This window comes from Dermacentor variabilis, chromosome 5 (genome assembly GCF_050947875.1).
Source record: "Dermacentor variabilis isolate Ectoservices chromosome 5, ASM5094787v1, whole genome shotgun sequence".
NCBI classification, from domain to species: Eukaryota; Metazoa; Arthropoda; class Arachnida; order Ixodida; family Ixodidae; genus Dermacentor; species Dermacentor variabilis.
Genome location: NC_134572.1, coordinates 145,401,815 through 145,473,739, shown reverse-complemented (window position 1 = coordinate 145,473,739; position 71,925 = coordinate 145,401,815). Strand labels below are relative to the sequence as shown.

The following is a 71,925-nucleotide window of genomic DNA, read 5'->3' as shown; positions in this document are numbered from 1 at the left end:
GACATCTGTGGCATGCCGACAGTTCCCATGGCGCTCCTCTGGTGTCTGTGAAACATACCGCCGATTGCCACGAAGCGCAGAGCGCTGCAGGCGCTATGTGTTGCGGGGCATATCAGCATCAGGTTGTTGCACCACGTTGCACATTTGTATCTGGTGTCGCAGCAGTTCATCACGCACGACCTGCTGTATAGTAGACGAAAGATTGGCGGACGGGCTCTCGTCGCCGCTGGCAACGGTTGTCGCATTGGCCAAGAGTGCAACTTTTGGCGCAATGCGACGTGCCTCCTACAGGCGCTGACCTTTGAGCAGGTACAACTAGAGCTGGCTTTTGTCCACCTCCGTCCTGAGCCATTGGAAAGGTCGTGGGCAAGAGACCGGCAAAACAACGGCGCCGGTGAAGTTGTAGGTGTTACAACTCTCTGGTACGTTTTGTCGTACCCAGCACACTACACCTCTTTTTCACGCCCACGAAAGGCGTTTATTGACAAGCCAGGTGCAGTTAGACGCGATGGCCTTGATTAGGTGAGTGTCTTTCGAGATTCAGCTAGCCAATTGCACGTCGTCTTCCTCCTTTACCTCTCTTGGATGTCCCATATGCTGTTGAGGCGTAAGCCCGCACGTAAGACTGTCAGAATATTGTTGATTACTACATAAAATTCAACCAAAAACCAGCACTCTGTCTTCAGCCACCATAGAGCCGACACTCCAACCGCCAATTGATAAAACGTCACTGTTCAGGTCGCCAAGTCTGCAGCGACGAAGCGTCCTACCATTTTTCGCATGAATTCAAGCGCTAGTCGGCTGTATGCCGGAGGAAAGGCAGAGTGTGAACATGCGTGTGCGCTCGCGTGCGTGCGTGCGTGCGTGCGTGCGCACACAAAGCACAAAAGGTGCGATTGCACCTCTTTGAAGAGTCTTTACAGACTTAGAACAGAAATTTTCGCCTTCGCGTCTTTTCTTGTCTAAGCATGTCCAAAGCTTCGAAGCCGCTGCCCTCATTTACCGCCTTTGTCGGTCCCTGCACAACTTTCGCCGCTTCATAGGCCAATAGAATGAGAGGGACCGGCGCGTTTCTCATTCACATAGGCTTTCGATCATCACACGTTCCACGGGAACCCGGAAACGCGGCATCACGACAAGGCTCGTTTCGAGAACTACAGCAGCCTCGAAACGTTTGACAACGACTACATGCGTAACCGAAGCGTCATCTTATCTGTACTGCTCCAAGATTATCGAGCAAAGCTTTAGGCAGGAATTTAACTTAAGCAGCCTGGCCATCGTTACCACTCTGAATAATCAGTTAGCGGCCCAAAGTAGAACAGCATTAACTGACCGGTGAACAGCAGATGGAGACGGAGATAAGTTTCTTCCTCAGCAGAGCCAGTGCGACCAACTGCCACAGCCGGTTCACCTCGGCGCACGCGAAGAGCTCCTCGATGCCAAGGTAGTCGAACAAGCTCTCCACCGTGAACTCGTTGCCGAAGAAGTCGCTCACGTCCACCACAGGCTGTTGGTCGCAAGCGGGCATCGCTTTGCTGGCTGGGGACGCAGTCATCCGCGAAGCTTGAGAAAAGCTGCGCGCACCTTCGGCACGTTCTTCTTCTCTTCTTCTTATTCTTCTTCGAGAGTGCAGCTCCACGAGACTCACAGCGGAAGCTTCGATCAAGCGCTTCTCTTGGATTGGATTTTCTTCTACGATGGCGCATGCCCACTGCAGAGGATTGGTCATGATTTGGATGATATTCAGAACACGCTGGAAAAAATAAAGGTGGTCCTAGAAAAAAGAGTTGTTGGTACTTCGTCGTTGACGCCGATATGGGTCATTGTAGGTGCGAGACTTGGTAGGTACCGCTGTTCGATAATACACCCTGACGCCAACATGGCGCCCTGTGTATATGTCAGGAGCGTAGCGAGGGGGGGGGGCTTATGGGACTTCAGCCCCCTCCCTCCCAAAAAATTTTTTCGTGCTGTCCATGCACCGCCTACCCAAGCAATCCTCATTGCCGGAAATCATTCTGAATTTTCTATAGAATGTCTTTTCCACGCTCGAAAAGACATTTCAGCGTGAACCTTGCGAACTCGGGCTGGATTTCGTGGCAGCGCCCATGCACCGGGAGTCCCATAACGCAAGCAGCCCCATCCGAGCACAAAGTTTCAAGGGCGTTTTGATGGTGAACGGGCTCGCCACGGCATCTTGCGGAGGCCGCGGAATCTACGCAGCGCATGGACGTCAATTCCAAAATTTATGGGCATAAAGTTCTCAAACTTTTGATGTGAAAGGTGCATTAACATTTCCAAAGTTGTGCTTTAGATTTTCAATTGCGAAACTTTGTGGGTTTGATGTTACTATAAATATTGGACGCCAAAGCTGCATTGACTTTTCTAAAGTCTTACATCGGACCATACAACGAGACAAGCCATATCAACACACTATCGGACATGTTGACAAAGCCAGCAGCGAGGTCCGATCAGATGAAGCGTTCTGGTGGTTCATTTGCGCCATCATGACACATGAAAAAATATCAACATTTTTTTTTCACCTACGCCAAAGCATCCATGTCAGGACACTAAAGTCAGCCAAGGTAACTACGTTCTTATTTATTTTTTCTACTTCGACTTTTTTTCGTGAGGACACATTGAGCCTCTTCAATTTTTTTGTCCTCGCTACCCTACCCCCGGGCTGCCGGAGGCAGCCAGAGCGCATGCACTTTTCTCGTGTTACTCCGACCACCACACGGCGCACTTCGGTGCGCGTTCGCTTTTCTCTGGCTGAGTGGATTTTCGCCTGGCAGAGTTTTGGGCACTTTCTGGCTAGCAGAGGAGAAAAAGAAACTGTCGTCGCTCACCGCCATCACTGTGGGGACTCGACGAATTGCACCGCGTTCGCTTGAGCGCAACCTCTCCGGAAAGTCTTGTCTCGCCGGTGTAGGATACCGAGCAGTATGCGTATGGTTCTCGGTGGACCAAGCGTCTCACGTTTTCTTCGATATTCTTTCGGTAGCTACATTGGGTGCCCAAAGTAGGCATTGGATTGTGGCCAACATACTTTGCGCTTTTTCATTTCGGTGCCCCGGCCCCACAATGGAAGAAAAAAGACATTGCTGTGACGCAGCGAATTGTCGTGTGGTGAAAGTTCGATTTTGTTACTTCTTCTTTTGCAGACAGTAATGGCCCACGGGGCGCTTCAGTTGCCGGATAGTCTTATTATATAGTATTGCGATAGCAACTATATGGACACTCCAGGCGCATTCCTGCCGTCGCCGTCGCCCTCATGTTTCGTATAAAGTCCAAGGGCGATAACATCCTGAGCGCGCGCCGCATGCTGTATGCGCGAGTGGAAGCGTAGGGAGGGGGATGGGGGGCTGGAACGGGTGAGACGATGGTGGAAGCTCAGACTTGTGTGCGCAAAAGAGAAAAGCGGGGAGCAAGCGCGCCGCCTTCCGACGCGCGCGATATATCGGGGGGAGTGGATGGAATGGGGGTGGGATCTAGGATTCTGTGAATCTCTGATTGCGCAACATGTTTATTTGCTTGTTTGACGCATTATATGCAGTGACTTTTTCTTAGATACGTAGATTTATTGGAGACATACATATATTTAAATATCTTGCTGCGGGGTTTTGTGTATACGTGCAGTGAACTTTGTTTCCAGTGACACTTTTTTTGCCTTTTATGAAGCTGTATCTTCGCATTGGTATATTCCATTGTATCTTCGAATTTATAATGTACGAAGGCGAGTAAAATGAAAGTGAGCCAACCCACGCCGCGCAATAATTGTTCGGTTCATTATCTGCGAGGCATGCACGTGACACAGAGGCATCTCTCTATTACAAAAGTGACACACAGGTGTAAGTATCAAGGTTGTTTACTGCTCTCAAACACTGGGTTCAACATGGTTGCGCGACATAATGGACGACCTAGAAGTTGAGATGCGTGGTGTTCAGAGGTTTTTACAGCTGAAGGTGTTTCCCAAAAAGAAATTAGTCGCCGTATGGCTGCCGTGTACGTTGAACATTGCATTTCGTTGGCCACTGTGAAGCGTTCCAGCAAACGGTTCAAAGAATGATGTGAAAGTTTCAAAGACGATCCAAGGCCGGGCCAAAGCCATCGTGCAATCACCCCTAACAAAATCGCAAAGGTTTATGAGTTGATGAGACAAGAACGGAGGATTAACATCGATGAACTGGTAGAGCGTGTGAACATCAGTCACGGTTCGGTTCACGCAATAATTCATGAACATCTCGGTTATCCGCTCTTGTGTGCGCAATGATGGTTGTCCAAGATATTGAAGTACCGCCAGAAGACGGAGAAGTTCAGTGCTGCCTTGACTCATGTGATCCGGTATCACAATAAGGGTGACGACTTCTTGTCTCCAATTGTGATCGGGGACGAACCATGGTGCCACTTCTACGAGCCTGAAACACCACAGCAAAGTTTACAGTGGAAACATTCGAATTCACCATCCCAAAGAAAGAAAAGGCCATCATTTCCGCCGGAAAGATGTTGACTTTTCTTTTTTCGATCGTCAGGGGCCATTAGTGATAAAATTTGCTAAATCTTGAGAGACTATCAATTTGTTTCGTTATTGTAAAACGCCAGATCAGCTGCTTGTCAAAATCAAGAACAAACTACGCGGAAAATTGATTCTTGGGGTCATCTTGTCCCACGACAATGCCATCCCCACGTCGCTGATGTGGTTAATACAAAACTGGCAATGTTCAAGTGGGAAACGCTGCAACATTCGCCATACAGCCCAGACCTGTCGCCTTGCGACTTCCACTTTTTGGAGCATTTGAAACAACAGCTCAAGCCAACCAGATTCTTGTCGGACGATGAGGTGAAAGTCAGTTGCAGTCTTTTTGAAGCAGCAACCCAAGGAATTTAATGAGACGGGGATCACGCAACTCGTTAGACAACGGGACAAATGTCTAAATGATCATGGAGACTACTTTTAAATAAGCTACCCAGTTTGTCATATATTCGCAATGGCTAACTTTCATTTGACTCGTCCTCGTTTATTTTGCAGAACTCCTGCTCTTTATACGTTCTCTCTGTTGCGGCTATAATTTCGGTGCAATTACTCACGATACACGACCGGGGACAGCTGCTCCTGCGTAATACATTGGAACAAATGACAGCGTTATTGAGATTTTTCACTGGCCGTTGCATATGCACAAGAACCTAAACAAGGTTTTTGAATGACAAAGTTTCTTTACAATATTTGTCCTCTGCTTGTTAATTTCATGGTCTTCACATTTTTCATATCAGCGACATGCACTGCCTTGCTGGTTTTGAACTGATATAGTTCTAAAGTTCGTGTGATATTTTATTTACTTATTAAATAGAGAAAAAAACATGGAAGCATTGATATCGGTTATTTTGGGCACAGTTTTTGGCACATACAAGTATATTCTTTTATGAAAAAAACATATTTTACTTGTTTTGAAAGTGCGTAGCGTTCAAGAATTCATTTGCAGCATCTTTAACAATGGCATTGCAGTTATTATTCATGTATAGGATCCCCAGACAAATTGTTGAGAGGAAGTTTAGGTCGCGCCGAACTCCGACGCGGCCTATTCAAATGCATGTAAAACGCAGAAACGCTCTTTTGTGATAACCCCCGGATCACCTCTAGTGAAATTTTTCGCACTTGGGAGAGAAAGTTAAATTATAGTGTCTGTTGGAAGCGGAATTTCGATTTAGGGCCCGAAAATTGTTTAAATATTTCGAAAAACTCGAAAGTTAAAAAAACGAAAACAATATAGAAGCACGACGTTTACATACTAATAGCTCTGCATCAAGCACACATGTCGCTGTTCGGTTAACGGCATCTATTATAACAGTCAAAGCGGACAAATTTCGTCTGTCAATTCGTATCCCACGTGAATCGGTTACGTTGTGCATAACGGTTCTGCGAAAGCCATATTTCCATAATGCTAAGCTTCGTGAGATTCACGGTTAACATAGATATTTTGCCCGCGGTAGATTTACTATTAGGTGGAATTGACAGAATTGTGATATTATTTTTCATTGCTGAGTTACATAGTTTTAAACTCAATCAGTCGTCCGTGCTAGAGGTCCTGTGCTCAAATCCTGCTGTCACACAATTTTAGTACTGTTACCTAACATTTGTACGCAGTACGTTGTTGAAAATGACGAGCTTACAAAGTCACGACGCGTTTGAAGCCAGAAGGACGAAGTTGAGGCAAATCCATGTACTTCCCATAACTCCCAAGCTACCGTGTACTAGAATACTTTGGGTAGTGGAAAGAGCGTGCGGCGCGGCATGCGAGAGAGCTGTTGCAATTTCTGTTAACCGCCGCGCGTGGCGCTGGCGTCTAAAAACCGAGGAGATCGGCGCCGCAGTAGCCCGTGTAGGTTACCGTCAATTATGTTGTGCACGTATGCTCTTTCTGCTTCCTTTACAGCGTTTCCGACACCTTATACTTTTTTGCATTGCGTCGTACGCTCAAACAGTGGTTCGCATGGCGTCATGGAGAAGAAAACCAAAAGAGCGGACACGCACTGCTACGCGCCAGCTTGTAAGACCGGGTACCCTGGATTCCGTGAGTTCAACAAACGGACGTTGTCGTTGTTTAAAGCCCGAAAGACGAAGCCCAACGAAAGCAGGGGGAGAGGTATTTGCACCGGAGCGACAAGCCACTCTCGGAAACGTCGGCGGTGTGCGAAAGACATTTCGAAGCGCCGTTCATCGTGCGGGATTATGTGCACGAAATCGACGGTAAAGAGGTGAGGATCCCATCGTGGCAAACTCGCGCTGACCGCTGATGGGGTCCGAACCTTGCTGCCCGACTTGCCGGCCTACCTTTCCAAGCAAGTTCAGCAAAAACGACGAGAAAGCGTCCAGCTGTCTGTGCTGTGGCACCGGCCAAGAAAGTGCGCTTGTCGCGGCCTGACTTTCACGATTCCTGTCAGCACGACACAAACGTTCAAGACGAGAGCGTGAGCCCGAATTTGAACGAGCCTAGCGAGCCTGCTTCATTGCAGAAAATCGCTGACAAACTCAGCCTTCCGAGCGCGTGGACAAAACTTAATGTCCCCGATTTTCATGGAGTTGTTTGCACTACAACTACCGTGACCAGAGACACATTTCTTGTCGCGCACGGAAAGCTGCTGGTGTTTACTGCAGACGACAGGAAACGGGTCTTCGCTCCCCCTCATTTTCATGGCAAAGAAGCAAAAATAAAAAAGTTGAAATCAAGTCCATGGTAGAATCTCGAGAAGTTCTTCACCAAACAGACATTGCCATTGTTTGCAAAGGAGCGATGGACCGACAGCAGTATACACCAGCGACTACGCTGAAAACCTTACAGACCGGCTGAAGGCTTCTGTGCTCCTCATACAAGATAGTGTGTTCAGCAAGTCCTGTACGGGGACTGTTACTGACAAAGGTAAGCAGCTAGATTTGGTTGTAGAGATAATATAGGTTGCAATGAAATTACTTTTATTCAGCTAGGAAGATCGTTGTAAACATAATGTACATTTATCGAAGCTTATCATGCCGAAATTTTACTTTCTTGCTCTAGTTTCATACTTTATAGTTTTATACTTTTATGATTACTTTACTTTTAATTATACTTTTTATGATCATATTTTTGGTTTGAGGTTCCTTTAGCTAACGCGCCTGTTAATTACACCACCAAAGGCCTGCATTACCACTCATTTACAGAAGCTACATTGTAGCAAAGAGCACATAGTGCTAAGATTTTGTAAGTAGCATCTTTCGCATCCGATGCTTTTAAATTAAAGGTACTGTCTGTCTGGCATGTCGCTACCTCATGAAAGGGCTCCAAGCAAGAAGATTCCGAGTAAAAATACAGAAAGCTGAAAAAAAACCTTCGAGATTTGCTGAAGTACTCCCGGCAAAAGACAAAGCGCCTTCGTCCACGTCTGTGCACGCTACGGCACCATATTCTCAGAATGCAGGACCAGAACAGTCACATTACTGAATAAGTTTTCAAAACAAAAATAGAAAGCCTGCCACCGAAGCCAAAGCAAGCAGCCCATAACATTTTTGCTGCAGCAGAGCGTAAAAGCATGAACGGTAGGGTTTAATCGAAGGAGTGGATGCTGGAATGCATAATTATAAAAATGAAAGGGCCAAAGCTGTATGAACATATGCGCAAGCAGGAGATCCTTGTTCTACCATCAAAAGTCACCCTACGCAATTACACTAGGGAATACAGGTCAGGATTTGGATTCAGCAGGAAGTTTTTCAGTGTGCTAAAGGAGAAGACGATGTATGGATGTCTTCAAGAAACACGGAGGTCACTTGGTCGATGAAACGAAACTTTCAGAGAACCTTTCTGTGATGCCTGTTGGCCACATTGATGGGTTCGTTAATTTGGGTGCTTTTACCCCAGACAGTGACAACATTCAGTGTGTGACCACGGCATGGTAATTGTCTTTGTGCATTTTGTTGGTAATTGGACACAAATGATCGCTGTGTTTGCGACACACAGCAATGTGAAAGGAAACCTACTAGCAAAAATTATGGCAGAGTCTCTAATCCTTGCTGAGCAAGCAGGCCTATTTGGTGATTGTATTACCAGCGATGGCGCTGCATGGAATAGGAGGATGTGGGCGCTCATAGGCGTTCGGGCAACTCCAACTTTCACTAGGAACAAGGTGCAACATCCAGTGGTTCCCAGCCGCTCCCTCCATTGTGAATCTGACTTCCCTCATCTGGTAAAATGCCTTAGGAATGGACTCCTGAAGTCGAGCTTCAATACCCCAGCAAGCGAGGTGATAGCAGCTTTCCATTTTGTTCTTTTCCTAAGGGCTCGGAGCAAGCAGCACTGAGCCATATGTGCAGTCATGTGCATAGTATTTGTCATGAAAAAAATATATCTTTTATATGTATTGCAGGTGTCGCTTTGGCCTGTGCGAGAAGCCTTGAAGCTCGATGGAACTAATGTTACCCTTCAATATATGCCCGGGATCAGACGCTGCCACGTCAACCCGAATAACTTTGAAAATATGAGGGTCAATCGCGCATTTCAGCTGCTTGGTGATACTGTCCTCAATGGCATCCGCCTCTACAAGAGCGAGCTTCAAGCAAGTTGGGAAAGCCTTTTTTTGGGTAAGTCCTTTCCTCGATGAATTTATTTTCTAAGCAAGAAAGCCATTTTTGGTCGACTGCAATCAAAGAGAATACAATGCTGTGTAGTGTAACAACAAATTATTATCTTCAGTATTTTAAATAAGTTTTTATCATACATTTGTACTGCAGAATGATTCGAGACTTGATAGAAATTATGACGTCCCGGTTCCCCGCCAAAACCCTGCGGCCTGGATCTGTTGCTGAGGACCAGTTGCTGTCTTGCCTGGCCTACCTCACAGAGTGGGAACTTCATGCTGGGGGACAAGGGGGCTTTTTGTCCACATCTACAGTAGTGGGGCTTCGAGTAACTGTGTCTAGTGTTTTATTCACACTTGAGTGTTTGTCAAAATATGTTGGCTACAAGTATAAATGACATCGAAGCTGAGTCAAGACGCTGTCGAAAACTTCTTTGGGATCGTATGACAATCATCGGGGTGCAACAGTGATCCCACTACGCAACAGTTCCTAATAACTGTTAGCTGCCGAAGCTTCTGCGGGCTAGCCAAGTCTGTGTCAAATGTGAATGCGGAGCCAGATGACGCTCCTCCTAAAGCGAGATGTAGTAGGCCCTAGTAAGCAGGACCTCATTAAAATGTTGATTAAAGATTACAACCTGGCTGGTGCAGAGCAACACATCAAAGACATCAGTAATGTTTTTCCATATCATGGCCCATGCATTGTTGCAGAGTGAAGCAACACTACTTTTTTACATCTGTGGATACGTAGCAAGAAAGTTTGTTCTCAAAACAAACTGTGAAGAGTGCCGCACATTGCTCCTTACAAGCAAGGATAGTGTAGAGTTGCTGGGTGCTGCTGACTACACGAGGCTGAAGGACCAAGGTGGTCTCCTGTACCCTCATGGTCGCCTCTTCCAGTTCATCTGTAAACTGGAAGACTTCTTCACTAGTTGCTTCAGCTTACATGAGTTTCATCATGACAGTGTCATGGACATTGTTAATCTGATAAAAAAACGTAGCAAGAAAGCTTTGGATGTCTTAATCATTCCGAGTCGCTGACAGTGCAAATAGTTGCCATGTGACCACACGGCTACACTTCTTTGTAAGTGCTCATAATAGCGCCAGGTGCTAGAAACAGGAAAGCACTAACTACCTAAAGCTAAGCTGCTGCACATGAGTGTGTTTGCTTGTTAACCATATTTCGTTACTTTACGCTTTCGTGTGAACAGTTTTAAAACACCAGCTTTTAACAAATTGTATTGTGATTATGCCTACTGCACTTGTCTTGAACCACCAATGATATTAAATAAACATTTGGTGTGTAAAGGTGTTTTGTCTTCAATTCTGGCTTTATCTGCTTCAGTACTAAATAAAATGATAGCTTCGTCCTGCGTATTTGAGAAACAAGACAAAATTGCAACACCAGAGGAGAGGTCGGCGACCCCAGGGACCGGATACACAAAAAAAAAACGCGCAGAACACCTGGCATTGACCTTAAATCAGTAACATATAATAGCTGCAGTTAACATAGGCGCAATCCCGATGTTTTCACCGCATTACACGCGATGCTGTATGCTAGTGTCACAGAGGCGAGCGCCTGTGATAAGAGAACTGGCGGGAGTGCGAAGTACCTAGAACGTGCTGTTTGCCTCTCGCAGTAGCTACCCGACTCAGACGTCACCGCTCAGCGCAAATTCTGACTGGTCACTGAAGGAAACGTGAAGCTTCCTGCATTTCGTGCTTTGCGCCGCCTGCTCAGCTGAGGTGATCTGACGAAAACATAGCCCTGCTGAAGTCATACTACTTCGATTATTTCGCTCACAAGCAAATAAGAACATTTGCATCGGGAGTACTACGCATACATGCGGCAATAATAAAAGAAAAGTTCCGTGCTTGCTGCTGCCTGGCTACTGTCGGTTTCTGACTGGTGCTCGATTAGACGCCGCTAGCGCATCCTGGTAGTGTTAACATGAAGTGCCTCACGCGCTGACCGCCGCTCTTTTTACTACCTAAAGTATTAGAGTACACTGTAACCAAGCTAGGCCAACCGCTCTCATTGCAGCTACTGTAAACACTAACGCCAGAGTTCCTTCTGGTACTCATTGTATGAAACTCTATAGGTGCGTGGGAGCTCGTGGCTGCTATGGCTTCCGGCACTGTGACGTATTTCTGCCCTCCTTGCACTTGCACCCTTTCAAGGTTCAGTTGGCGGGCTGCACGCGCTGTTTTGTTTCTCATTCGCATTCTCGTTCAATTCTAACACGAAATTGACAGCACTATTTCTGCTTGTCGGACGCAGCAGTACATAATAAAAGAGTGGTTCCTCGATTCGTCCCATAAATCTTTAACCACATAATTCTGAATGCCTCGAATCACAAGGCTCTTCGTCCTCTTGCTATCTTCTATGAAGTGCTGCAGCCGGCTTGCCGCGGAGCTGAAACAATTCGCGTGGTGCGAGGACGATTTCCATCCTCGGGACTGATGGGCATTCGCTTGTACAAATAATTTTGGTCTAAGATCTTTCATGGAATAGGCGGCCAGACGCGTAATACCAATATATTTTATACTCGCTCATTTACCGGGCCGTTGCCATTGGGGGAGGTGATGGAATGAACAACGTTGTAGACAACCAGATACCTGTGGCCCTAGGTGGGTGAAAACGTATTTACTAGAGGGACGAGTGTGAGGGGAATACTTGTAAATAGGAGCACAACGTGGGTTCCAACAACTAACGCATTCTGTAATTAAAGAACACCCATGGAAGCGTAGATGATTTAACTACTCCGCAGGAAATACTAGAAAAACGCGCAGTTTCGGCTGAACGGCGAAGCATTGTTGGCTATAGCGGAGTATTACACAACTACGTGGACAACGTTCGTAGTGCTTCGCAGTATAAATCGCTGTAATAATTCGCTTCCTAATAAAATCATCAAGCATGGTGTCACTGGTACAAAGACAAACACGACGGCGCATGCTCGCGGAACTCTTTTCAAAGTGTTTTAATCCCATACTTGCAGTCAGCTTCCCGAGAAAGTTAATGCTGACTTCACCTGGACGGTCGTGCCGTCAAGAACGGAAAGTGCCAAGTATCTTTCGAATAATGCGAGATGACATTAAAATCAAGGAGGCCGTGTCACCACGGCAATAAATCACAGATTATTACGTAGTTCAAGCTTATAAAACAGCCCGCCAGCACGTTTCATGCGTTCGTCTCCGTGTTTAGGTAAATAAAAGGGCTCAGCTGTTGTCTTCGCGCCTCGGGATTACCTATACGTGTAGCGCTGAATTCTTGCCAAGCGAGGTATACGTGCTGCGCTGGAATCGTTTATTTGTGCATCGAGACTACGCAGTCGCTTTGACATTAAAAAAAGAACAATTAGGAAATATTAAAGTACGATATCCTGAAAATAGATCACAGACTTCTTGGTCACGCTTTTCATTTTTCCTCGTTTCTCGACAAAAACGTGTATACATGCTCCGGCCGTCGCCTCACGGTGTGCTTCGCCGCCAAGCTCAAGTCCTTTGCTGGAACCTTGGGGAGAGCAGGAAAGACAAAGAAAGCAAACATTGTATGCTTTCAAAGGAAACAAATGTTATTTTGTCGTACTATTTTTTCGCACATGAACTACTAATAGAGTGCACAACGGCGCCCTATGCAGCTGAATTCTGGAGGCATTAGCCTACTACAGATGAAATTTATTCGTTATATTTAAGGCATTCTCCAAACCAATAACTTTCGAATTCTTTTAGTAAATTTGAATTAATAACGTCCATAGCTTTCGTGATCAAAAGTATTTATGTATAAAGCTAAAATAATGCAAGTTCCAGAATACGTAATCTGACCAAAGTACGGGAAAAAGAACACCATGTTTAACAGAGAGTGGTGAACCGTGATAAACAGCCGTTTCCCGTTTAAATATAAACAAATAACGATTACAACACACACATTCATCAATACTGAATATGTACGAAAAGAAGTTTGCTTTGACCTATTTACCAGCATATACCATAAAATTCGCAGAAACATATAAAATTATTCCAGAAATTATTATGTTTTGAAACCATACATTACTACTGTGCTGCAAAATCGGGAGAATGTCTAGAGACCAATGCATCAGCTTAGCGAAAATTTAGATTGCTTCCATGCAATGTAGAATATTCACAATACATTACCATTCAACCTGCATGCCTAGGTTGTGAAGAAAACAAAATTCTTTTGCGGTGCCTGTGGTCTCCAGACTTTGGTCGCGGCTGCATATTTTCACGAGACCAAGCGCAACTGCGCACGAGCATTGAACGTATATGCTTATAAGGCTTTAATGCAAAGCTATCATATAAACTGAAGCGCTTCCCGCTTACTGATGTTTCAGTTTAAATAATCTCTTTAAAATCATTGCCAGTTGTCCCTTTCTTTCCATACGATGTATTCCTTTAGCATACTCTCCCGTTTCCCTTATTTTGGGGGAGAGGGGGCAAAGATGGAAAGAATATAAGAAGGTTTATCTAAATTTTACACGAAAACACTGATCATACAAGAGCACTATTCAACCAATCGCTTCCCTGTTTCGTTCTGTCTGTTAATGTACAGTGTGCTCATCCTCAGACATGATAAAATGATGAAGAGAATATAACAGCAAGTGTGCGGGAATAAAGGCATTTTTTAGCATTTTTTAGTGTTGCAAGATAAAAGTTTACAGACTATTTATACTACGAACATCCAATGTACAGTGGAAATTCACCCAAAAAAAAAGAAAGCAAACCGACTAAACAGATAAACCAATTAGTTCAGCGCTTGTCTTGAGCATTTCTCTGCATTGCGTTGCCGTTCGTCTGGCGCGGCTTTTACGCGAAGATCAAGCAACTTGCCCAGTTATTTTGCATATAAAATAAAGATAGCCTTTTTTATGGTCAATCTTTCCTTGCCACTTAATCAGGAGTCCCTCACTACGGCGTGCCTCATAATTGCATGGTGGTTTCCGCACGTAAAACCCCCGAATAAAGTGAAATGAAATTCAGACGGAAAAAAGCACGATGTACACATAACTAGCGTGTTGCTTTGCCCCGTCTGATCTTGCATCGATTACCGGCTTCAGGCCATTAAAGTTAAATTGTATTGTTTTTCTCTTTTTCTCACTGATGCAGACAATCCTATATACACATTATGTGGCTCAAGGGATAGTCTAGTTGCGACTTTCTTTTCTTTCCAGTAGCCCGCTGCTGGATGGAGTGGTCGATTAAATTTTCCACAGGTTAATCAGCTGTTCCACAGAAGGTAAATATGTTTCGAGCGAAAATATTTGTATAAATTGAAGATGAGGCCCTGCGTATTTACATTAAACTATGTCCATTAAAATGAAGAGTTCGTTTAATATATGCTATTGGTTATGGTTAAACAAAATGAAGAAGAAAAAAAGGCGGTATTATTTTTTTCCTTGGCTATTTATCAGTAATTCAACGAAAGCGTGTTTCACGGCAGTGATTGTCACACTTTCCAACCGGGAAACGCCGCTGTACAGGTAGTGTTTTTTGTTGATTCCTTTTTTAGAGCTGCACCAAATTTTGTAGAATTACTTGTGGCAGGTAGCACAATTTTAACCCTTAGTCAAGTGCTCGACGAAAACTCGTCTGGCGAGGAAACATATCGGTGTAAAAAACGGGCACTCGCCAAGAATAAAATAAATATAAAGAACACACGTTTCGGGCCCCGTACGGGTCCGTTGATCTCAATGAAGATGTAAGCATGGGCGGCGCGGCTATTTATGGGTGAGGTGGCGCAGCGTTCGGGTGTGTATCTAGGGAAGATTACCCCGCGTCCTGTTTATCGTGTGTCTAGTTGATTGTGTCTAGATTGTGTCTAGTTGATTTGTATTTTATTCCTGGCGAGTGCCAGTTTTGTGGCACCAATTTTAACCCTTAAGCTAACTTACTCGATGAGGGGCCATTTCTTCCAGGAGGGATCAAAATGCTTATTTATCAATTTGTATAGATGCACTAATTACCTTGCATTCATTACCTTATTACCTTAAACTACTATTTCAATTTGCGATCTGTAGTTGGTGAGTTCACAACGTTTATCCATTTAGAACGAATTCTAAGAACTGCAATAGTTTCAAGATATTATTTTCAACGTGTGCTACGAAATCATATGACGCTCCAGTTACTTTTGTGTTTCAGTGCATAAAAGAGCGTTTCCTTTAAAAAGTAAGCGCAACACCAATGCCATTTTAACGCAACTTTGACGGCGCATAAGTCGAAAACGATGCCATCCTCCGAATACGTTTCAAGTGGCTATGCCTTGGAAGCTTACACGCTACAATAAATTTATTAAAATATCTGCCGTAAAGCAATAATTTAAAACGTTAATTAGTCTATTTAGATTATTTATTCAATGAGGCATTTTTACTTTCCGTAGAAGTTTTGGCTGCCATAGGTAATATTTAAATTTGGTGCGGCTTAAAAAAGCCCAGTACATGAGATACGAGGCAGCGACTCCCCTTTCCCTTCTTGCAGCTCTTGTTTGTCACAAGATAAGCACTTTGAAACGTAAGCAACGAGACACAAGCCTTCATCAAATTCGCTACATTGATTATAAGCTATTAAAGGCAAAGCATACCTGCAGGGGAAACTGTTCGTAGTTGCCTCTTTGCTAGAGCACAGTTTGTCGAAACAAGAGTGCAATTCGGACACCTCAAATCTAAGTTCGGGCCCGCTATGATATATTGAGACCTGTAATGCTGCAGCTTGATTCTTGGGGTCAGGCACTCATTGCATACTGTGCCATTGCTTTTTTTCATTTTTACAGAATTTTCTTAAAAAATCGCCTGTGGCTGATAGTATAAATCTTGTCATTGAGCTGGCTTGTTCGATGAGGCGAACATTACTGGCACGAAAAATCGAAACAGATATTCAGCTAATCAAGAAAAATTCACTAATTAAATTATTTAAGTTAAAATTTCAAGATATCGTTTCGCAAGAGTGCGATGAAACACATGCGTGTTCCAGTTACCTTAAAGCTTCAAAAAACAGCGTTTTGGTAAAAACAAGTGGAACATCAGTGAATTATTTACGGTGAGTTTGATGGTGCATGTATCCGAGCTGCTGTCATTCTAGAAATTCATTTCAATTGGATACGCCTTGAGAAGTCACCGGCTACAATTCGTAAATTGCAATATGTGCCGGGAAGTTATAAAAAAGAAGTTAATTTCTGGAATTTTGTTAATTGGTTGAATATGTATTTCAGTTTCTTCCGCAAGTAATGTGCGCTTCTCTGTCTAAACTAGCTCAATAACAAGAGTTATACTATCAGCCACAGGGGATCTTTAAAAATTCTGTAAAAATTAAAAAGGAATGGCATCGTATGCAATGAGTGCCTGACGCCAAGAATCAAGCTGCAGCATGCAGGTCTCAGTAGGACATAGCGGGCCCGAACTCAGATTTGAGGTGTCCGAATTGCACTCGTGTTTCGACAAACTGTGCTCTAGCAAAGAGGCAACTAGGAACAGTTTATCCTGCAGGTATGCTTTGTCTTTAATAGCTTATAACCGATGTAGCGAATTGGATTAAATGCGATGATGGCCCGCGCATACCTCTTCATACGAGCAGCTTGTTAATCAGCCATATGAGCTTCAGGCGGCCAATGGACGCGAACTGATCGTCCACGTTGAATTCTGTGACTTGATTGGCCAGCGCCGGCACTCGCGGAAAGTTGCGCTCGAAGGCCTCGAGCTCGAGTCGCCCCTCGTCCTGGTAGCGCGGGAACGCCACCGCGATGGTGTCGGTCGTGGGGCCGAAACTGTCGCCTAGGCTGCGCATGAACCGATCCAGCCGGCTGCTCTGCATCGCTCTGGAGATGGTCACCGGCGTCACCTGCATAGCGTGAACACGCGGGGCTCTTAAGTATGCCACCCACAAAGCATCCTCCTTTAAATTTTAGCTTTGATAGCATTTCCCATATACTTTATTCCCAAATTCGCCCGCAGGATGTGTCTGCCCTGGGTTTCGAGCGGAGAAGAGACGGAGTACGAAAGACGTGGGTGATAGCCAAGCGCATAGGGGCGCCCAGATTGCTTGGTGCAAGCAGGGTATCGGAACGAAATGTTTTTCGTTCAAGTTTTAGTTCAGTCCCACAAAAAAAAAATCCGTTCCGGTTCTAATCCGCAACGATAAAAGCAAACTCAACCGTAAGGGTTAACGGCAGGTATTGGGTTGCATGCAAAATTTTCGAAGCAATGTCAAGATTAGAACGTAGTATTTCTTTTTGTCAAGAAGTAAATTATGAATTCAGAGATCATGCTCAAGGCACTCAGCCTGATCTCAGAAGCTGCGCGTGATCAACTGCACTCGCCGAAATTCGAGGACGATGTTCGGATAAAAGGTAGTTAAACCAACGTATACGAACGATAAAACTTCGGTGACAAAGCGTTATATCCACAGAAATCAAAATGGTAAGCTCTTCAGCACGCAAGCTTGGCAGCTTTATCTACTAATTCACCCAGTGACCGGCTTAGGTTAGTGAAGCTCAAGACAGGCTATCACTCGCACTATCCATGCCTGAATTACGCGCTAATGCTGACGTTGTCTGACGTCGGTTGTTTAGTATTGCCGACTCTACCACTGAACCGAAAAACGATACGAAATAAAACCGCGACAGCGTTAGGAGCTCGTGTCGCAGAAAATCCGGTGTCGTTGGTGTCGCGTCGGCGGCGTCGGCCGTGAGCGAAAAATCGCGGAAGGCAATTCATAAATAAAAAAACAACTTGCAAGATGGGCTTGGTGGGAATCGAACCAGGGCCTCTGGAGTGTGAGACGGAGACGCTACCACTCAACCACAATTTCGATAGTTCACGGCGGGAAAAAAGCACCCCTAGTGAATGCGGTGTTGCCTTAGAAACTTGCCGTAGAAAGTTATACTGCGGTGTATATCGGTAGTTATGAGCATGTAAATTACAGAAGGCACAGTTACACGAGTAGCGAAGTACGTTTCCGCTACATTTCTCCTGCGCTCTGCGCACACGCCGAGCCATCTTGCGGCAAACACAGAAGACCCCCCTCCTCGAATTGTACGGCGCTGCCACTACACGTGGCGCGTCACTCGCCCCATGATCGCGTCCGCCTTCATGGCGCGTCGCGGCACGGCTGTCCGTGCCGATCACGACGTTTGGCTCGCGTAGGTCGTTTTGAGTGGGCGGTGCGAAAGGGGTGCGATAATGCTATAGCGTTCCACTCTTGAAGGCGAAGCTTAAGCATCCTCCAATTTTTTCGGCTTCACTCCGAAACAAAAAATAATAGCGTTTCCGTTACGTTCGCGTTCTGGAAAAAATAGTTTTTTTCGTTTTTGTTTTCGTTGCGTTTCGTACACTAGGTGCGGGGGCTCAAGTCATGCTCTGTCTAGGTGACGAGGCATGTACGTTGCAGGGAGCGTGAGGGCCACCAGTGGAAGCGCTGGCGCTGCTTTCGTTTTTGTGTCGATTGTTGGATCACGTGACACTGCTTCGCCTGCATGGTGGAAAGAAAAAAGACAGGAGGGAGCATAGCGCAACGCGATTGAAGCCAAGAGTGTCGTCCCAACACGTGTCCATGAGATACAGGCAATATAAGACAAGAGATACAGGCTGTTAGGGTTGGCGTCTGACACCACGTGGCGAGCGGTCATTCACCCTACGCCTGAGCCGGAGCCCACGAACGCCGACAGAGGTCATTCACTCTACCACCTGAGCCGGAGCCCACGAGCGCCGGAGAGGTCATTCGCCCTACCCCCTGAGCCGAAGCCCACGGGCGACCTCTTCCACTCCTCTCATGGTCGCGACATCGTGTGTGCTTACCTCATCCCCCTCACCTTCTCTTGGCCGGACCCCACGACGCCGGAGAGGTCATTCGCCCGACCTTCTTCTCGGATTCGTCAATGAGAGGATCGACCTCTCCTACCCGTGCTGGGTATTGCAGGAGGAGGGGCCTTCTCTGCGTGCCTGTCACGTGTCATCGATGGACGCAAGATCCCGCCCACACTTGTAGAGAGCTATTTAAGGGGCTCCGAAATGTACTTTGAAAGACTTCTTACTTGAGACTTCATACTTAATGCTTTTCTTATTTTCTTTCAACTACCTTTGAATAAACAGTGCAAGTTTCGCACTAGCAAATCGTCTCGCCCCTGCTTGGTCACCCTGATCTACCGGATGCCTGTAGCCCGCCGACAACGACACGCTACCCAATAAGGAATGTCGGTCGAGCTTCGATAGGCAGGCGTCGCTACTTCTCGGCAGCAGCACGGTACGCTACCCTGGAGCACGCAACAAACTGGCTGGCAGCGATTGGGATAGGGAATCCTGGAGACCCCAACTTGGACGACAACTACGAGATCGAAGCCTCTTCGTCCTGGCGACAATGTTCGGAAGGAAGGTGTCCCGATCATGACTGCATATGGTGAGTGCACGGCTTTTCTTCACTGAGATATCACTTGGCTTTTACGTACTTTTTGGAAAGTACATTGCAGTAATTTTTCTTTAAACCGTTGAGGGAAGTTTGAGTACGTCAAGGTTGTATAGAGTGAAGGTTCAGCAGCACTAAGGGCAGCCATGAACTTGAAGGCACTAAAGAAGCCGGAATTGTTGAGCTTGGCCAAAGAGTTGGACCTCCAAATTGCCGAATCAAAGAGAAAGCCGGAGATCATTGAGGCGATCGAAGCGACCGGGGCAGACGACGAGGAACTGACGGAATGCCTCGAGAGCATTAAAGAAAAAGAAGAGCGTAAGCGCCTCGAGAAAGAGAAAAAAGAAAAGCGTAAGCGCCTAGAGGAAGAAGAAGAGCGTAAGCGCCTAGAGGAAAAAGGAGAGCGTAAGCGCCTTGAGGAAAAAGAAGTGCGTAAGCGCCTAGAGGAAAAAGAGGAGCGCGAGCAAGCTGCACGTGAGGCAAAAGAAGAGCGCGAGCGGGCAGCTCGTGAGGCCAAAGAAGAGCGCGACCTCGAAATGAAGCGCCTAGAGATTGAGCTTCTGAAGGCACAAAATAGCGAAAGACCTAGCACAGAGGCACGTGAAAGCGAGCGCAGAATGACAGACTTGATGGCACCCTACGCAGTAGGAGGGGACATAGGTCTTTTTCTGGTACAGTTTCAGCGCACGTGTGAGAAGGCAAAATTCGCGAGAAACACGTGGCCGCAACGCTTGCTTACGTTACTGCCACGTAAGGTAGCTGATGTTATCGCCCGCATGGGGAAAGAAGAAGCAGAGGACTTCGATGAAGTCAAAGCAAATCTGCTTAAAAACTATAGATTATTAGCTGAAGCATTCAGGCGAAAGTTCAGGGAAGTCGAGAAGACCAAAACTGAGTCATATTCAGATTTTGAATACACCTTGGAGGTAAAACTGAAGGAATGGCTCAGAGGAGAGGGTGCACTCGGCGATGCCGAAAAGACAATGCAGTGCGTTGCCTTAGAACAGTTCTACCGCCGGCTGCCTGTAAACATCAAGCATTGGGTTCAGGATAGGCCAGGCGTAGACACTATCACGAGAGCGGCCGATCTCGCTGAGGAGTACGTAACTCGCCGTGCGGACGAAGGCAGCGAAGTTCCTAAGGAGGAGATGAATAAATGCAGACCCGACAAGCCAAAACGACGGTCAAAGTCGAGTCGGTATAAAACAAAGGAAAGATCAGATTAAATGTAGTGACGAGGACAGCGAAGGAGAGAAGGAGTCACCCGAACAGAGGGCAGAAAAGCAAAAGAAAAACGCTTTCGAGGCCAAGAAACCAGTAGTTTGCTACAACTGCCGGCAAACGGGGCATATCTCCGTGGGATGCAGAAATCCCAAACTAGTGTTGATGTCACTAAGTAGTAACGCAGAGAATCTGAACTTGCTCGAACCGTACATTCGAGACCTCGTGGTAAACGGCAAACCGTGTAGAGTGCTTCGCGACTCGGCAGCCACAATGGACGTAGTGCATCCGTCGTACGCAGATGCAGGCCAGTTCACGGGGGAATGTGCTTCGATAAGGCAAGCCGTAGAGGCCTCCAGTGTTTGTCTCCCGGTGGCCAAAATTCGTATTGAAGGCCCTTTCGGAGTACTGGACACTGAAGCCGCCGTCTCGGCACATCTTCCGCCGCAGTATCCGTATTTGTTTTCTAACAAAGCAGAGGATTTGCACGACGCAAGGGAATCGGGTTTAGTGAGGGAACAGTTCAAGCCCTAACTCGTTCCAAGGCAAAGGAGCTCGCGGCCAAAGCAGCGTATGAATGTCCAGTGGTGAAACAAACAGGTTTGACAGCTGATTCGTGAACCAGTACTGAACAGGACAGCCCTATAGGGGATGAGGTGGAAAGTACGCCAGCTAATGAAAAAACCAGGAAAGCAACGGAGCCTGAAATGTCGCGAGAGGCAGAATGTAGGAGAAAGTTGTTAAACGTAAGCCCTGCCACAATGATTGCCGAGCAGGAAATGCGTAAAGCACAAAACAATGCTGAGCATTACTATGACAGGACGGCTCGCACGCGATGCTTTGAAGTTTGGGAAAAGCGAATAATCGTAAAACCCAATTTGAATAACCAATCTGAGGAAATGCCTGTCGACTTTCCAGAGTTAACAGCCGTGACGGAGACAAAAGACATTCACGAGACCATTGATAAGTTAGTGGAACAGGCGGAGTTGAATCCCAATCAAAGGGCCGAACTGAGGGAACTCGTGTTTGAATTTAAAGACGTATTTTCAGACACACCGGGCAGGACAACTGCGATCATTCACGATATCGAGTTAACCTCGTCGGACCCTGTTCGTTCGAAAGCTTATCGCGTTTCGCCTCGTCAACGTGAAGTCATGACCGCTGCAATAAACAAGGTGTTAGAGCTAGGTGTAATCGAGCCAGGAGAGAGTGATTATACTTTGCCTCTTATATTGGTTGAGGTCCCAGGGAAAGAGCCGCGGCCATGTATCGACTACCGCAGGCTCAATTTAATCACGAAGGACCAGACTTATCCAATACCGCATATCGAGGAAAGGCTTGAAAATGTGAGCAGTGCCAATTTCATCTCTACGCTCGATTTAGTCAGAGGGTATTGGCAGGTTCCGTTGACCGAGAGGGCAAGCAGGCTTGCAGCGTTTATTTCCCCGATGGGAATCTTTCGTCCGAAAGTCCTGAGTTTTGGATTGAAGAATGCGCCATATTGCTTCTCTAGCCTTATGGACCAGGTGCTACGAGGAATGGAGGACTTTGCACTTCCCTATCTCGATGACATAGCTATCTTTTCTTCATCATGGGCGGACCATATGCAACACCTGCGAACCGTGTTGTGTCGTCTACGAGAGGTCAACTTAACTGCTGAGGCTCCCAAATGCCAATTAGGGCGCGCGGAGGTAGCTTATCTAGGTCATGTAATAGGGCAAGGCCATCGTCGGCCTTCCGAGGTTGAACTGACCGCGATAGACAACTTCCCGCGACCACGCACCAAGCGGGACATCAGATCATTTCTTGGCTTGGCAGGTTATTACCAAAGATATATTCCGCGGTATTCCGAGATTGCGAGTCCTTTAACGGATGCTCTTAGAAAAACAGAACCACAAACGGTGAAGTGGGATGACGCGAAAGAAAAGGCTTTTAGTATGCTGAAGAACGCACTAACGAGTCAGCCAGTGTTGAACGCTCCCGACTACTCTAAGCCATTCATTCTTCAGTGTGATGCCAGTGACAGGGTTATGGGAGTGGTGCTCTGTCAAAAGAAAGATGACGAAAACGAACATCCTGTACTATACGCCAGTAGAAAGCTTTCAGTTCGTGAGGAAGCATACAGTGCATCAGAAAAGGAATGCGCCTGCGTAGTTTGGGCGGTACAGAAGCTAGCTTGCTATATCGCTGGCTCAAGATTCACCATAGAGACTGACCATTGTCCCCTCACATGGCTGCAGTCCATGTCTACGAAAAACGGCCGACTTTTGCGCTGGAGCTTGGCTCTTCAACAGTACACCTTCGATATTCGCTACAAGGAGGGTAAGCTTAACGGCAATGCCGACGGTTTAAATCGTTGCCCCTAGAGTATCGAAAGCCTCATGCTCATCCGGGTTTCCGTGGCATATTTTTCGTGCAGTCATATGTTTTTCTGAAGTGAAGCCGATTGTTAGCTGATTTTAATAACCACGTCTTAGCGCTTTCAAGAAATGGCTGTTTTTAGTGATAAGGGGGGGAGGACGCGCGTAGGAAATGGGAAAGGTGTAGCGGGTTTTCTTTTTTTTGAAAGCCGGGTGTGTCTTGGGGGAGAGTGGCTTTGTGCTCGCTGCTTTGTGATTGTGGGTCCGGCACTGTTCTGGGGTGATTGCTTGCCCTCGCAGGAGACGAAAAGTTGCGAGACCTGCTGGCAAAGACCAATTTCACCGGACCGGACCAAGGAGAAAAGTCAAGAGCGCCACGAGGACGGAAGACCACTCCCCGGAATCTACCTGCTATGAACGAAGGGTTCGTGACCTCTACGGGGAGTCCTGATACCGAAACGCCGGTCATTCACCCTACCCCCTGAGCCGGAGCCCACGGGGACCTCTTCCACTCCTCTCATGGTCGTGGCATCGTGTGTGCTTACCTCATCCCCCCCCCTTCTCTTGGCCGGATCCCACGACGCCGGAGAGGTCATTCACCCGACCTTCTCCCCGGATTCTTCGATGAGAGGATCGACCTCTCCCTCCCGTGCTCGGTATTGCAGGAGGAGGGGCCCTCTCTCTGTGCCTGTCACGTGTCATCGATGGAAGCAAGATCCCGCCCACACTTGTAGAGAGCCTATTTAAGGGGCTCCGAAATGTACTTTGAGAGACTTCAGACTTGAGACTTCATACTTCATGCTTTTCTTATTTTCTTTCAACTACCTTTGAATAAACCGTGCAAGTTTCGCACTAGCAAATCGTCTCGCCCCTGCTTGGTCGCCATGATCTACCGGATGCCTGCAGCCCGCCGACAACGCCACGCTACCCAATAAGCAATGTCGGTCGAGCTTCGATAGGCAGGCGTCGCTACTTCTCGGCAGCAGTACGGTACGCTACCCTGGAGCACGCAACAAGGCTCAGCAGCCGAGCAGCAGCGGGCAGAACGCGCTTCGATTAGAAACTACCGATATAATAAAGAACCGACTGCCAGGAACGAAACACCTCGGCAAATCTCGATTCTTGCTCCGTGATCTCCACATAAGAAGTCACGTGTTGGGCCGACACAAAGCAATACACTGATCAAAGGGACTGGCGTCACGCAGCGTTCGCTTGTCAAGGCTGGCTGCGTGACGTAATGGTCTCTCCATCTTTTCCCTTCCTCCATATTCGTCTGGGTAACGCTTGCACAGCATCCCGCGAGCGGTCCTCTCTCGCGGTTTGGAGGCGCTATTTCGTATTTTTATTCAAGAAATTTGTACCTCGTCGTCGACAATCACTGATAATCGTTTTAGCAGCGAGAACAGTGGTTTGTAATCATCCAAACGCTACATTTTATAACATTTAGTGGCTCATATAGCAACTTCTGGAGAACACAGTCCATCCCGAGATACGCGCTTGTTTCAGACGGTGTTTGTGTACTAGTTGCGAAAATACATTGCTCTGCGCTAATTATAACTGGCCCAATTTCTGTAATTGCCATCCTGAATGTACAATGCTCTATCCGTAGTCTCGGCTTTTAGTTGTTTAACAACTGCGCGCCGTTGGCAGGACATAGTCGCTGCGTCGCAAATTTTATTCTGAAAGATGCGCGCTCACGACACGCGGGCTGCGACGTCCTTGAGGATGCGCTGTGAGACCTGACCGAATAGTTTCAAAAAATATTTGCACTATTGCCCGTTGCCATATTTTCCGACTCACCACGTTCCGGATAAGGGTCAAATAGGAAGACGCTAGATGCATACATCGTAGGGTTTAGCTGATGTGCAACAGAATGCGAAAGTAAACGGGGGTAGTGTGCTGAACTGGGCTGATTCCTGCATGTCCGACGAGGGCAAACAGCGCAAAAGACGGGAAGAAAGGGGAGACAATAGATTATGCCTATTGTCTCACCCTACGGCACCGTCCCGTCTTTGGCGCTGTTTGATCCCCTTCGAGTAAACGGGCAAATACGATAACCTGGACAGACCAACGGAGTAACACTTCTGTGACCATGTGGCCAAAGAAAAAAAATCCCACCGGCAAAGAGCTATTGAATATCGTCGGGAGGATTATCTTTCGCGGTTCAAACAAACAAAGCACTGAAGATTTCACCGATGCGTTGCGATAGTGCATGAAGTACTTGGCGCACGTGAGAGTTGCGTGGCTGCTTCCCATAGGGCAGAAAGTGAAATTATAGTTGGAAGGGACGCATACTTTAATTCTTCACAGAAAACTACGGCTACACGAGAAGGGCACAAACAGCGCTGTGTTCATATCACAGCACTCGTTGAGCAGCCTTTCCGTGTGGCTGTCGTTTTCAATGCAACTCTCAATTCATTCCGGAATCCGCCATTTCTAGGAACCATGCCACGTGGTCGCACACGCCACCAGGTTTCTCAATGAGCACTCGCGCTCCGGAGGAGCTATCGCGTCCGTCAATTTCCGCAGAGTATGTGGGGCCAATATGCACAGCACGTTTTAAAAAAAATGACTGGGAAAAGCACAGGATTTCCTCAGTCTACAACACAGACGAATCAAAACAAAATATCCTCTTGCGTAAGAATGTTCGCTACAGTCGGCCAAAATTTTGAGCCCATACGACGTGAAACGTAGCTGCTGGCGTCTAGAAGCCCAAGCTCCGCACACGGTCGAACTTTCACATCACAGCGGATTGGAGACAGCACCCGCTCAACGGGCGCGCGTGCAGAAAGGAGTATAGTGGTTAAGTCACAGAGTCTAATTACTACATCGCAAGATGCAGAGCAAGCAGAAATGACACAAGGCACAAAACAAAATAGAATTTCGCGACACCTATGGATATATCTACACGTTCACTCCAGGAAGCTATCGCTTGATTTTAGACAATCATCCCATGATCGTTCTTGCCGTCCTCCCCATTTCTTCTTGTCTTAGATACATTTAGACAAAGTTTCGTGATAGTTTTGCCACCTGCCCGGTCCGAAACCGGTGCAGGCAGGGTCTAAGAAATTTTTTTTTTGCTAAGCTAAGCTTAGGTTCCTAGTTTTCTTGCTAGGAGCCCTTTTTAGCTAAGCGAGATTTCTGAAGTATACCTTACGGGTTTTTGTAAAATGATTTATTGGTGCTTTTAACGCCCCTTTAGTAAGGCATGAACTAGATGCTGCGTTGCTTCCTTGTAGCTTTTCGCGGAAACCTGTTGCCTGTACATAACGCGCGCTTACCGCTCGCGTCCTCGTTCAGGTCAGCGTGATAGGACAGGCACAGAAGTGATGGACGCAGGCCGGCTAGGCGCGCGATGTTGCGGCAGCGAGCGAACTTCGAGCGCAGGATCTCCGCGCATGCATGAGGCCTGTCCGGCACTGGCTCCGCGGTCGGCTGCTCCGATTCCTGCGCGCGGGAATGCACACTCAAGGCGGGCCCTGAAGAAACGAATGACTGCTTAGACACCCTGTGAAGTGGTAAAGGCAACAGTCTTAAAGACAACTGTTTTCATCGTAAAGATATCAGTTTTCCGCAACGCTTCTCGGTGACATCTATAATCGATGAAGCCATCGGTGATCATGGGTGCGATCGGAGATGGTTGTTCGGCGCGTTCGTTCGGTTACCGGCGCGCGCGATTGGCCTACTCCGCGCCGACGTCGCCAGCCGCGGGGCGCCGCCCCGTTTTTGGTGACGTCAAAATGACGACACGCTCCTGTCAATCATCTGCCCACCGAGCATTTCGTCCGAACGCGACGAGAGTTGAGAAGTTTGGAGCGATCATACGGCTTCGCATGGCGCGTCTGGTGGATTGGATTGGATCCAACAGGCGGCCTTTTCGGCTGCGGAATGGCACGTTTGTATCCAATCCATAATTTAATTCTAGAAAATGGCGCTTCCGTTGGAAACTTAGGTTGTTGCGGTGGCGTTTCTAGAGGAAAGAGGAGAGCGGGTGGCGGTGCGAAACGCGTTTGAAGAAATGGCAGAAAGTGAATTCCGGCGTCGTTTTTGTTTCTCGAAACAAATAATTCGTTGGTTGTACAGAGAAATCGACAACATCATCGGTGCCAGCGAGCCTCTGGGATGTTGTCGCTACCTCTTGAAAAGTGCGCCACTCTTCCCGTCGTTTTTTTGTTTCTTTTTCCTTCTCGCTGTGCGCGACACCAGCTAGGGACGACGCAAAGAACCTAATAGTTATAAATTGCAGTAGTAACACGTACTACTATTTGAAAACGTGTTTGGGCTTGAGAAGAAAAAATACATTTTTTTAGATAAAGATTTCATTCATTTGGAAGACGAGAAACATTTGGCTTTGTAGTATACTGTTTGCAAGCAGACGACAAACGACGGAGGTAAACTTCCGGGGAGGTCACCGCTTCCTGATTGGCTGCTCTCTCCGCCCCGCTGTCACAAATTTTGCATACTGCAACTTTGTGACGTTGCAGGAACTGAACAGAACGCGTATCGAACAAAACATCTCCGATCGCGCCCCAGGTTCACTTGTCGCGTCGCTGCGTCTAGGTAAAAGGCAAACAGAAACGCCGGCGCACAGAGCGCTTGTGTGACTCAGAAGGCAACCTTTGTCCTTGTTTCTGCTCTCTTTCTTTTTTGTTCTCGTTCAAAGAAGTCACGCAGTTATACCTTTGTTAAGGCATAGAGGGGCGCTCACCAATCAAGGCTTCAATTTCGCAATCTCAACACGTGCGTTAAAGGGAGCAGTTACAGAAACGTAATTTGTGAATATTTTGAAATGTTCCAGATGCGTAAATTGCGATTTTCGGTGGCGGCAAGCTGCATTTCATTATTTTTGGGGCAGGTAATGTCTGCCTTGTCGAGTAATCAGCCTGAAAAGGCTAAATAGCTGTGCATAGGTTGCATGCAATATTTTTTTTTAACATCTCTTCGAACTACAAAAAAAGGACAGCTGACATACATGCAAATACGTTATATAGACTTCACTAAGCAGGTTATCCATTACGAAGCAATTTTGGGCTACACCAACGCACTTGAGTCCCTGGTACCTACAGAAGTGCACGCCGTTAACATTCCAGTCGCTAGCGTAGTGACAGTCACCCTTTCCTTTTTTCTTTTCTTTTATTATAAGATCGGTATGAAAGGCATCAGTAAGAAAATATAATGATGACCATCGTTATGAATTACTTGCCTTTGGGTTTCTATTCGTACGCCCGCTCATCTGGACAGAATTGCAACCACAGCTTTGACACGCTAAATTGTTTCGCTCGGTATTAAATCACTGATAATAGGTATTCGATTCAGCGAGCTTCTCTATATATGAATGCTCATCGTTCACTCATTTCCTTTTCCCTTCACGCATATCTAAAATATTCGCATAATTTGACTGAAAAAGCGCCTGTGCGCGGACTAGCTGCAGTCACGATCATCTTGGCAAAATATTGTTCATTACTACAGAAAATTGAGCCGGAAGCCAGTACTTGATCTTTAGCCACCATAGAGCCTGCACTCCTACCGCCAATTGATAAAACATCACCGGTGACGTCACCAAGTCTGCAGTGGAGAAGCGCCATACTATTTTTCGCACGAAGCTAAGTGCGACCCGACTATATGTCGGCGGAGAAGGAGAGCGCGAACACTGCGGCAGGTTGTGCCAAAAAAAAAGAAAAGAAACTAAAAGGACGCGAACGTGATGCTTAACTCAGACAAAGGCCATATTCAAAGGCCTTATGCCAAGGTGCGCATTGGTGTGGTGGATCACGTCGGAGAAGGATCAGTGTACGCATGCGCGTGCGCGTCTGCTGTGTGCACTTGTGCGTGTGTGGGTGCGTGCGTGCTTGCGCATGTGCTGTGCAATTGTGCTACGATTGCAACTTTTTTCAAAAATCCTTACCGACCAAACTTCCTCAGCGATCTTCTTTGAACTGCTTAGGCAAAGCAGAAATTTGCACCTGCGCGACTTTTCTGGTCTAAGACTGTCCAAAGCTTATAACCCTTATTGTCCTTTCCTGCATAACTTTCGCAGTTTTTAAGGGACAAAGAATGAGAGGGGCCGGCGCGTTTCTCATTCACGTGAGCTTTTGATCATCACACGTTCTACGGCCACCCCGCCACACGGCACCGTAGCAAAGCTCGTTTCGAGAACTACTATCCTGGTAACGTTTGACAAAGACTGTATGAGCGTCACTGAAGCGTCATCTGTTCTGTACAGTTCTAAGATTATCAAGCAATGTTTTTTTGGCAGGAATGAAGCAGCCTGACCATGGTTGGAACTCTGGATAATGAGTTAGGGGTCTCAAGCAACAAGAGCACTGACTCACCGGCGAACAGCAGATTGAGACGGAGATCAGTTTCTTCCTCAGCGGAGCCAGTGCAGCCGACTGCCACAGCCGGTTCACCTCGGCGCACGCGAAGAGCTCCTCTATGCCCATGTAGTCGAGCACGCTCTCCACCTCGAACTCATCGCCAAACATGTCGCTCAGGTCCACCACGGAACCCGGCTGTTGGTAGCAAGAGGACATCGCTTTGCCGGCTGGAGACGTAGTCATCCAGGAAGCCCCTGAAAGGATGCGCGCCCCTTCGGCACCTTCTTCTTTTCTTCTTCTTCTTCTTCTTCTTCTTCGAGAGTGCAACTCCACGAGACGCACAGCAGGAGCTTCGACTGAGCGTTTCTCTTGGATTGGATTTCCTTCTAAGATGGCGCATGCCCACTGCGGATGAATGGGCATGGTTTGGACGATATTACTTGTATCAGTGTAGGCTTGCATCTAACCGTTTTCCCTCCTATTTGGGTCATTCGGCCTGTCGGGGTCGAAAGGGCAGTGCATCGCGCTGCTGTGCTGAGGTAACAGGGTTTGAAACCAACCATAAGGCCAACTTTGGCCATTGAGTGTGTGGCAGTGTGCACATACGTGCCACTCGTCAACGAACCTCTTTCACGACAACATAGGTCACTGTATATGAAACTGGGTAGGCACCACTGTTCGATGAAACTCTTTGACGTCGACATGGAGCATTGGGCATGTGCCACTCTGTCTGTGCTAGCCTTCAGTGAACCTCTTTGATGCCAACCTGTGTCACTGGGTCAATGAAAGTCTTCGGCGCCAACTTGGGTAACTAGGTATGCACTAACTGGAATATGCCACTCTGCAATGACAAAAAATATCCTTGGAATTCCTCTAATGCTCAGGGGAATCAAGCCCATGGCACGAGGGACAGCGACCCGACGCATTAGCAAGCTGTGCCACAAATGCAAACGCCACCTTTCGATGAAACCCTTCCCAACTTGGGTCACTCGTTATGTACCAACGAGTGCGCCAAGCAAGGGAACCGCACCCAGCGTTCGCAGGCACCGGCGCGCCATGCGCGGAATTTCCGACAGAGCCACTAGTGCTTCAGCGTGGGAGTTCTTGCGCGGGAGCTCGTGGCTGCCATGGAAGGAAGGAAATCAACTTTATTCAGGTCCTGCAGGCCCCGAGAGCTTTGGGCTCTCATGGAGTGGGCGTCTCCCACGACGGAACCGGGAGGTGGAGTTTCCTGGCGGCGTCGTGGACCTGCTGGACGGCCCAGAGTTGGGGAGCGAGTTCTTCGCTCCGGATTGCTTTTTCAAACTTGCGCTTGTCCGGTTCGGAGTTTATGTAAGCTTGCGAGCACGGCCAGAGTAAATGATAAGGGATGTATTGCAATTGGTGCAATAAGACTTGTCGTAGAGCTCAGGCATATAATGGTGCAATCTGTTTTGCGTGGGGTATGTGTCTGTTTGTAGCATTCTGAGTGGCTTCTAACATGGTGACGCATTTCCGGCCTCCTCGCACTTGTACCATTTCACGGTGTAGCTGGAGGGGTGCACGCGCTGTCTCTTTTCCCATTCGCACTCGTGTTCAATTCGAACAGAGAAATGACTGCACTATTTATGCTTGTCAGACGGACTGGTACTAATCAAATAGTCGTTCTTTCGTTGGCCACGTAATTATCTGACCACATAATTCCGAATGCCTCGAATGACAATGCTCTCTGTGTTCCTGCTATCTGCTACGAATTACTGCAGCACGCTCACCTAGGAGGTGAAATAATTCGTGTGGTGCGAGGCCGATCACCTTCGGAAATATTATATCTAGCCTCGGGATTTGCGGGCATTGGCTTGTATTAACAATTTTGACCTAAGTGCCTTCTTGTAGTACGCACCTGGACGCTTAATACTGACTGCTTTACGCGTCAGCCGCCATGGGTAGAGGTGATGGAATAAGCATCATTGTGAAAACTAGAAGCGTGTTTCCCTAGTAATGCGTGAAAACTTATTCATTTATAGCGAGGATTGCGAGCTGAATACTTGTATATAGGAGCACAACGTGCTTTCGCATTGTGTAACGCATTCTGTAAATAAAATACGCAGGGAAGCGCAGATGTTTTAATCTCCCCCCCCCTCCCCCCGAAGGAAGTTTTTAAAAACGTTATGCAGACCCCACGCACTGTGGGAATCTATGTAAGCGAAGCTTTCTGTGTTTTTTGCTTTGACACTTCAACGGTTAATTGGCGAGTTGAGGTTAAGCACTGCGTGCACCACTACTGTTTGTCTGCGTAGTACTCAGAACACATAGAGGAAGGTGTTTAATATTTTTTAATATTTGGGGTTTTACGTGCCAAAACCACTTTCTGATTATGAGGCACGCCGTAGTGGAGGACTCCAGAAATTTTGACCACCTGGGGTTCTTTAACGTGCGCCTAAATCTAAGCACACGGGTGTTTTCGCATTTAGCCCCCATCGAAATGCGGCCGCCGTGGCCGGGATTAGATCCCGCGACCTCGTGCTCAGCAGCCCAACACCATAGCCACTGAGCAACCACGGCGGGTGGAGGAAGGTGTTTGCTTAAGGTGGTGTTATGCGCCATACTTCATAACCTCTGAGAGGCTTGAGCATATTCATTGCCTCACTTGGCACACCACATCAGGGCACAAGCATTAAACTTGAATTGTGGGTATGTATGTGCCGAAACTACAATCAGATTATGAGGCACGCCGTAGTGGTGGGCTGCAGATTAATTTTGCCACCATGACGTTTCTTTTTTTTTATTTCGCCCCTGTCAGAATGCGGCTGCCGCGGTCGGGATAAAACCCAAAACATCGAGCAATACCACAGCCGAAAAGCTACCACGCAGGGCACAGAAGTGTTGATTTTACATGTGACCACTTCCGCAATGTCCCAGGACACTATACGGTGCGCTTCAATGCGGCTTTGCTTCTGCATGCAATGCGCAAGTTGTCCGCTTGACAAATATGCGTGCTGGTTATTTTGCTGAAATAGAAGAAACGTACTGTGCCGTATCGCAACCGCTGTCGGGTCTATTCCATTAGCGTTTCCTAGCCTTCTCATGTCACCTTTTTCCTATCCCTAACAACACCCCCCCCCCCTTGTATGGGAAATGGGAAAAATAGTGGCAAGGTTGTTATGAATTCATTTCGTGACTGTGTCGATTCTACCCATCTCCTGGCTCCTCTCTGCCCATCCTTCTTCGAATCTATCTAGCTTCCCTCTGCACTTGCACGTTAATAAAAAAGTAAGTGCTTGCGAGGAGTCACTGGTAACTATAGTTGTCATAGGGCTAATGCAGTGACTCCCGGCGAACTCCAGAGGGCATTGTGCTCATTCGGCGCGGTGTGCTCCAAAGGAGTTTCTCGCGTCGCCTTTCCTCCCCGACTCGCTCCTATTATGTATACACATGTTCTGAATCACCTCCCGACATGGTGTGCGAGACATCAGCAGCAGCAGCAGTGGGAAAGTCGAAGGAAGAGGCAAAGAAAGCTTCGTCTTGGAAGGAGCAGTTTTGGCCGACAGGCGAAGCATTGACAGCGATAGCAAATTATTCGACAACTATATGGAGAAATGTTCGCAGTTTTATTCGCAGTTTAAATTACAGTAATTATTCACTTAGTAATAAAATTACTGAACATGTTGTCACTCGTAAAAAGAAAACCACAAATGTGGATGCTCGCGAAACTGTGAAAGTGATGTAATCGTACACTTGCCGTCAGCTTAACGAGAAGGTTGAGGCTGACTTCACCTAGACAGTTAACAAAGAAAATTAACTGCCAAGTATCCTTCGAATAATGCGAGATGACATGAGAATTAAGGATGTCGCATCACCATGGCAATAAATAACAAAATACTATGCAGTTCATGCTTAAATAATAGCCCGGCAGCATGTTTGATACATTCATCTCTGTGTTTAGGCAAATAAAAGTGCTCGCTTGTGGTCTTCGGGTCTCGGGATTATCTATACGTGTAGCGCTGAATTCTTGCCACGCGCTGCATACATGCTGTGATGGGACCGTGTAATTGTGCGGTGAGACTACGCAGTAGCTCTCATATTAAAAAAAAGAATAATGAGAAAAGATTGAAGTGCGATATGCCAAAAATAGATCACAGACTTCCTGGTCGCGTTTTTCCGTTTTCCTTGCTTCTCTACATAAACGTCTATACATGAGCCGGCTGTCATCTGACGGTCTTCCTCTCCGCCAAGCTCAAATCCTTTGCTTGAACCTTGGAGAAAGGAGGAGGAAAGAGAAAAAAGCAAGAATTGTACACTTTCAACAGAAACGAAGTTTAACTTATAGCGCTATTTATTCGCTCTTAAACTACTAGTAGTGTGCACAGCGCCGTCGTACGCAGTAGACTACTGGACACATTCACCTCGTAAACATCAAATTTATTCAATTAACGCACTTTCCAAACTACTAACTTTTGAATTCTTCAGCAAAAGTAGAATTTTGAACGTCCATAGCTTGTACAATGGAAAATATCAATACATAAACCTAAAATAATGTTGCACAGTACATAATTTGACCGAGGTATGGGAGAAAGAACATTATGTTTAACAAGGCGTGGTGAACCATAATAAATACCCATTCCCAGTATAAGTAGACGCAAACAACGGTTACAACAGACACGTTCGTCAATGCTGAATATGTACAAAAAAAGTTGACTTTGGCCAATTCAAGAGAAGCTTGTATTTGCCTCCCTTGTGTCGGCGTCGGTGTTGGCGTTGCTGTAGCAAGCAGCGCGAAAATAAAAATTTCTTGTCGGACTGCGGATTCGAACTACCCGACTTCCGCATTGCAAGCCCGCTAGGCTAACCGCTTGAGCCACTGTCGGCTCAGTGCAGGTGCCCTTAAACACGGGGCTTTTAATGCATGAAGAAGTAGACGCAGGGCATGGCGCGAGCTTATCACAGGCGTCTCCTCCCTCCGGAGGAGGAGGAGGAGGAGGAGGAGAAGGAGGAGGGAAAAGGTGTGATCGCGCGTTATCTGGCCTCGCGTCTGCCGTTTCACGTTAGTTCAGGCTCAGCAGTCGGATGGGGAGGCAGCGTTTGGTTTGTTCTGCCGAAGGGTAGGCTGCGTTGAAGGAACAGCAGCGGACCACGTGCCTTGCGTTCGGCCGAAGAACAGGCGGCCTTTTATGAAAGCCGCCGGGAACTCGCTCGAGAGAGGGCTCGTCGTCGACGTGCCGACCTCACCGTAAGGGAGCGCGAAGCCGGGGCATTACGTCAACGAAGAGCGACGGACCCCGAGCTTCGCTTGCGCCCCTCTTCACGGTGGTGGAACATATTATTATGTTTTGGTACTATACAGTAGCACTGTACTGTAATGTCAAAAAGAAAATGGCTAGAGAACATGGCACCAGCTTAGCGAAAATTTAAATTACTTCTGTTCAAGGTGGAATATTCGCAATAGATTGCATTGGCTGAACAGGCACGTGTAAGCTACACCACTTGATTTCAACCAGCACGCCTAGGCTGCGAAGGAGAATAATGTTTCGTGGCACCTGTGGTCTCTCGACTTTGGTTGTGACTGTACATTTTTTTTTCTAGACGGAGCGTAAGTCTGCACGAGTATTGAACTTTGATGCTGATAAAGCTTTCATGCAAAACTATAGTAAACTGCAGTCCTACGCGCTTATTGAAATTTCAAAGTTGAACAATTCGTCTAAAATCGTTGCCAGATGTCTTTTTTTTTTCATGCGACGCAATGCTTTTGTACACTCTCCTTTCTTTTCTTTATGGGGAAGGGAGGGGGGAGGCGAGAGGCGGTAAAAGCGAATTGGCGAAAACAATAAAGTAATGTTTGTCTAAATTTTACACGAATATACCGAACGCGCATGAGCGATGTTCAACCAAGCGCTCCCTGTTTCGTTCTGTATCGTTACGTTCACAAAATAATCAATAGAATGTGACAGCAAGTAGACGGAAGAAAATAATTTTTTGCAGTGTTCCAAGCTAAACTAGTTCTACTACGAACAAGCAACGTACGGTGGAAATTCAATTAAAAAGAAGACAAACCGACTAAACAGGCAAACAGGTTAGTTCAGCGCCTGTCGTGAGTATTTCTCTGCATTGTGTTGCCGCTCTTCTTACGCGGCTTTTACGCGAAGATCAACCAACTCGCCCACTTATTTTGCAGATAAAACAAAGGTAGCCTTTTTTATAGTGAGTCTTTCCTTGCCTCTTAATCCGAAGCCCCTCACTACGGCGTGCCTCATAATCAGATCATAATCATAATCACGTGCTTTCGGCACGTGAAACCGCAGCATGTAGTTAAATGAAATTCAGACAAAAAAAAATCACGAGCTACATATAACTGGTGTGTTCATTTACCCCGTCTGATCTTGCATCGATTCCCGGCTTCGTGCCATTAAAATTTAATAGTATTGCTTTCTTTTCTCACTGATGCAGACAATGCAACACAACATGTCGCTCAGAGGCCTAGTCTAGATGCGGCTTTCTTTTCTTTCCAGCAGCCCGCTGCAGAATGGATCAGACTATTAAATTTGGCGCAGGTTAATAAGCTGTTCCACAGAAGGGAAATATAAGAAGCCAACAAACCCTGACACCAAGGACAACATAGAGGAAGTTACTTGTGCTTAATAAATGAAATAAAGAAACGATATCGTTTCCTTTATTTCATTCATTAAGGGCAAGTCGTTTCCCCTTTGTTGTCCTTGGTGTCAGTGTTTGTTGGTTTCTTATGATATGACTAATAAAAATCGGGCCTCTCAGATAAACCCCTTTCTTCTCGTTTATTACAGAAGGGAGATGTGTTTCGAACGGAAATATTTGTCTAAAATGACAATTAGGCCCAGCGTGTTTACACTAAACTGTACGCATTAAAATGAAAAGTTCGTTTAACGTTGCTATCGGTTATAGCTAAACCAAACGAAGCAGAAAAATATGTTGTAATTTTGTTTCCTTGCTATTTCTCGGCGAATTCACGAAAGCGTGTTTCACGGCAGTGGCTCTTAATGCATCCAACCCCGCTATACCAGATGCGATTTCTGTTTATCTTCTTTTTTAGCTCCACCACATTTTCAAAAATTGCATCAGGCAGATAGCACAACTTTAACCCTTATCTAAATTACTCGATGAGGGGGCCATAACTTCCAGGACAGACGAAAATGCTTAATTGAACAATGAATACGTTCGCACTAATTACCTTTTATTTATTTACCTTAAGCCAGTTGCTTCAACTTACGAACTGTAGCCGTCAAGTTGGCAAGGCTTATCAATTTAGAACGAATTCTCAGGACTGCCCCATTTTCAAGATATTAATTTTCGAAGTGTCCGACAAAGTGCATTGGCGTTCCGGTTAACTTTGTGCTTGAATGCATAAAACAGCGTTTTCTTCAAAAAAAAGCATCACCGCCCAATCACTCCGTACAAATGGTTAACCAGCGAAGGTGAAACGTGCGGCCCCGTCGTTTATCACTGGGTTAATCCCAACGGTTCATTAAACGACGGCTTGGAAGGCTGCCGGATCCTCGGTACTGAGTTGCTGCTTGCGCTCTGCTGCACGAGCCTGTTCTTGTGCCTGGCCTGGAGAATCGGCATGGCGTAGACGAACTCGTCCCCGCTACTGCTCGTGGCGTTGCCGATGGAAAGCTGCCTGCTCCTCAGGAGTGCGTTTGAAGCGTGGCCTACCCATTTCGGAGACGGAGAGAAACTGCTGCGCGCGCGCTTGGCTGCGACGGAGAGGAACGACGTCACTACTGGCGCAGCCAATCGCGCGCCTCTCCTCTTTCTTTCGCGCACGTGCATGGGGTTGTGTCGGAGCAACTTCCCGTGTACAGGCGACGGACACGCGGACGGACGGATGAATCGGCTAGCTATATACACCTTCACTGTAATAATAGAACCACAGTGCATTAGTTACAGGGAGTTTGATGGTGCATATCTCCGAACTGGTGTCATCCTGGAAATTCATTCCAATTACACAGTCTTGCGAACTTGTCGGCTAGAATTCTTTTATTGCAATACGTGTCGTAAAGTCGTTAATGAAGAAGTTTATTTGTGGATTTTTGTTAATCGGTTATTTGTTTTGATTTCTTTCTTTATTATTGTTTATTTTTAATTATTCGTGCAGTAATGTCCGCTTCTCTGAATAATCCAACACAAAAACTAGAAGTTTCTTCTCATCCGCAAGAGGCGATCTCTAAAAATGGCTTACAATAAGAACTGATCACCCTGTACAACTATCAGCATCGAATGTTCTCACTACCCCTCTGAGCGCTAAGCCTTGGCGGTGGACCAGCTCCCCATTATCATCGCGACACTGACTCCATCGCCCCGCAGTACAGCTTCCAAGCCTCACTTCCCGTTTGAAAAACACTGAGCTACGGAGGACATGGCATGATGGCCTGCGCATACCTCTTCAATCGAGCAGCTTGATAAGCAGCAGTATGAGCTTCAGCCGGCCAATAGGCGCGAACTGATCTTGCACGTTGAATTCCGTGGCTTGATTGGCCAGGGCCGGCACTCTCGGAAAGCTGCGCTCGAAGGCCTCGAGCTCGAGTCGCGCCTCGTCCTGGTTGCGCGGGAATGCCACCGCGATGGTGTCGGTCGTGGGGCCGAAACTCTCGCTCAGGCTGCGCATGAACGGATCCAGCCGGCTGTTCTGCATCGTGCTGAAGATGGCCACCGAAGTCACCTGCAGTGCGAGACCCAGCTGGGGCTTTTGAGCATACCGCCCACATGACGTCCTGCTTTAAATTTTCACTTTGATCATCATCATCATCATCTACCTATTTTATGTCCGCTGCAGGACGAAGGCCTCTCCATGCGATCTCCAATTACTCCTGTCCTTTAGCTGATCTGCAGGTTCGGAGGGACGCCTGACACCGGCGAAAGATGCCGAGAGCGAGTGGGGATATACTAATCCAGGTGCAACCAAATTAGGAAGGCCCACTAAGTTCGAACAAAGACACTCCCTCACCAGAACAGAAATTGGCCTCCCTGGTGTAGTATTCGGTCACAACCTCCCTGATGATATCTACAATTAACCCACGGCCCTCAGTCCCCAGCAGCTGTCACCAAGGCGGCTTTGATAGCCTTGCCTAATATCCCCCGAACTTCGCACGCGGGACCTGTCTGTCATAGGTTTCTAGCTGAGACGAGACACAGTACGAAAGATGTGGGATTTAGCGCCCAGACTTGTTACTGGAAGCGCTGAAGTCACGCATTCTAAGGCAAGGCATATGTACACATGGTAGCGAAGGTGCCATAGAAGCCCGGACGTTCTGCAATGGCGGCTGGTGGAGGCCCGGCTATCTACATTTCGCAGGGCCGACTTCTTAGTGAAGAAAAATATGTTTGCCGTTCGAGACTTATCGCGCCAAGTCGTCTATAGTCTGACGTTTGGCAGTATCAAAGAATTAGTCGTCTACTGCGACCTCCTTTCAGTATAAACCAACTAGCCCTCCAAAAATGTCATAATTTCGTATTTATGTCCAGGAACGTTGTCCCTTGTCGACAGTTGCTGATAATCGCTATAGTAGTGAAAATATTGCTATGGGATCCTCGAAACGCTACCTTTAATGATACTGAGAGGCTCATCCAGGAACTTCTGGAGTACGCAGACGATCCCGAGATGCAACCTTGTTTTGGTTTGTGTTTCTGTACTTGTTTTAAAGAGACACTTCGGTACGGTATTGCTAAGTCGCCTAATTTTGCATTTGTCCTCCTGAATTTCCTATGTTATCTCCCTAGTCGCGGCTTTTTGTTGTTTAATAACTGCACATCTTTGGGAGGGCGTAGTCCCGCTGTCGCACGTTAACTTCCTGTGAAAGATGCGCATTCACGACACGTGGGCTGCGATGTCCTTGATGGTGTTTATCGTTTTATATGATTAACAACCTCTAACAAGCCTTATATCTCTTAATTTTATTGGTGAAACTGAAAAAAATTCTTACGACAGCATAGTACCAGCACCACATAAACTTAAGGCATTTTAAGGCATTATACGAAAATATGCCCACCTCATAACCATTGCAGTTCCGCGATATTTTAGTTCCATTCTTGACGTTCGCTGTACTAGAAGCCGGAAATTGAGTCCTGCCCTCTGTGTCACTCAGTGCTTAGAACCAGCCACGCACGATTTTCCGACGCGGTCCATTTACAAGAAATGAATGAGACATTCACGTTGAAGCTAAGAAAACTTTGCGCTGTGTATACCTGACCAAAGAGTGTAAAAATTGTTTACACTTTTGTCCGTCACAATATTTCCCGATTAATCATGTTCCGGCTAAAGGTCACATAGGAAGGCGCTAGATGCTTACATCGTAGGGTTATACAGATTTGAAATAGCATGCAGAAGCAAACGGGCGAAAGTTTCCTGAACTGGGCCGATTCTTGCATGTCCAAGGATGTCAAACAGCGCAAAAAACCGGCCGAAAGAGAAGACTAGAGAATGTGCCTATTGTCTCTCCTTGCTTCGCCCCATTTCTGACGCTGTTTCATCCCCTTCGAGTTAACGGGCAAATAAGGTGACCTGACTAGACGAACAGAGTAACACATGTGTTCTCATGTGGCCGAAGTAATATAGCGTCAAAAAGCAATTGAAGATCAGGATTATATCCTGTGGTCAAGCAAGTAAAGCCCTGAAGATTTGTACGATACGTTGCAATAGCCCAAGCAGTACTTGGCGCACGTGACACTTGCGTGGCTGCTTTCTACAAGGCAGAAACTGAAACAATAATTGGAAGGGAAATGTACTTAAAATGTTCGCAGAAAACCGACGGCTACAGGAGAACGGCACGAACAGCGCTGTGTTCATACACCGTGACTCGTTCCGCGTCATTTTCGTGTTGTCGTCGTTTTCAATGCATATGCCTCAAGTATCGATCCATTCCGGAATACGAATTCGCCACATCTAGGGACCATGTCTCGCGGTCGCGCAAGCCGCCCAAGTTTCTTAACGAACGCTAGCGTTGCAGAGAAGCTACCGCGCCCATCAATTTCCGCAGATTCGATGGGGCTAATGTACATAGCAACATTTGGCAAAATTATTCGGAAGAGCCACACGATTTCCGCATACACTGTGCAATACAACAGAATCAAAAGATGATATTCTCTCGCGGGAAAATATTCGCTGCAGTCGGCAAAGATTCCGCGCCCAGACGACACGAAACATGGTGGCTGGCGTCTAGAAGCTCACGCTCCGAACGCGGTCCATCTTTCTACGTCCTAGCTGAGTAGAGGCAGCACCCGCTCTACGAGCACGCCTCCGCGCTTATGTGCTCAAACGAGAAGAGCGATCACAGGTACACTAAAGGCAAATACAAACGACATGGGCTGTTGAAGTGCCTTTCTAAAAATCTCGCAGCACTTGTTTTGTGACAAGGAAGTACTTAGTTTATGAGAAAATTGAGCTTCAAGGTCCCGCATACCTTTAAGGCAATTCAAATTGCCCGCGCCCGAGCGGGGGAGTGGTGACGTTGCATAAGACATCACCACCCTTTACTGCCGTCTGTGAGTGAAACGCCGCCCGACAGAGAGCGGGTTTTTGCGCAAAACTCAAACGGGCGGCCATAGAAAAACCGAGCCAGAAAACACTGGTGGGTTCGCCGCTGTAGCTGCTCTTGGTCATGTCGCGTGGTCCGTTCGGGAATCCCGAGACATAAAATGTACGTGGAATTCTCGTCTGCCTGTGGTTTGCGAGTTTCGCGAGCCAGCAGAACGAGCGCAACACTACGCGATAACGAAACTATTGAAACGTTAAAGCGCGGGCGGCGGATAGTGGACAAAACGAAACTTTTCGTCCGTCCGCGTCATTGTGAAGGGTATCGTCGATGAGACCTTTTTTTTTCTAAAGATCAAATAAAACTGGAGAAGTAACATTTTCTTTCGCGTCCTAATGCAAAACGAGCATGTTTTTGTTACAAGCAGGTGAGTACTAGTGAGAGAAGTATAATGAGGGGTGCCTTCGCCATCGGACTAGTACTTCAATATCCCGGGAGAGTCCGACCGTGTCCTGCATTTACCTCAATTTCTCTATGACTAACGCTCTCTCCGCGATAATATTGACGCCTTAGACGTTGTCAAGCACAATTCACTTTATTTTGGCTTGATACTTGACTCTAGTGCACATTTAAAACACTAAGTGTAATTGTTACACAGCAAGATACAGAGCAAACATATGGCACATTCCACAAAACAAGATAGGATTTCCCGGTACCTATGGACATCTCGATATGTTAACATCAGAAGACTGTCGCTTGGCTTTAGGCAATCATCCCCAGATCCTTCGTGTCTGGTTTTTTTCTCTATGTAGCTGTGCTTAGATACAGTTAGATAAAGTTTAGAGAGAGCTGTGCAACCTGCCCGGTCGGAAACCGGTCGGACCAGGCTCTAAGAATTCTGCGTTCGCTCCTCGCGAAGCTTGCGAAACGTTGACGTCAGCGAAATGGACCGAAGGTTGTTGATTCCGTTGGTCTTGAAGTAGTGCCAGCTTCTCCGACTCGTGGAGGTTGCAGCTCACTCATCTATTCATACCACCCTTGGCTGGAGCGCTTCGCGTATTGACAGCTTTCGATGAAAGGGTGAGCCCTTTGATTGTGAGTCGCTATTCTTGGCAACTGACGCTTAGAGGGGAGCATGGATGTGTAGAGATTCGGATTTGGCAGAGTTGTTAGCTGAGCGAAGAATGCCGCAGCCGGCAGAGTCTTCGAACTGCCCTTCGGTTAGGTTAGCGCCAACGTGTATGTTGGCTGCGGTACAAGCAGCTTTAATTTGCCGCCGGGTGATTTGTCAGCCTGTCAAAGATTGCTAAAGCCGGATTGTCCGTCGAAAGACCCGCAGTGTTGAAAAACAACGTAAACAGTCAGGTTGCTTCGCATGTCGTGGCAAGCTTGCGTGGCTTCTTGCGCATCCCCAGAAAGTCCTGTATCGGCGTTCATGTTGTGTTGCAGCCTCAAGTTTTTTCCCCTCTAGTCGATGTTTTAACCACAGCGCATTAGGTTGAGATAAATTGGCTATTGTATTACAGTATTAAAGTCTTACTTAGGGGCTTGCCGTCACACTTGGGAATTTCAAGTGTTCCGTTTCTCAGCTCCTGTTCCACCTCGAAAAGTCGAAGAATAAGCGTTGACAGCTAAAAAATACAAGGGCCCACTGCAGCTTCTTATACGAGAGTGGAGGGCAAGAAAGCAGCAGTTTCAGCCATACTGCGACGCAATGACATGATAGCTGGCGCAGTATGATGCACAGCAAGCCTTGCACAGTTACGTTCCATGTAAGATCAGTGTTCGTCGTTCGCACCTACGAATGGTAAATACTAGCAGATGTCCTCAAGCAATCTGCTTTCGGGAGAAGAAAACTTTCTTCACCGTCGAATCTGCTCCAAGTCGTCATAGATCGTGGAGGTGGAGTTGCGTGGCGATTAAAAAGTGGAATGACACGTGCGGTGTGCTCTTCCGGATTTTTTCTATCCTGCCCTTCAATTCTTACCACTGGCTTCGTCATTTCGCTGCTGGTTTATAGATTAGCTGCAGAGCGTAGCATCAGCCGCTCAATAGTTCTCCAGATGCATATTCTTCTCTGCTAAATCATGGACAGTGGCCGCACTAGTAGGCGCAGTATTGTACTGTTTCCAGTGGTATCGGTTAGAGCAAATGTTCGCATATGCGCCGGAGCAGTGGACTGTCCAGATGAAGTAAACTTCGTTCATTGTGTAGGTAGCGCTCCCCGGTGGTGAAGCGGGGAACTACTTCGTCCTTGCTCTTCCGTACAGTGCTTCAGCCTTTGCTCTTAGCTTTATTGAAATCATTTCATCTAGTTGATGGTCCAGGAATGAGCTGCAGAACATGGCATCAAGCAATCAGAGCAGATAGCGGCGCGTCTACTGTAGCAACGGCTGAGTGGTTGAAAGGCTTTTTGCCAGCCTAAAATGAATGCGGTATTTAATCTCGCCTAATTATGCTTCTGGGCATCCACAGTTTCTGGTGATCTAATATGCCAGATCGGAACGCAGACTTGAAGCCGATATTGATATATTTGTTGTGCCAAGAATAAGCAGGTATGTGGCAGTGTACCAGTTGCAAAACCCCGATCCCGAATGACTCCCTAGAGTGGAGGTATTATTAAGCATATGCTAATTTCTAGTGGGTTTTAGGATAAGGTTGATAGAGGCTGGTGCCCCTTAAAGCGCGTTTTCGGGAACTCGACTTTTTCACTTTGGTAATAAGAAAGTCACTCAAAGGTAAAAGCTATGAATCCCAATCTGCATACCGCAGTTCTCATCGACTTTCATTTGCGTATAAACGTCTCCCATAGCAATTGGTAAATACTGTAGCCAGCACCGGTCGACATCAAAATGACTAGCAAAGTGAGCTGTTGGGAACTCAGCGCTGACGCCCGTTGTTGCACCTGGGTCGCAAGCCCCAAGGGTAGCGTTGGCCTGGCGGCCTGGGGCACAACTGGAAGCATCCGAAGGTCCCGGCAAAGCATGAGTCGACTGGTAACAAAACAACTTGTTTATTCTAGCATCGTAAAAGAGCGGGCGGTCAGGTCGACCGAAGTGGAGAGACGGGAGAGCACGTAACTCAACTGAAGAAATCGGAGCCTCTCTCTTGGCGTCCGGGGGCAGCTGCTTTTATACTCTCGCAGTTGAGGGCAAGAAGGAACGCCTCTATAGACGCGCACGTGACTGTGCCGCTCGGGAACGTTGGGATGAGTAGGTGGCGCATCCGCCGGGCCGGCACCGCTCGGGCACGTTGGGAAGAGTAGGTGACGCATCCGCCGGGCCGGCGCCGCTCGGGAACGTTGGGAAGAGTAGGTGACGCATCCACCGGGCCGGCGCCGCTCGAGCACGTTGGGACGAGTAGGTGACGCATCCGCCGGGCCGGCGCCGAAGACCTCCTCGCCTCACAGTTGGGGGAGCTCCTCTCCCCGGCTGCCGCGCTTTGACAAGCGTGGGCACCAACATGCACACACACACACACGCACACCGAAGACACGTGGCATTGGAACATGCCTGGACGCGCTTGGCGGGGAGGCGTAGCGGCGGCGCCGAACGGGCCAAAATGTCTGCCGCTTTGAACGAAGCCCCAGCGTCCGTTGCATCCGCGCCGGCTATACCGCGCGTCGTAGGCGAAACGTAACAGACCGCCCCGCCGGGGGAAGGAGATCCCGATGGTCAGGGGACTGCATCCGCTGTCCGGAGGGATGTCGCTCGATGATGCTCATAACCGAAGACGGGCGTCCCTCGACGTTTCTTGAGCGCAGCGCACAGAGAAGGCCTCGTTCTCTCGTTCAGGTTCACACAGGACACTGCAAAGTGACTTCGGGAGAGTTCACATTTTTGTTCTCGTTCCCGGCAAGCGTTAGAACTACGCCGAAACTCAACCACTCAGTCAGCAAGCACGGCACAACCCTCACTAAGCCCTGCCAGGCTCTTTCCCCTTCTATACCACTGCCTAGTTCCTTACAGTAGTCTAGCAGCACTCAGAACGCGTCCACAAATCGGAAAATTGCACTAGAAAGCACGTCATCACTTTGAAACACTAAACAAAAGCAATATGTTAAAAATCCTGCCTCAGGAAGAAAAACATCAGTAACAAACAATTTTGAGGCTGATTCCTACGTTAGGGGCTTCGACGTAAGCCATCGGCGTTACCGTTGAGACTCCCCTTTTTGTAACGCACCTCAAAGGAATATTGTTGCAAAGCGAGGCTCCAGCGCAGGAGGCGGCCATTTTTGGGAGAGATGGTCTGCAGCCATTGGAGAGGGCAGTGATCCGTCTCAATGATAAACCTCGAGCCGGCTAGATAGCATGACAATTTCTGAACGGCCCACACGAGACACGCACACTCTTTCTCGGTGGCGCTGTACGCCTGCTCACGACTGGTCAGCTTACGACTAGCATACAGGACGGGGTGTTCCACTTCTCCATTTTTCCGTTGGCACAGTACAACGCCCATGCCTCGCTCACTAGCATCGCACTGAACAACGAACCCTTTTGTATAGTCTGGCGATCGTAGCACAGGCCGGCTTGTTAGGGCGCTCTTTAGGCGCTGAAAGCTCTTTCCTTTGTCTCGTCCATGAGCCTAGTCCCGGAAGCTCGACCGGAAGCTCTTCAGGAACGTTTACCATCATGCACACCACTGCTTCCCTTTGTCTATAAGGTTTGAGCCGATTACAGTGGTAAACTTGCTGTGCTTTCCGCTTTCCTGGCAGACTCACCACGTAGTTAACGTCCGACAGTTTTTGAACAATCCGTGCTGGGCCCTCCCACTGCACGTCGAGTTTGTTTTTTAGCGATGTGCGCAATATCATGACCTCATCGCCCACCTCGAAACGACGGGCCCTGGCTGTCCGATCATAATAAACCTTGGCCCTCTGCTGGGCCTTCGCCATTGCTTCACCTGACAACTCCTGCGCCCTTCTTAAGCGTTCGAGGAGCCTAAGCACGTACTCCACCACGACTGGGTCGTCGCCCCTGCCTTCCCACGATTCTCGAAGCATGCGAAGCGGAGACCGACGCGAGCCACCGTACACCAGCTCAGCTGGCGAAAACCCCGTAGCCGCATGCGGCGCGGTCCTTAATCCAAACATCACCCCAGGCAGACACAGCTCCCAGTCAGTTTGATGTTCAAAACACAATGCTCTCAACACGCGCTTCATGACGGAGTGGAGCTTCTCAACGGAATTCGACTGTGGGTGGTACACTGAGCTGTGTAACAGCTTTACCCCACACCTTTCGAGAAAAGTTGTCGTCAAAGCGCTAGTAAACACTGTGCCCTGATCTGATTGGATTTCCGCAGGAAAACTAACTCGCGCAAATATGGACAGTAGTGCATTGACTATCTCAACTGAGCTGAGTTCTTTAAGCGGCACTGCTTCAGGGAACTTTGTCGCTGGGCAGATCACAGTCAAAATGTGTCTGTACCCCGTGGCTGTTACCGGCAGAGGTCCCACTGTATCAATAACGAGCCGTCTAAAAGGCTCCGTAATGATAGGTACCAACTTCAACGGCGCCCTCGATTTGTCCCCTGGTTTGCCCACCCGCTGACAGGTGTCACGTGTCCTCACGAAATGGTCTGCGTCCCGAAAACACCCTGGCCAATAGTGCTCTTGCAAGAGACGGTCCTTAGTTTTCTTAACTCCTAGGTGTCCGGACCACGAACCCCCGTGCGACAAGCGCAACAGATCCTGACGGTAGCACTGAGGCACGATCACCTGATCGAACTCCACTCCCCTGCGGTCTAGATACTTCCGGTACAGGACCCCACCTCTTTCCACAAATCGAGCATTTTTCTTGGCGATACCTTCCTTGATAATGCAGCGTATGTTTTCTAGGCTGCCATCCTTCTTTTGCTCGGCTATCAAAGCCGACCGGCTGACTTTTAGCAACCTATTAAGTCCGTCTGACGTAGGCGCGATGAGCAAATCTGCAGATAGCTCTTCTAACTTTCCCGCATCGGGAATTTCCTCTCCAGTATCTGGTGCCTTTAACGCTACAGGCTCAATTTTATTCAGTTCGGGCGTGCTCTGAATATCAGCTTGCTGCGCCTCTGACCCTTTCTCATTGTTCGACAGCGTCGGCCCCGCAACTACCGCCTTTGCAGCGAGCTCCCGAACCTTCGATCTGGTTAAGGCCTGAACGCTAGCCTCACCAAACAAAAGCCCCTTCTCGCGCAGGAGGTGATCGGACCTGTTCGAAAATAGGTACGGGTACTGGGGGGGCAGCATAGATGACACTGCGGCCTCCGTTTCAAGTGCTCCGAAAGGTCCTTCAATAAGCACTTTTGCTACGGGCAGACACACGCTATGAGCTTCCACGGCTTGCTTGATCCATGCACACTCGCCCGTGAACATATCGGGTTCTACGTAGGAGGGGTGAACTACATCCATCGTAGCTGCGGAATCGCGAAGCACTCGGCACTCTTTCCCGTTCACGAGGAGGTCTCGCATGTAAGGCTCGAGAAGCTTCATGTTCTCGTCAGTGCTGCATAATGACAAAAACACAACTTTTGTTTTTGTTTCCGGACACTGCGCCTAAAAGTGACCCGGCTTCTGGCACGTATAACACACGCGCGCTTGCCTCGTCTAGAACCGCTTCCTGCGTTCGGCTTCGGCTGCCGCCGTCTCCTTACGTTCGGTCGGACTTTCCCTCGCATCCGCACTACGTGTGTCCCCCCTTGCTCTCATGGGTGTGAACTTCGGCCTCTCAAACTTGGAGCCAAATTCACCCTTTTGACCGTCCTTAGCTCCGCGAGCCCGACGCGTCACAAACTCCTCGGCTAGCTCAGCGGCTTTAGCCACCGTACAAACGTCTGGCCTATCCAAGACCCAGTACCGCACGTTCTCAGGTAACCGACTATAAAACTGTTCCAGCCCGAAGCACTGCAGAACTTTATCGTGGTCACCAAACGCTTTCTCTTCTTTGAGCCACTCCTGCATGTTTGACATAAGCCTGTAGGCAAACTCTGTATATGACTCACTTTTGGCTTTCTCATTTTCCCGAAACTTCCGACGGAACTCCTCCGCTGACAGCCTGTACTTTTTTAGCAGACTCGATTTTACTTTGTCGAAATCCTCTGCCTCCTCTCTATTCAAGCGAGCGACTACGTCGGCCGCCTCACCAGGTAACAAAGTGAGCAAGCGCTGTGGCCACGTTTCCCGAGAGAACCCCTGTTTCTCGCACGTTAGCTCAAAGTTAACCAGGAACAAACCAATGTCCTCTCCAAGCTTAAACGGCCGCATCAGGTCAGTCATTTTGAACAATACGCGTTCTCCTGCACCGTGTGCCTGACTTCCATTACGAGCGCGTTCCATCTCTACCTCAAGACGCTTCATTTCCAAAGCGTGTTGACGGTCGCGCTCTTCTTTTTTCTCTTGTTGCTCTCGCTCTTTTTGTTCTTTAAGTTCGCGCTCCTGTTTCTCTTTTTGCTCTTTAAGTTCGCGCTCCTGTCTTTTTGCCCTCTCCTCAATGGTCTCAAGGCATTCCGACAGCTCGTCATCCTCAGCCTCTAACTCAAGAATAGCCCTTAGCAGTTCTGGTTTTCTGAGTTTGTCCGAGACATCCAGACCCAACTCTCTTGCAAGCTCCAGCAATTCCGGTTTGCGCAACGACTTCAAATCTATGGCTGCTCTGAATGCTGCTTTCACTACTGCCTACTATTGTCTTGCCGCAAACTAACCCGGCAGCAACGACAACCACAATTACCAGCTCTGTTTCTGACACTAACAAAAGCCTGGCAAAACTCAGAAGAAGATGGTCCCGCACTCACCAAACCTCGCAGCCAAGAATTCAGCGCAGTCGTTCCGCTGCAGGCAACCAGTCATCACACAGGGCTCGTTGCACTGCTCCCGGATGGTCGTTGTGCTGCTCAGCATACAGTCAACTGCATAGCTTCGCTGCTGGCCTCCGTTGTCGCGATCCCACCGCTGCCACCAGTTGTTGGGAACTCAGCGCTGACGCCCGTTGTTGCACCTGGGTCGCAAGCCCCAAGGGTAGCGTTGGCCTGGCGGCCTGGGGCACAACTGGAAGCATCCGAAGGTCCCGGCAAAGCATGAGTCGACTGGTAACAGAACAACTTGTTTATTCTAGCATCGTAAAAGAGCGGGCGGTCAGGTCGACCGAAGTGGAGAGACGGGAGAGCACGTAACTCAACTGAAGAAATCGGAGCCTCTCTCTTGGCGTCCGGGGGCAGCTGCTTTTATACTCTCGCAGTTGAGGGCAAGAAGGAATGCCTCTATAGACGCGCACGTGACTGTGCCGCTCGGGAACGTTGGGATGAGTAGGTGGCGCATCCGCCGGGCCGGCGCCGCTCGGGGACGTTGGGAAGAGTAGGTGACGCATCCGCCGGGCCGGCGCCGCTCGGGAACGTTGGGAAGAGTAGGTGACGCATCCGCCGGGCCGGCGCCGCTCGGGCACGTTGGGACGAGTAGGTGACGCATCCGCCGGGCCGGCGCCGATCAGACCTCCTCGCCTCACAGTTGGGGGAGCTCCTCTCCCCGGCTGCCGCGCTTTGACAAGCGTGGGCACCAACATGCACACACACACACACGCACACCGAAGACACGTGGCATTGGAACATGCCTGGACGCGCTTGGCGGGGAGGCGTAGCGGCGGCGCCGAACGGGCCAAAATGTCTGCCGCTTTGAACGAAGCCCCAGCGTCCGTTGCATCCGCGCCGGCTATACCGCGCGTCGTAGGCGAAACGTAACAGAGCCCATAATTGGCATCGCTGTAAAGAAATGGCCGTCCTAGATGAGATAAAAAACGTGGGGCAGAAATATCGGCGGAAACTAACCAGCTAGCCCAGTAAGAAGACGCAAACTGGCCTAAGGGCACTGTTATTCGGTAATGGAAGGTTGTTTCCTGTGCACGTGGCACACATTTAGCACCTGGATGATCCTGCCGGTGGCCTCCTCCGTGAAGCGGGAGCTGGCGACATCAGCTTCCAGGGTGCCTTCGGTCACGTGCAGTGCTTCGAACACGAGCACGCCGGGCAACACGTTGCGGAAGACTGCGCCGCTACCTCGGACCGTCGATGGAACGAGGTGACGTCGCTGGACGGCAGGCAACGCCGGCAGCGATCCACCGGCTGGGGCAGCAGCCGCAGCAACTGGATGGGCTTGCGACTCGCTTTCGGAACGACGCGTCTGTGCCTGGCTCGGTCCAGAGGACGATGAGCTGTGTCGATTGTAATTAAGGATAGATGTACAAGGCACGCAAGGAAGCTCACAAAAGTATTTTACAGGCGACAGCCGTTGTCTTGCACCACAGCGCTGTCCGCGTGCTCACCCATCTGCTTCTCGCCAACAAGCAGCTGTCTTTCAACAGTTACAACCGACACCTTTACAATTCGCCTCTTTTCTATTCTTTCTTCCAGGCCTCCTCCTCTCATTCTCGCACGTGGTCTAACAATACAGGCTCATTCCCTCCAATCTACAGACTATAGAATTACTTTAGAGTTATCAGTCCTTAAAGACATCATGGTAACATAAATGTGGACACTTTATGTGATCTATCGTGGTCGAACACCAGCGAAGCATCAGCCCGGGACCAACTTTCCACACGGGGACGAATGTCCTTTAAACCGAGTTCTTCGCAACCTTCGCATTCGTGGCACAGTTCTACATATGCGAACGTGCTGTGCAGTGCTGCATACAGGGCGAGCCAGAGAGTATGATGAAATGAGAACCATATTGAAATAGCGCGCCACGGGACGGCACAACAGATAGGAAGACGAACCCAACCGCAAACTAACAAGTGATTTTATTGAAGACAGACCCACAGGTATCATCCACAAGCTGCGTAGTCGCACCGTTACAAGGTAAAATGCCAACAACGTCGTATACGAGATCCCCCTATCCTGCGGGAAGTATGCATCGGTCAGACGCCCGGGGCGATGCATCAATGACCGACTCCGGGAGAGGGCAAGAAATCTAGCTGATAAGGAAAGTATGCACCTTGCTGACCATCGCAGTAGCTGCCCCACTTGTGAACCACGCTTGCGTCGCGTGAAAATCCTAGGCAAGAGCAAGCAAAAAACCGCTCGTGAAACGTTCGAGGCATTTTTTATCGGAAAAGCAGGTGAGGATCGTGTAAGGGTAACATGGATGGCACTGTACAATGTAGAAATGCAATTCCTTTCACGCCTGGTTTAATCACTTCCTGTTTAACTAATCCACTTTTCCTTGTAAAGGTGCACCCAAGGTAAGTATACCTGGTAGCGAAGCTTCCATAGGAGTCTATACGTTCAAAACATGGCGGTCCATCGGCGCCTCATGGGGCTTAGCGCCATCTGTATGCGGTGGGAACACTTCCGGCGGAAGAAAAAATAATGTGACGCCATGTCCGTTAAAAGCAGAAGTGACGTCATTTTGTTTTCGAAGGCGCGAAATTAGTTTTGTTGTCTTGCCTTTGGAGTTATATATTCAAATGCCCCGCCATTCGACTTGATGGGCGTTTCGAGCTTTCAGCGTAGAAAGCGATGCAGTAAAAGGCCAGCCGTACGGTTGTCGAAATCGCATCCCTGCACAGAACATACTTTCTTTGGAGGCCGACGAAAGCTTTAGGTGTAGAGTGCTGATGCTATTGTCGGATGCCAAGCCCGTCGGCCAGCGCAGTCGCACGAAAACAACTACACAATTATCTCGCGTTCGTAACTCACTACTTTTGACTGAACAGATTAAGAAGCGACGAAGCTAGCCGCGTCACCAAATTCAGACAAACTTCTACAAGCAAGAAAGCGCAAACTGTGAGGGGGGTGTATTTCAACAGGGGAACTTTACGAGTGCGTCTTTCTGCCCATTTCAAGACGTGCATTGCATTGCGAGCGATAGTGGCGTCAGCGCCCCCTGTAGCGATGGGCGCTGAAAAGAAATGCATTTATTAATAATAGTAAAACTAAATAAACTTCTATTTTCTTAACTCGTCACGAATATATAAAATTGACTAGGAATCTTATTTTCGTTGAATGAATCTAAGTGTATCTCGCTTGAATTTAAAAAAATGCATTTTTCTTTCCCAGTGCTTGTTCTCTCCAAACATAGTCGCGCTTCAACCGCTGCTGCCATAGCCGCCCCATGCGCATCTCGGTGACAATCTGTACTGAACCGCTTTTCGCCCGAAGCTTGGCGACCTATTTGAATCGATCTTGATGCACCTGCGCAGCTTGCGAATATATGTACCTGTGGCCCTGCCTTCAATAAAATCAGTTGTTAGTTTGCGGCTGTGTTCGTCTCCCTTTCTGTTGTGCCGTCCCGTTGTACGCTAAAGCAAGATGGTCCTCACGTCAAAATACCAACTATCCCTGCATTCAACTCTTTTAAAGCACGATGAAGTTTTGTCGAGGTGGAACGTCATCCACCCCCACTTGCCGATATCGCTCTCTCTACAGCAGACAAACTCGTCGGATGCTCACCCGGCGACAGAGCTGTCCAGCGGCGGTGGTTGCTGCTGGTCGTCGTACGTTGGCGCAGGTCGCACGGCTGGCTCGGCGTGGAATAGAAACTCGCCGAAGACGCCCTCGTGCGAGCTGTCATCGGAGTCGTCGCCCGGTCGGATGAGCTCCAGCTTGAAGTACACAATGACAGAGTCCGGGGGCAGCAGGTCGCGCACACAGTCCACCACTGGGCACGCAGAGACAGACACGCACGCATAGTGCGATTGCGCACGCTGTTTTGTAACTTACAGCTTCATAGTATAATTGGTAGGCCGACCAAGTACCCCTACCGGGTGGGACACAATACCTGCATGCCCCAATGTTCCTGTGTGTACTCGCAGAGGTCACATACAAGAACACTGTCTTTTACTGTAAACCCTCAGTACAGCATAAAGCACGTAGTTCATTGTGTAACAGGAGGCCCATTAAAGAGCTAAAGCGCCATCAACTGTTACTGCGAACGAGCAGTCACCCACACGTGCCTTCGGTTTTTTTTAATATTGGGTCTTAAAAGAACGCTTATACAAAATTTAAAACTCGAGATGTTTACGTTCGACTTCCGTGCATACGTAGGTTGTTCTGATATAATATTAGTGAATAACATTGCCAAGAACGTATTTCAACATGGTTTTACTGTCAGCGGGGGTGACTGATCTAAAACTGCAGCACCTCAAGACATCGTCATCAAAAATAACGTGTTCAGTGGCTCCTCGGGCTCTCGGTAAAGCATTGCCCGCTCCATGAGTATTGCTGACCTCATACATCTGGATACTATGGTTGACGGTGATACTTGTGCGAAGTACGACGGGCTAGACGCTGCTTCATAGCTTCCGTGTAGTAATGGCCATCTGCACGCGGCTGGACAAACGGCACATCTTACGCCCTATGTTTACGAACTACTGCACCAAACCGATTTCCGAGAAGTTGAGACAGGATGTGGCATTAGCTCGAGTGCAATACCAAGAACAACCTGAAGGCAGCGTCTGACGGTAGGGCTTGATGGCACCAGCTCGCTTTCAGCATCGATTTAAAGGGACACTAAAGCGATATATTGTCACGTGGTGGTGACGTTGAAGAACACAGCAGCGATACTGTGAAAGACAAAACTAACTTTTATTGGGCGAACCTGCGCCTTCAAAAACAGGTTACACTTATAGCACAACGATAGCGGCGAACACGGTCGGCGATCGTCGAAAATCTGCTCAACGGGCCAAGCGCGTCGGCTTTTATACATCAATCGTCGAATGTTCCAGACTAATTGTTGGGACCCGCGTGCCTTCCACAAAGTTCTACACCATTCGCCACAGGTGATGAAATCAGACAACATAAGGTTCGGCGACAACAGACAGGGGATAGAAGCATCGATAACTTTCCAGAAACTTAGGATACATGCAGACGCGTCCCGCGCCGCGCGATAACATTTGTTCGGCAGCGAAGCGTGGTGGCCCGATAAAGTACACGTGTCATTACCCCCCTCTCAAAAAGCATCGACCCGATGCTGCAAACAAACGAAATAAAGAAAAGCACTCGTACCAAAGAAAACAACAAAATAAGGAAGTTCGTCAGCGTCCGTAAAAGGGTTTAAGGCGCACCACGTGGACCACTTCAGATCGTGCGCGATGCCGCTGTGAATGCGAAATGCTGTCTGGCACGACCTCATAATCCAGTGCGCCAATACGTCGAATGACCTTGTAGGGTCCGAAATAGCGTCTCAGTAGTTTCTCACTGAGTCCTCGTCGGCGTATCGGGGTTCAAACCCAAACACGGTCGCCTTGCTGGTACTCGACGAAGCGTCGTCGGAGGTTGTAGTGTCGGCTGTCGGTCCTCTGCTGGTCCTTGATCCGCAGGCGGGCGAGCTGTCGAGCTTCCTCGGCGCGCTGGAGGTAGGTAGCGACTTCAAGATTTTTTTCCTCGTCAGTGACGTGCGGTAGCATGGCGTCGAGCGTCGTCGTCGGGTTCCTACCATAAACCAGCTTAAATGGCGTGATCTGTGTTGTTTCTTGCACCACCGTGTTGTAAGCGAATGTTACGTGCGGCAGCACCGCGTCCCACATCTTGTGCTCGACGTCGACGTACATTGCTAGCATGTCGGCGAGGGTATTGTTCAGGCGCTCCGTGAGACCATTCGTCTGCGGATGGTAGGCATTTGTCGTCCTGTGACTTGTCTGGCTGTATTGCAGAAGGGCTTGCGTGAGCTCTGCAGTAAAAGCCGTTCCTCTGTCGGTGATGAGGATTTCTGGAGCACCATGTCGTAGCAGGGTGTTCTCGACGATAAATTTCGCCACTTCGGCTGCGCTGCCTTTCGGTAGAGCTTTAGTTTTAGCGAATCGGGTGAGATAGTCCGTCACCACGACGATCCACTTATTTCCGGAAGTTGATGTCGGAAACGGTCCGAACAAGTCCATCCCGATCTGCTGAAAAGGTCGGTAAGGAGGCTTGATCGGCTGTAGTAATCCCGCTGGCCTTGTCGGTGGTGTCTTGCGTCGCTGACAGTCTCGGCATGTCTTGACGTAACGGGCAACATCGGCGGTTATGTGCGGCCAATATGACCTTTCTTGTATCCTCAATAGCGTCCGGGAGAAACCGAGGTGCCCAGTGGTCGGATCGTCATGTAAGGCGTGCAGTACTTCTGGACGCAGCGCCGACGGAACAACAAGAAGGTAGTGGCGCGGACTGGTGAGAAGTTCTTCACGAGTAGGTTGTTTTGAAGCGTGAACGACGACAATCCACGGTTAAATGCCCTAGGGACAAAGTCGGCGTGCCCTTCCAAATACTCGACTAGGGCTTTTAGCTCCGGGTCTCCTTGTTGCTGTTCGGCGAAGTCTTCCGCGCTTATTCCAAGGAAGGCGTCGTCATCCTCGTCATCTTGCGGCGGCCGGTGAATGGGGGCGCGTGATAGGCAATCGGCATCTGAGTGTTTTCGTGCTGACTTGTATGTTACAGTGATGTCGTATTCTTGTAGTCTGAGGCTCCACCATGCCAACCGTCCCGAAGGGTCCTTTAAGTTGGCTAGCCAACACAACGCGTGATGGTCACTGACCACTTTGAATGACCTGCCGTATAGGTAAGGGCGAAATTTTGCTGTAGCCCAAACGATGGCGAGGCATTCCTTTTCGACTGCAGAATAATTGCCTTCCGCTTTTGACAACGACCGGCTAGCGTAAGCTATCACGTGTTCATGTCCATCTTTTCTCTGGACTAGGACGGCACCGAGGCCTAGGCTACTGGCGCCAGTGTGTATTTCGGCATCGGCGTGCTCGTCGAAGTGCGCAAGTACGGGCGGCGACTGCATGCGTCGTTTGAGTTCTTGAAATGCGTCGGCCTACGGCGTTTCCCACTTCAACTCGACGTCACATTTAGGTAGCTGTGTCAGTGGCTCAGCGATGCGTGAAAAGTCCTTGACAAATCGCCTGTAGTAGGCACACATGCCAAGAAATCTACGCACTGCCTTCTTGTCGATTGGCTGCGGGAACTTTGTGATGGCAGCTGTCTTCTGCAGGTCGGGGGCGGACTCCAGACTTGCTGATGACGTGGCCTAGGAACAGGAGCTCATCGTAAGTGAAGCGGCCCTGTTCTGCCTTCAGAGTGAGCCCTGATGACTTCTAGTACTGTTGCAAGCCGCCTAAAGTGATCGCCGAAATTTCAGGCGAAGACAACGACGTCATCCAAGTAAACGAGACAGGTCTGCCACTTTAATCCTGCTAAAACCGTGTCGATCACGCGCTGGAACGTTGCAGGTGCCGAGCACAGTCCAAATGGCATAACCTTGAACTCGTAGAGGCCATCTGGGGTGATGAAAGCGGTCTTTTCGCGATCTCTTACGTCGGCTTCTATTTGCCAATAGCCAGACTTGAGGTCCATCGACAAGAAGTATTTAGCGTTGCAGAGCCGTCCAGTGCGTCGTCTATCCGTGGGAGGGAGTATATGTCCTTCTTCGTTATCTTGTTCAGACGACGATAATCGACGCAGAAACGTAGGGTTCCGTCCTTTTTCTTCACCAGGACAACAGGGGATGCCCACGGGCTTTTCGACGGCTGGATAATGTCGTCGCACAGCATTTCGTCGACTTGTTCTCTTATAGCTTCACGTTCTCGTGGTGAAACTCGGTAAGGGCTCTGGCGGAGTGGTCGAGCACACTCTTCTGTTATTATGCGATGCTTTGCGACTGGTGTTTGTCGAATCCTCGATGACGTCAAAAAGCAGCCTCTGTATCGTCGGAGCAGACTTCTGAGCTGCTGTTGCTTAATCACGGGGATACTTGGATTAATGTCATAGTCTGGTTCGAGAACCATGGTCGTCGGGGTAGATGCGGCGGAATCCGAGAGGACAAACGCATTACTGGTTTCCAGAATTTCCTCGATGTATGCGATCGTCGTGCCCTTGTTGATGTGCTTGAACTCCTGGCTGAAGTTCCTCAGCAACACTTCACTTTTCCCTCCTTGCAGTCGAGCGATCCCTCTTGCGACGCGAATTTCGCGGTCTAGCAGTAGGCGTTGCTCGCCTTCGATGACGCCTTCTACGTCAGCGGGTGTTTCAGTGCCGACCGAAATAATAATGCTGGAGCGAGGCGGGATGCTCACTTGATCTTTGAGCATACTCAAGGCGTGGTGACTGCGAGGGCTCTCCGGCGGTATCGCTTTATCTTCCGACAGCGTTATTGACTTCGACTTCAGGTCGATGATTGCGCCGTGTTGGTTCAGGAAGTCCATACCGAGAAAGACGTCTCGTGGACACTGTTGGAGGATAACGAAGGTAGCAGGGTAAGCCCGGTCATGAATGGTTATTCTTGCCGTGCAGATTCCAGTCGGTGTGATGAGGTGTCCTCCAGCGGTCCGAATTTGAGGACCTTCCCATGCGGTCATAACTTTCTTCAACTGGGCGGCGATGTGTCCACTCATTACGGAGTAATCAGCCCCTGTGTCTACTAAGGCAGTAACTGCGTGGCCGTCGAAAAGCACGTCGACGTCGGTGGTTCTTTGTCTGGCGTTGCAGTGAGGTCCTGGCGTCGGATCACGGCTGTGTCGTGTTAACTGAAGTTGTAACGTCGCGTCGTCAAGTCATCTTTCGTCCGTGTAGTCTTGGCTGCCTGACTTCGTCGGGACGGCGGCGTGTCGTTATTATGTCGTCGAGATGGTCTCTTCATCGTCTTCGTCGGCGGCGAAGGATCTCCGTCCGTTCGACGAACAGCAAGCGCATCTCCATCGGTTGCTGCTTTTAGTTTTCCGGATATGGTCTCGTAGAGCGGCCCCGGGCTGGGCCGGTGTATGGTCGGCGCTGCGGCGAAAGGTAGCGGCCTGGTGACGGCGAACGGGACGGTCGTCGAGGGCTCCACTGAGTGGCGGCGAGGTAATCAGCGATATCGCGAGGTCGTTCGCCAATCTAAGGTCGCGACGCGTTAACGGCGAACCCTCAGAGTCCCATCTCCCGGTATGGACATCGGCGGTAGATGTGCCCGGCTTCTCCGCAGTGACAGCAAAGCGGACGGTGGTCGGGGGCGCGCCAAACGTCAGTCTTCCTTGGAATGCCGCGTGGGGTGACGGGTTGGCGTGCTGGTGGCGGGGGTGGACGACGGAACTGTGTCGTCACTGGGCCCTGCCGTGGGCGCGGAGGAGGAACGTGACGGCGGGCTACAGCGGCGTATGTCATCGCTTGCAGCTGAGGCTGCGGCGATTCAGGGGCTACTATGAGTTGTTGGAGCTCCTCACGTACGATGTCGGCAATCGAAGCCACTTGAGGCTGTGATGACGGGAGCAGCTTCTGTAGTTCCTCCCGCACGACCGCTCGGATAGTCTCGCGCAGGTCTTCGGTGGCCAGTGACTGAACTCCGGCGTAGCTTGTCGAGTTCGTGCGGCGGTTGAATTGCCGGTTCCGCATTTCCAGTGTCTTCTCGATGCTAGTGGCCTCGCGAAGAAACTCGTCGACAGTCTTCGGTGGGCTTCATACCATACCGGCGAAAAGTTCCTCCTTTACACCACGCATCAGTAGCCGGACTTTCTTTTCCTCGGACATTTTTGGGTCGGCGTGGTGGAATAGGCGGCTCATTTCTTCTGTAAAAATCGCGGTGGTCTCATTAGTCAGCTGCACTCGGGTTTCTAGTAGTGCTTGGGCTCGTTCTCGGCGTACGACGCTTGTGAATATCTGCAGGAAGCCGCTTCGGGAAAGGTCCCAGGTCGTTAATGTGGCTTCTCTGTTCTCGAACCACGTTTTGGCAGCATCTTCCAATGCGAAGAAGACATGTCGCAGTTTGTCGTCGCTGTTCCAGCTGTTAAATGCAGCGACTCTCTCATACGTCTCGAGCCAAGTTTGCGGGTCCTCGAATGTTGAACCGCGGAACGTCGGTGGCTCCCTGGGCTGCTGCAGCGCGATGGGGGACGCTGGGGCTGCCATTGGGGTTGCCTTGACCCCAATCTTCCTGGTCTTCTCACTTAGAAGTTCGTGCTCCGGGGGCAGCTGTTGAAGACGGCGGCTTGCTCGATGGTCCGGGACTACGTTGGTGTTCTCTTTGCGGTCCGGGCTTGGATCATGGCTTGTCGGGGGCGTCCGGTACATGAACAAAAAGCACCTCTACCAGATGTCACGTGGTGGTGACGTTGTAGAACACAGTAGCAATACTGTGAAAGACAAAACTAACTTTTATTGCGTGAACCTGTGCCCACAAAAACAGGCTACACTTGTAGCACAACGATATAGTGGCGAACATGGTCGGCGATCGTCGAAAATCTGCTCAACGGGTCAAGCGCGCCAGCTTTTACACATCAATCATGTCGAATGTTCCGGACTAATCGTTTGGACCCGCGTGCCTTTCACAAAGTTATACACCATTCGCCTCAGGGGATGAAATCAGATAACATAAGGTTCGGCGACAACATACAACGGATAGAAGCATCGATAACTTTCCAGAAACATCGGATATATGCAGGCGCGTCCCGCACTGTGCGATAACATTTGTTAGGCGGCGAAACGTGGTCACCCGATAAAGTACACGTGTCAACATTTAGTTAAGCTTTATTAGCATATTTGATTTGAAATTTGTTACAGCGCTAACACATGCATCCACAAAGTAACAAGAACGAGAGACAGGCGCTGACTGTCAACGGAATTTTATTAACAGAAGACGGATACCTTATATAAGGGCAAAGGCAGAAAAGAACTGGAAGGGAGTGATACAATCGGGAAAAAAATGACATTGCGCATCGATGAAAGCACGTGCCAATAATCAAAGGAAACAGACACAGAAAAAATAAAAAACTGGAAAAAAAGGCAAGGGATACAAACAGATAATCCAATCAGTAAGTGGTCGCTTCCAAAAATTGAAGCTCTGCAGCAAAAAGCGATACGGAGGGGGTGCTTACGCACTTGCTGCCATATTTCTTTATGTGGAACGCTTCCAAACTGACACGCGCCGTCGTGTCTGCGATCTTACCGAGAATCTTAGTCTCTCCCGATCGAGCCTCGCAACCTCTGCATTTAATTACCTGCGCGACCAAAATGTACGTACTGGCCCTTTCAATCATTTAAATTTCGGGCATGTTCGCCCAAGCGCTCATTAATGCAGCGGCCGGTTTGGCCGACATAACCTTCCCACACTTCAAGGGAATGGCGTACGCCCCTCCTGTGAAACACTTGATGAACGGCTTCTCATGTATGCACCAAATCAAGTATGCACCAACTCGCCCAGAAAGAAGTTGTAATGAATTAGCACATTAGTTTTCTGCGATAGCAATACGGCCAGTCTTTCACCAAGATGAACTGCGGTAAGAACAGAAATATCGAAACAACAATAACGACACCTGGCAGCACCGGCCTTAACATTCTCGCATCATCCCACCGTGACTCGCATTTTGAAAGCGTCTGCTCTCCGGTTTAGCCTCTTGTTTATTGAATAAGGATGATCACGTTAATGCATCGTAAAGACGCCCCAAATCCCTATCCACACAGGCTAGACTGTTCCTCGACTCTGCGCATCCACCTCGGCTAAAGAAACTGAAGACAGCGCCACTCCTCGACGCTAGTGCTGCTCTTGTACTGCGACAGTAGTGCGACACTAGTGCTGCTACTCACTGCTCTTCTGTCAAAGTCCGCAGCAATTCTTAAAAAAAGCGTAGGGTCTTACTTTGTCGGGGCGTGGCATTGCGCGGAACTCTCTGTGGAACGAAAGAGTGTCCAGTGGAGGATCATTTGAGAATACGGAGGTTAGCCTATAGCAAGCTGATATAACTTTTACTGTGCCATCAAACGGCCTAAAGAGGTGAAGATACATTGAAATTCGTGCCGTTGACTTAGCGGCGCTCAAGTTTCAGCGCGAAGTTCGAGAAGGGATCGTTTAACTTCCAACCCTTTTCAGCCAAACGAGATTTGTAAAGAATACCTTACGAGTTTATAAAATATGTATTGTCGATTTCTAATGACCCTACAGTAAGGCATCAACGTGACGCTGCGTTGCTTTCTTGTGGCTTTCCGCGGAAAGCTGCTGGCCTGTTCACTGTGCACGCTTACCACTCCCGTCCTCATCCAGGTCAGCGTGATAGGACAGGAACACAAGCGATGGACGCATGCCCGCCAGGCGTGCGATGTTGCGGTAGCGAGCGAACTCCGAGCGCAGGATCTCCGCGCATGCGTGAGGCCTGTCCGGCGCTGTCTCCGGGCTCGGGTGCTCCGATTCCTGCACGCGCGAATGCGCACTCGCTGAAATGGCCGGCACTGCAACAACGAGTCACTTCTCAGAGTCGGTGTAAAGTGGTAAAAGCAACTGTCTAACCAGCAACAGTTTTCATCGTAAAGGCAGCAGTTTTCCGCAACCTTTCGCGATGACATCTATGCTCGATGAAGCCGCCGGTGAGCAGGTTCACTTGTCGCATCGCTGCAGTTGGGTGACAGGCAAACAGAAACGCCGGCGCAGAGAACGCGCGTGCGACTTAAGAAGCAACCGTTGACCTTATGTCAGCTCCTTTTTTTCTTTCTTGTCCTCGTTGAAAAAAACGTCACGTTATTAAAGCTTTAGTCAGGAACAGAAGGGCGCTGACTGACCAAGGCTTCAATTTCGCAATCTCAGCATGTGCGTTAAGGTCAACAGTTAAAGAAAAGAATCTGAATATTTTAAACGGTGCCAGCTGAGAAAAAAGCAATTTTCGGTGGCGGAAATCTGTCTTCTCATGATTTTGGGGGCAGAGAATGTCTGTCTTGTCGGGTAATCCACCTGAAAAGTCTTAACAGCTCTGCATATGTAGCATACCTGACATACGTCCAAATATGTTACGTAGTCTTCACTAAAGCAGTGAAATTAGTACTAAATGGTCAATTTTGGACTGCGCCAACGCACTTGCGACTCATCCCCTGGCACCTGCTGAAGTGCATGCTATTAACATTTCAGTAGAAAGAGTGGTGCCAGTCACAGCTTCTTTCTTTTTTTTTCTTCTCTTAGAAGAGCTGTATAAAGGGCAAGAGTAATAAAATATAATAATGACCATCGTCATTAATTATTTGTCTTTGTGTTCTCCTTCATACGCTTTTATTCACGCGCGTGCTCATCTGGACAGAACTGCTACTACTGCTTTGACACATTAAATTGTTTAGCTCGGTATTAAATCACGGATAATGAATATTCAATTCAGAGAGCTCGGCTACAGAAGAATGCGCATCGTTCTCTCATTTCTTTATCGCTTCACGCCTATATAAAATATTCGCACAATTTGAGCGAAAAGCGGCTGTGCGTGGACAAGCTGTAGTCATGATCATCTTGGCAAAATATTATTAGTTACTGCGGAAAATTCAACCAAAAGCCAGCGCTCGGTCTTTAGCCACGATAGAGCCTGCAGTCTCACCACCAACTGATAAACCATTACTGGTGACGTCGCAAAGTCTGCAGTGGGGAAGTGCCCTGCTATTTTTCGCACGAAGCCAAGCGCAAGCCGGCTATATATATGACAGCGGAGAGGCAGTGCGCGAATATTCTGGCCGGTAGTGTGAAAAAAGAAAAAAGAAAGAACGCTAATGTGATGCGAAACTCACACAAAAGCATCATTCTCCATCGAAAACGGTAGGTCAAGATGCTCGTTGGTGCCGAAGAGCACGTGGGAGCCGGATAAGTGTACGCATGCGCGCGCGCGTCTGCACGTGTGCGAGTGCGTGCGTGTGTGCTGTGCAATTCTGTTGCGACTGCACTTTTTTTCAAAAATCCTTAGACTAACATTCCTCTGCGATCTTCTTTGAACTGTTTAAACACAACAGAAATTTTCTGCTGCGCTTCTTTTCTGGTCTAAGCCTGCCCAAAGCTTCGAAGCCACTGCCCTTATTGGCCGTACTTGTCCATCCCCGCACAACTTTCGCCGCTTTCAAGGACCACAGAATGAGAGGTACCAGCAAGTTTCTCGTGGACATGAGCTTTTGACCACTACACGTTCTACGAGAACCCCGTAACACGGCATCGCGCAAAAGCTCGTTTCGAGAACCGCTATAGCATCGAAACGTTTTTGAAAGACTACAAGTGTCACTGAAGCGTTATCTTTTCTGCACGGCTCCAAGATGGTTGAGTAAAGCTTTTGGCAGGAAGTTATCGTATGCACCCTTACCATGGTTGATACGATAAAGAATTAGTTAGCCACCGCAAGTACAAAAGCATTAACTGACCGGTGAACAGCAGATGGAGACGGAGATCAGCTTCTTCCTCAGAAGAGCGAGTGCGACCGACTGCCACAGCCGGTTCACCTCAGCACACGTGAAGAGCTCCTCGATGTCCAGGTAATCGAACACGCTCTCCACCACGAAGTCGTTGCCGAAGAAGTCGCTCACGTCCGCCACAGAATCAGGCTGTTGGTCGCAAGCGGACATCGCTTTGTTGGCTGGGGACGCAGCCATCCACGGGGCCCGGGAAAGGATGCGCGAGCATTCGGCACGTTCTTATTCTCTTCTTTTTCTTCTTATTCTTATTCTTCTTCGAGAGTGCAACTCCCCGAGACTCACGGAGGAAGCTTCAATCAGGCGGTTTTCTTGGAGTCAGTTAGATTTCGTTGTACGATGGCGCATGCCCACAGCGGGTGATTGGCCTCGATTTGAGTGATATTAGGAAGACGCTGGTAGTATTTAAATTGCTCTCAGAAAAAATATTTGCTACTTCGTCGTTCCCGCCGACATGGGTCATGGACATGGACATGGGTAGATGCGGGACTCGGTAGGTGCCGCTGTTCCATGAAACACGTTAACGCCGAGATGGAGCACTATGTATTGTTGCGTACTCCAGGATAGCGTATCGTACTGCTCCCAAGTTGTAGTGACGCCTGCCTATTGAAGCTCGACCGACGTTACAATTGGGTAGCGTGGCGTTGTCGGCGGGCTGTAGGCATCCGGTAGACCATGGCGACCAAGCAAAGGAGAGAAGATTTCTAGTGCGAAACTTGCACGGTTTATTCAAAGGTTAACGAAAATGTGGAGAAGAGAATGAAGGGATCTAAAGTACACTTCGGAGCCCCTTAAATAGGCTCTCTAGAATAGTGGGAGGGATCTTGCTTCCGTCGCCGTCACGTGACCGGCACAGAAAGTCTGCTGCAAGGAGGAGGCAGTCCCGCCTCCTGGAATTGTAGACGCTTGTCCCTCTCTTTTGCGCGTTGCTGGTTCGTGGAAGTTCTCCTGTAGACTTTGGCCGTTCGAGGAAAGAGTCCCTCTAAAGTCGCACACACACACACACGCACACACACACACACACACACACAGAAACACACAAAAGAGGCCTGTAAACACTGCGGGGCTTCCGCCAGACCGGCAGACACTCGAAACGGTCATGGCGAATTAGGAAGTTACGCTTCATTTCGACGAAGAAGGTCGCGTGAGAGAAATTCCTTTCTGCACGTGGTGCGGGACGCCAACCGTAGCAGGAGCAGTCACGCATCGTTTCTACGAGGCATGGTGAGAGAAGGTCGGGTGAAATCCCTTTCTGCACGTGGTGCCAGACGCCAACCGTAACAGTATGTATCAGTTCGTCTGTGCAGGTCTTCAATGAAACTCTTTGACATAATGTCTAACCATCTTTAACCCGTTAACATGCTTATATAGGGTACTCCACGCAATTTCCGGGGGCTATCTACGCTTTTATAAATCTAGGTTTGTATCTAACCGTTTTCCCGCCTATTTGGGTCCCTCGGCAGGCAGTGGTCGAATGGTGGGCTCATCGTGCTCCTGTGCCCAGGGAACAGGGTTCGAAACCAACCATCAGGCCAACTTGGGTGATTGAGTATGTGGCAGTGTGTACGTACGTGAGGCTCTTCAACGAAGCTCTTTCCCTAGAACATAGGTCACTGTATACGAGACCGGGTAGTTACCGCTCTTCGATGAAACTCCTTGACGCCGGCTTGGAGCATTGGGCATGTGCCACCCTGCCTGTGCTGGTCTTCAGGGAACCTCTCTGATGCCAACTTGTGTCACTGGGTATGTGCGAGGCGTGTGCCGATATTCAGTGAATGTCTTTGATGCTAACTTGAGTAACTAGGTATGCACCACTGTGAATGGGACACTCTACAATGGCGAACAATATCATTTAACTTAATTCGATGCTCAGCGGAATCAAGCCCGCGTCACAAGGGTTCAAGGACATCGACCCGACGCATTAGCACGCCGCACCATGAATGCACTGGGTATCTGCCACTTTTTATTGGAATTCTTGCCAAGTTGGGTCACTGAGTAGGTGTCACTGAGTGAGGCAAACGAAGGAACAATTCTCATCATCAGCATCATCAAAAAACATTTATTGGTCTCTGCAGGATCTTTTGTTGTAGCCCATCAGGTTCTTCCAGGACGCCCTTGACTGGGTTTAGCATGGGTTCTTTGTCCAGGGCTTCAACAACCTCAGCTGCCCTGCTTGCTTCTTACGCGAGACCAATTTAGTCCTCGCAGCGGTCGCTGGCCAGCAGTGCCTCTCATTGCTCCGGACTTGGATTTATCATTTTTGTGGACGGCTGTCGCTCGCAGGCCCCGGTGCGCCACGCGCGGAATTCTCGACAGAGCCACTAGAGTTTCAGCCTGGGAGTTGGTGCGTGGGATCTCGTGTGTGCTATGGCTTCAGGCATGGTGTGCTATTCCGCCTTCCTGGCACATGCACACTTTCAAGGCACACTTGACGTGCTGCACGCGCTGTTTTGTTTCGCATTCTTACTCTTCACTTGAAACAGGGAAATTACTGCACTACTTCTGCTTCTCAGACGCACTCTTGCGTAATTAAAAAGTCATTCTTTGGTAGGTCACAATTCTTTGACCACACAATTCTGAATGCCTGGAATCGTAAGCCTCCGTTTTCTCCTACGATCTGCTATGAATTACTACAGTCAAGCATACGCGGAGCTGAAATAATTGTTGTGGTGCGAGGCCGGTCGCATTCGGCTATTTGTCACGTAGTAGTAACGGTGAATAATACAGTGGCAAAATTGTCAATAACGAAATTAACTTTTTATTGGGCGAATTTGTGCCCACAAAAGGAAGTTATGTTCAAAGCACAGCGACAGCGATCTTGAAAGGGTGGAAGTGCCAGGAGGGCGGAAATACCACACCATGCCTGAAGCCATAGCACACACGAGATCCCACGCACCAACTCCCAGGCTGAAACGCTAGTGGCTCTGTCGAGAATTCCGCGCGTGGCGCACCGGTGCCTGCGAGCGACAGTCGGCGATCGTCGAAATCTGATGTACCGGTCAAGCACTTCGGCTTTTATACACTAGCCATCGAAGGTTCCAAAGTAATCGGTGGTGCCCACGTGTCTTCCAGAAAGTTTTGCACAATTCGCGTCGCACATACAGTCAGATTACACGAGCTTCGGTGACAACAAAGAGCAGAAGGAACCATCTATAACATTCGAGAAACTTCCGATACATACGGGCGCGTCCCGCACTGAGCAATAATATTTGTTAGAGGGTGAAAAGAGGGCACCCGAAAAAGATACACAAGTGCACTTGTCAATGCCCCCTTCCCAGAAAGCATTCTCCCGATGCTACAAACGTAGCAGGAGAGCAAAAAACGAAAGGATACCTATTAAACAAAACAACAAAGAGACAAAGTCCAATGCAATGCAGCCCATAGAAAGAAAGTCCAAAGTTAAGCTATGCAAAGTCCCAAACTTCGTTAGCACTGGTAGAAAGTCTTAAGTCGCACAACAGGGACTATTTCAGGTCGTGAGCGGCGCCGCTGTGATAGCGAAATTCGCTTCGTCGGTGACGTGCGGCAACATGGCGTCTAGAGCCGTCGTCGGGTTCCGGCCGTAAACAAGCTTGAACGGCGTGATCTATGTTATTTCTCGTACCGCCGTGTTCTAAGCGAACGTTGGGTACGGTAGGACGGCATACCAGGTCTTGTGTTGGACGTCGACGTACATTGTTAGCATGTCGGTGAGGGTCTTATTCAGGCGCGTAGTAGGCAGCGGGTAGTAAGCAGTTGTCCTCCTGTGGCTCATCTGGCTGTATTGCAGAACGGCTTGGGTGAGCTCCGCTGTAAAGGCCTTTCCTCTGTCGGTGATGAGGATTTCTGGGGCACCATGTCACAGCAGGATGTCCTCGACGAAGAATTTCGCCACTTTGGTGGCGCTAGCTTTCGGCAGAGCTTTGGTTTCAACGATGCGGCTGAAGTAGTCCATCGCCATGACGATCCACTTGTTTCCAGATGTTGACGTCGGAAAGGGTCACAACAAGTCCGTCCTGATCCGCAAAAACAGTCGGCAAGCAGGCGTGATCGGGCGTAGTAATCCCAATGGCCATGTCCATGGTGTCTTGCATCACTGTCAGTCTCGGAATGTCTTGACGTAACGGGCGACGTCGGTGGACAGGCGCGGCCAGTAATACTTTCCTGTATCTTAGATACCTTCCGGAAAAATCCGAAGTGCCCAGAGGTCGGATCGTGATGTACGACGTGCAGTACTTCTGGACGCAGCGCTGAGGGAACAAGAAGAAGGTAGTTGGCGCGGACTCGTGAGTTTTTCTTTACGAGTAGGATGTTTTGAAGCCAGAACGAAGACAATCCTCGCTTAGATGCCCTGGGGACAACGTCGGTGTTCCCTGCCAAATACTTGATGAGGCTTTTTAGCTCCGGGTCTGCACGTTGCTGTTCAGCGAAATTTTCCGTGCTTATTACAAGGAAGAAGTCGTCGTCCTCGTCATCTTGCGTCCACCCCCATGGCGGGTCAATGGGGGTGCGTGATAGACAATGGCCTTCAGAGTATTTTCGTCCGGACTTGTAGATTACACTGATGCCATATTATTGCAGCTTAAGGCTGCACCGTGCCAGCCGGCCGGAAGGGTCCTTTAAGTTAGCTTACAAACGCAACGCGTGATGGTCGCTGACGACTTTTAATGACCTGCCATATAGGTAAGGGCAGAATTTTATTACAGCCCAAATGATGAAGAGGCATTGCTTTTCGAATGTAGAGTAATTGCCTTCTGCTTTTGACAGCGACCGGCCAGCGTAAGCAATGGCCCTTTCAAATCAGCCTTTCCTTCGGACTAGGCAGGCGCCCAGGCATAAGCTACATGCGTCGGTGCGGATTTCGACGTAGGCGTCTTCGTCGAAGTAAGCAGTGCTCGCTTCGGTGGTGACTGCCGGCGCTGTTTAGCCTCTTGGAAGGCTTCGGTTTGCGGCACTTGCCAATTCAAATTGACGCCCGATTTCGTAAGAAAGGTTAATGGCTCGACAAAGCGCGAAACTTTATTGTTGAAGCGCCTGTAACAGGCACAAAAGCGAAGGAATTTGCGCACACCCTTGTCGGTGGGCGGTGGAAAGTTAACAATGGCGGATGTCTTCAGCGGATCAGGCCGTACTCCACATTTGGTGTTGACGTGGCCCAAAAACAGAATTTTGTCGTAAGCGAAGCGGTACTTTTCCGGCTTCGGAGTAAGCCGCGATGGCTTGATGGTCTCTAGTACTGTCCCAAGGCGCCTAAGTTGATCGTCGAAATTGCCGGTGAAGACAACATCCTATAAGTATACGAGATAGGTACGCCACTTCAATTCTGCTAACACCGTATCCATGCATCACACGCTGAAATGTTGCAGGATCCGAACACAGTCCCAATGGCATGACCTTGAATTCATAGAGGCCGTCTGACATGACGAAGGCGGTCTTTTCTTGATCTCTCCCGTCGAGTTCTATTTGCCAGTAGCCAAACTTGTGATCCGTCGACGAGAAGTATTTAGAGTTGCAGAGCCGATCCAATTCCTATCTATCTATCTATCTATCTATCTATCTATCTATCTATCTATCTATCTATCTATCTATCTATCTATCTATCTATCTATCTATCTATCTATCTATCTATCTATCTATCTATCTATCTATCTATCTATCTATCTATCTATCTATCTATCTATCTATCTATCTATCTATCTATCAGTGGGAGGGGATATACGTCCTTCTTCGTGATCTTGTTCATGTGACGATAATCCACGCAGAAACATAGGGTTCCGTACTTTTTCTTGACCACGGCTACAGGAGATGATCACGGGCTTTTCGGCAGCTGGATGATGTTGCCGCGCAGCATTTCATCGACTTGTTGCCTTATAGCTTCACGTTCTCGCGTCAACACTTGGTAAGGGCTCTAACGGTGTGGTCGAGCACACTCTTCGGTTATTATGCGATTCTTTGCGACTGGTGTGTTTGTCGTATCCTCGATGACGTCGAAAAGCCGTCATTGCATCACCGGAGAAGACTTCTGAGCTGTTCATGCTTACTCAGTGGGACACTTGTATGTATGTCGAAGTCTGGTTCGGGAACCACGGTCGTCGGCATAGATGTGGCAGACTCCGAGAGGACAAACGCATTGCTGGTTTCTTCGATTTCATCGATGTATGCGATCGTCGTGCCCATGTTGTGCTAGAACTCGTGGTTGAAGTTTGTCAGCATCACTTTCGCTTTCCCTCCTTGCAGTCGACTCTCTTGCGACGCAAATTTCACGATCGAGCAGTAGACGTTGGCCGCCATCAATGACGCCTTCTACATCTGCGGGTGTTTCGCTGCCGACGGAAATCACAGTGCCGGAGCGAGGCGGGATGCTGACTTGGTCCTCAAGTACGCTCAACGCACGCAGACTGGGTCTCTCCGTCGGTATAGCTTGGTCTGTGGAGAGTGTTATCGACTTCCACCTCAGGTTGATGATGGCGCCATGTTGATTCAGGTAATCCATGCAGAGAATTATGTCATGCGAGCACTGTTGGAGGACAACGAGCGTTGCATGGTTTTCCAGGGTCACGAACTGTAATTCTTGCCGTGCAGATTCCCGTCGGCGTTATGAGGTGTCCTCCAGCTGACCGAATTTGAGGGCCGTCCCATGTAGTCTTGACTTTCTTCAACTTCATGGCGAACAATCCACTGCTGACGAAGTAGTCAGCTCCTGTGTCCGCTAAGGCGGTGACTGCGCGGCCGTCGAGAAGCACGTCGAGGTCGGTCGTTCTTTGTCTTGCTTTGCAGTTAGGTCTTGGCGTCGGATCACGGCTGCGTCGCGTTGACCTGTGGCTGGAACGTCGTGTCATCAGGTCGTCTTTCATCGGCATGTTGTTTGCTGTCAGACTTCATCGGGATGGCGGCGTGTCATTCCGATGTCGTAGAGATAGTCTCTTTGGCGTCTTCGTTGGCGGCGATCTTCGTCAGTTCGACGAACAGCAACCGCACCTCCATCGGTTGCTGCTTTTAGTTTTGCGGATATGGGCTGACGGACTGGCCCCATGATGTGCCAGTGTATGCACGGCGCTGCGGCGACAGATATCGGCCTAATGACGGCGAAGGGCACGGTCGTCGAGGGCTCCACTGAGTAGCGGGCGAAGTATTCGGCGATATCACGGGGGCGTTCACTTCCTGAGGGCGCGGTGCGTTGACAGCGAACCCCCGCAATCCCATCGTGCGGTAAAGACATGGGCGGTAGATGTGACTGGCTTCTCTGCAATGATAGCAGAACGCATGGTGTGGGGGGCTCGCCAAACGTCAGTTTTCCTTGAAATGCTGCGCGGGGCGATGGGTTGGGGTGCTGGCGGCGGTGGTGGTGGACAACGGAACTGAGGCGTTCCCAGGCCCTGGCGCAGTTGCGGAGGGGAAATGTGACGGTGGGTTACGCCGGCGTACGTCATCGCTTCTGGCTGAGGCTGTGACGATTGAGGTACTCGGAGTAATTGTTGGATTCCCTCGCGTATGGCTTCGGCACACGAAGCCACTCGAGGCTGCGATGAAGAGAAGAGCTTCTGAAGCTCCTCACGCACGACCGCTCTGATAGTCTCGCGCAGGTCGTCGGTGGCCAGTGATTGAGCTCCGGCGTAGTTTGTTGAGTTCGTGCGGCGGTTCAATTGCCGATGCCACATTTCCAGTGTCTTCTCGGTGCTGGTGGCCTCGTGAAGAAACTCGTTGACGGCCTTTGGTGGGCTTCGTATCCTTCCGGTGAAAAGTTCCTTTTTCACACCACGCATGAGTAGGCGGGCTTTCTTCTCCGAGGACGTTTCTAGGTCGGCGTGGTGGAATAGAAGAGACCCCTCCGTGAAGATTGCGATGATCTCATTGGGCAGCTGCGCTCGGGTTTCCAGTTGAGCTTTGGTTCGCTCTTTTCGCACGATGCTTGTAAATGCCTGCAGGAAGCCGCTTCGGAAGAAATCCCACATCGTTAAGGTAGCTTCTCGATTCTCGAACCATGTCCTGGGGGCGTCTTCCAGTGCGGAGAAGAGATGGCGTAGCCTGTCGTCGCTGTTCCGGCTGTTAAATGTAGCGAGCCTTTCATACGTCTCCAGCCAGCTTTCCGGGTCCTCAAAGGTTGAACCGCGGCACGTCGGTGGCTCCATGGGCTGCTGCAGCATAATTGGTGTTGGCGACACTGGGGCTGTCATTGTAGCTGCTGTCGTGGCCGGGCAGTTCTTGGTCTTCTTAGGCAAAAGTCCGTGCTCCTGGGGCAGTCCTTGCAGCCTGTGGCTAGTTCGCTGGTCCTTGACGATGTTGGTGCAGTCTTCGTGCTTACGGCTTGGCTCACGGCATTGCGGCGTTGTTCGGTACGTGAACGCACTAGCACCTCCACCAGATGTCACGTAGTAGTGGCGGGGAGTAATATGCCGGCACAACTGTGAATTACGAAACTAACTTTCTATTGGGCTGCTCACAAAAGCAAGTTACACTCAAAGCACAGCAAGAGCTGCGAACGCGGTCGGCGATCATCGAAATCCGATCTTTCGGTCGAGCGCGTCGGCTTTTATGCATGAGCCATCAAGGTTTCCAGAGTAATAGCTGGGGCCCGCGTTTCTTCCAGAATGTTCTACACGATTCGCGTCGCACATGCGGTCAAATTACGTAGCAGAAAGAGCCATCGATAGCATTCGAGAAACTTCCAATACATGCGAGCCTTCGCGAGTGCGCCCAGGTGTGCCCAAGAAATATTTTATCACCCTGCGGAAGAATTCGAAAAGAGCTGCTTATGCTGTGAACAAGACTCACCTGCTCTTCATGTATAGTTCTAGTGTTACTGAAGCTCTGTTGCCTTTTATTTAATGGCTTTATCCGCCCAAACTCCATTGTACCTTTCTTGAAAGTCAATTTCAATAAAGTTTTCGTGAAAATACCGCATCAAATTCAGTGTTTCGATTCAGTGCTAACCAAATCCAAAGTGATCATTCCAAT

The 71,925-nt window shown here is 48.8% G+C and overlaps 1 protein-coding gene across 1 annotated transcript; it reads right to left on the bottom strand.

Annotated features, from left to right (window-relative positions):
• Positions 1-32,970: 32,970 nt before the first annotated feature.
• Positions 32,971-63,144, bottom strand: LOC142583660 (uncharacterized). The gene is made up of 6 exons (XM_075694153.1): positions 62,944-63,144; positions 60,814-60,979; positions 52,297-52,504; positions 49,772-50,060; positions 37,793-38,072; positions 32,971-33,636 (listed from the first exon to the last, which is right to left on the bottom strand). The coding sequence occupies exons 1-5, from the start codon at positions 63,142-63,144 to the stop codon at positions 37,797-37,799; spliced, it is 1,140 nt and encodes a 379-aa protein (XP_075550268.1). The 3' UTR covers positions 32,971-33,636; positions 37,793-37,796.
• Positions 63,145-71,925: the final 8,781 nt, after the last annotated feature.

What these genes read in the sequence shown, in the direction of transcription:
- LOC142583660 (XM_075694153.1), bottom strand. Translation starts at nt 63,144, where the DNA reads ATGTCCGCTTGCGACCAACAGCCTGATTCTGTGGCGGACGTGAGCGAC. An exon ending in CCTGGATGAGGACGGGAGTG is followed by an intron (nt 52,505 to 60,813) that starts GTAAGCGTGCAC and finishes CTGCGTGCCCAG; the next exon opens with TGGTGGACTGTGTGCGCGAC. An exon ending in CTGGACAGCTCTGTCGCCGG is followed by an intron (nt 50,061 to 52,296) that starts GTGAGCATCCGA and finishes CAATCGACACAG; the next exon opens with CTCATCGTCCTCTGGACCGA.